Genomic DNA, 72,089 nt, shown 5'->3' with positions numbered 1-72,089 from the left:
CTCCTTAAAACCCACCTCTGCCTTCAGGCATGGGGGAATTGAAACATCTCCCCTTGCCCATGTAGTTTCTGTGTATGATTCAATTGTGTGCTTGTTTTTTATATATTGGGGTTTCTTTTGGATTTTTTAACCTAAAACTGTAATTTAGATTGCTAAATATTAGATTTGTTACTATGTATTGTTTCTTACCATTGTTGTGAGCTGCCCCGAGTCTACGGAGAAGGGCGGCATATAAATCCAATAAATCTAATCTAATCTAATTACTTGCCCAGATGTAATGCCGTCCTATTTAGCCCCATTTTCGAGACTGGGCGCATATGTGAAAGGTGCACGCACAAGTAAAATGCATGAATTGGAGGCTGTGCGCAAGAGTGGAGGTGCACTCACATTTGCACACTGGTAAAGAAGGTGAATACCACATCTGGATGACAGGGATCAAATATAAAAACTAAGAACAGGAAGCATCAAGTATTTTCCTTGCCCATTTCCACAAATGTTCTCTTATGGCAGAACATAGTAATTAAGTAAAGCTAATAAAAATCTATGATTTACCGATATCTAGACATTTAAGTTAATAACAGAAAATCCACATCAGGCTAAACTTTAATGTAGTTTGTTATTTCACCTTGTGAATCAGTCATTTTGTGGTTTGTTCGGTAAGTTGTTGATTACCAATGTGATGTCAAATGATATGAGTAACCAATTAATCTAATTAAATGCTTGGTTGATAAAGTTTAGGGCTTTCTCAGTCCTAAAAGACACAAATCAAAAACAAAAGGGAGCACTGAAAAAAATATAGCACTCTCGTATCGTTACTTAATTAATTCTCCCAGGGATCAAAGTCTTCTAGCATAAAAATGTGAGGATTTGAAAGTGGCAGGTAAGTGCAGCCTCTCATATATCTCTTTTTTCCAGATACAGTGGTACCTCTACCTAAGAACGCCTCTAATTAAGAACTTTTCTAGATAAGAACCGGGTGTTCAAGATTTTTTTGCCTCTTCTCAAGAAACATTTTCTACTTAAGAACCTGAGTCCAGAAAAGTTTCCCAGGAAATTTGAGAGCAGCACGAAGGCCCAGCCAGTTTTCTGTCATTCTCCCTTTAATCCCAGCCATCTCAGGATTTTCTGGGCTGCCAGAGAAGCCGTTCGGTGGCACTTAAGAAAGCTTTGGCAGTCCAGAGCGAACAAAGCATTTTCCTTTCTCTGGGTGCTTGGAGAGAGAATAAACCTCTGCCAACGCCCAGAGAAAAGAAACACTCCCTTTGCTCTGGGCAGCCCAGAGCAAATGGAGCATTTTCATTTCTCAGGGTGCTTGGAGAGGAAATAAACTACTTCGCTGTGGTGACTCCCCCACTCTGCCTCCCATACACCTGGCGTGAGGTTGCCTCCCAGAGTGTCTGGGCGCGGAAAGGCAAAAGGGGGCTCTTCACCCCGGATGGATCAACTTGGCTTCAGCCAAACCGAGGAGTGACCACAGCGAAGGAAAGGTGCCGGCTACAAAGTGAATGAGTGAGAGGAGAGGGGAGCGGGTAGCAGCAGCAGCTGCTGCTGCCTTTTGGTCAAAAGAGCATGAGTTTCACCCGCCTGGGTTTCTCTCTCTGGTGCAGTGTATGGGAAGCAGCCTCACACTTGGTCTATGGGAGGCGCGTGCTCCTCCTCGCTGCCTCAGAGTCCCTCTTTTTTTTTTAAGCCTTAAAGTTTTGGATTTTTTTTAATTCCCCTCACCTCACCTTCCTCCTTCGGCAGCAACTGTCCTCCTCCTCTTCTTCCTCCTCCTCTTCCCACCAATATTCTGAGCTTTTATTTATTTCCTAATGGGTTTGCTCGCATTATTTGCTTTTACATTGATTCCTATGGGACAAATTGCTTCTACTTACAAACTTTTCTACGTAAGAACCTGGTCATGCAACAAATTAAATTCTTAAGTAGAGGTGCCACTGTACTTACCTGACTGTATGAAGAAACACAATGTGGAAAGAATTCATCAAATCAATCATGGCTCAGTTTTGGAATCCATATCAAAGCATCTCTGACAGATGGTAGTCTGTTCACTGCTTGAGTACATCCTAAGGAAGATTATTATACAATTTTTAAATAGTTTTTCTCATTATGATGTTTTCCCTTATTTTCTCTTAGAAACTACTTTAAGTTTTATTTTACTTTAAGTTAGGACCATTATCCTGTCTCCTTTAGTATACTAGCAATCAGGTCCTTCTTCTGAGGAATAAGTTTGGAAGTATATGAAGAATGCTTCTGTATCTTCATTTAGTCATAGCTTGGTTTCCTGACAAAGCTTGGTTTCCTGTTCCTTGGTCATCTTTGCAACTGCTTCAGCATATCTTAAATATTTTTTCAGGGGTGTTGCTCAACGTACAATGTTGTCAATCCAACTAGAATAGAAGTAGTGATAATTGCTGTAATATAGCCAAGAATTGGTATTTGTTGATGGCTTATTTGGAAAATCACGGAATCTGATCGAATTGCTACCAGAAGGGCTGGTGGCATCTTCCTATCTTACTCTTATAGGAAGTAGTGCTAATATAAATAATAAATAATAATACTCTAATATAATTAATTATATTAATTATTAATATTAATACTACCTCAATACTACACTATCCTTAAATATTGTATTAAGGATTGTTAAAATTGGTCCTAAAGTTTTACCTTTGCATGAGCTTTATTCATAGTTATTTCCAGAATATTTCTATTTTTCTTGTGAAATATCCAAAAGAACTTATATTTCGTTTGGTGTTTCATTGGGTAGTCTTACCTATATATGAATAAGAACTTTTTGATATTGCTGCTTTCTTATATATGCCAAGAGGAAAGGAATAATGCTTGTGCTGCAAAAGGAAACAAAAGAAGTTTCTGGGTGGTTTGCTTGTTAGTAACATTCCATTACATTTCAAGGTTTTTCACAGTTTGCTTGAGAGCAGTGGTGTGAATTTTTTTCCTCCTAAAATGAAATTTTTCTATGCCCATTCACCTGCTGCACAACTTCTGAACATCTTGCATAAAAGTAGGGAATAGTGAATTAGTTTATTTACTGTTTTTGTGACTTTTGAGTACAGTGGTACCTCTACTTAAGAACTTAATTTGTTCTGTGATCAAGTTCTTAACTAGAAATGTTCTTAAGTATAAGCAATTTTTCCCATAGGAATCTATGTAAAAGCAAATAATGTGTGCAAATCCATTAGGAAAGAAATAAAAGCTTGGAATTTGGGTGGGAGGAGGAGGAGGAAGAAGAGGAGGAGGAGGACAGTCACTGTCGAAGGAAGAAGGTGAGGTGAGCACCCCCTTTTGCCTTTCTGTGCCCAGACGCTCTGGGAGGCAACCTCACCCCGGGTTTATGGGAAGCAGCGCGAGAGAGTCACCACAGCAAAGTGGTTTATCCCCTCTCCAAGTGCCCAGAGAAACGAAAATGCTCCGTTTGCTCTGGGCTGCCAAAGCCTCCTTAAGCACCACCGAAAGCTTCCTCTGGCAGCCCAGAAAAGCCCGAGATGGCTGAGATTAAAGGGGGAATGACAGGAAACTGGCTAGGCCTTTGGGCTGCTCTCAAATTTCCTGGGAAATTTTTCCGGGCTCCGGTTCTTAAGTAGAAAATGGTTCTTAAGTAGAGGCAAAAAAATCTTGAGCACCTGGTTCTTATCTAGAAAAGTTCTTAAGTAGAGGCATTCTTAAGTAGAGGTACCACTGTATATTGATTCATAAATCCATTCTAGCTCTGTTCCTTATGACCAGGCGATTACAATCAACTAGCTCATGGAAATGCACATTGAAATGTGCCATTCTGATCCTATTTTCTTTTAAAATGCTTTCAAATGAGGTTTGATATATTTTTACCTGATAATTACAGTGATCCCTCGAGTTTCACGATCTCGATCTTCGCGAAACGCTATATCGCGATTTTTAAAAAAATATTAATTTAAAAAAAAACCACTTCCGGGCTTGGCTTCGGGAGTCAGCTGGGAAGCGGCGCGGCTGTTTTAAAAGGTCGCAGCCGGCCTGGGGGGCTTCCCAGCACCCTCCCGAACCCCCAACCCAGGTTCGGGGGGGTGCTGGGAAGCCCCCCAGGCCGGCTGCGACCTTTTAAAACAGCCGCGCCGCTTCCCAGCTGAGACCTGAAGCCAAACGCCAAAGGCGAACTTCCGCGTTTGGCTTCAGGACTCAGCTGGGAAGTGGCGCGGCTGTTTTAAAAGGTCGCAGCCGGCCTGGGGGGCTTCCCAGCACCCCCCCCCCCCGAACCCCCAACCCGGGTTCAGGGGGTGCTGGGAAGCCCCCCAGGCCGGCTGCAACCTTTTAAAACAGCCGCGCCACTTCCCAGCTGAGTCCTGAAGCCAAACGCCAAAGGCGAACTTACGCGTTTGGCTTCAGGACTCAGCTTGGAAGCGGCGCGGCTGTCTTAAAAGGTCGCAGCCGGCCTGGGGGGCTTCCCAGCACCCCCCCAAACCCCCAACCTGGGTCTTCCCGGCCGCCCACGCAAAGGGGAAACCCTGGCTCCTCGCTGATGCCCGCCACTCGCCCGCCCGCCAGCAAGAGGGGGAAGACCCAGGGAAGGTTCCTTCGGCCGCTCAGCAGCTGATCTGCTTGGTAGCGCAGCAGCAGCGAGGAGCCGAATCGGGGTTTCCCCTTTGCGTGGGCGGCGGGGAAAGCAAACTCCACCATCTACGCATGCGCGGCCATAGAAAAAAGGGCGCGCATGCGCAGATGGTGTTTTTACTTCCGCAACCCTACATCGCGAAAAATCGATTATCGCAAGGGGTCTTGGAACGGAACCCTCGCGATAATAGAGGGATCACTGTATATGCAATGGTCAATTAAATTTCAAATTTATATAACATTCAAAAAGTTGAAATAGAGGTACTATTTTTCTCTCTATCTTTTGGTTAGAGATTAGGGGTTATAGTTACAGTGGTTTGGGGTAGGGAGCAAATGAGAAAATGTGTGCTGCACAATCATGTCACAAATGCTCCCCTCATGTTCTTTCTTATGATGTCATGATGCAAATATAAAAGGACAGATCATGGTCCATGATGTCACAATGTAGATTTTGACACTTCGGCAGCATCATGGTTAGGAACAGACACCTATAAAGGCTGAATTAAAAGTAATGCCTCTACCTATATTGATATAGTTTAAAGAATGAATGAAATAGGGAAATAATCCTTGACAGGAATTATTTTGTTATCTTCTCCACTCTTTTCTACACAATTCTGTGAATTGTGCACAAGTTTCTTAAAGCCATTACAAAAGATTCCATACTTTGTGTCTTCAACCAGGGACTGATGGTCCTTTCAACCTCTTCATCTGTGTCAAAGAGAAGTCCCTAGAAATATTCTTCAAATTTTAGGGAAAACATAGAAGTTCTTTGGCACTAAGTCTGGACTACCTGGTAGATGAGATAAAATGACAAGACCCTACTTCTCAGTTTCTTCTTGGATAGCTCATGAGAATTATTTTTCTTATGTTGCAGCGAAATGTCCTTACCCTTTCATTTTCTGCTTAAAAGTCTCTGTTTGAAAGTTGGTGGGATTCCAATTTCCACACACACAGTTGTAAGCAAGAGTTATTCTAGTGAAAGTTGGAGTTTGAGTCTTTTGCTCCACAGCTGAAGCTTGATGATATTTCATGGACTGATACTTCATTTATGGTCCATAGTTTGTTCAAGCCTATGTTTCATTAGCTCACAGTGCTATGAAGAAAAACTCCATCTTCATTCTTGCAGCGTGGCAGCATATGCTGGTAAAGTTGAACTCTTCAAGCTTTCATATCTGCCCTCAATATACGAGGAGCTCATCCTATACAAGTTCTAGTGACATGTCACGTTTGACCACAATTTGAGTGATCCATCAATTGTCCTTAATTAGTTTATCACTTTTTCTTACATTAAACTCCATTGGTATCATATCAGTCATCCACTTCATTCTTGATCATATTTATCAGGTCTTTTCACTTCAACATCTTTATGTAATTTTTGGCCTGGTGTCACACAGTTCACCTAGCAGCAGTCATTATTTCCCAAGGGGTTATGTTTGAACCAGAGCGTAGAACACAATTATAATAAAGCACAATTGGTTTAATGACAATGCCTGAAGCAAAAACACTGCTAAAAAGTATAGAGGTACATCCGCTTTGTAAACTTATTCAAATCAGGTTATATAAGAGATCAGCAGCAAGTTATTTGGTTTGCATAGTATATTATATACAGTATATCTAATCTCAACAGTGAGGCAATTAGGATATAACTATGAGGAAATAGGGCAGGACTACAATGGAGACTTGAGAGAACAGGAATGCAGTATTCTAAAATATAATGTTCATTTCTAGTGAGTAATTTTTATTTGCTTTTACAGAGCTTTGCTTGTCTTCAATATTTTTTTTCTGGTTTATCAGTATTCTTTGCTTTCTAATGTTTTGTGGCTGAAATATTAGTTTCCCAGGAAATCATGTATGGAATAGCCTTGTCAAATTTTCAAATTAGCAGTTGCCTAATTTGACACCACAAAGCTGGACTAGTACAGATAGTTCTCTGCTTATTCTGCTTACTCTGTTCACTTACTGACCGTTCAAAGTTACAAGGGCACTGAAAAAAAGTAATCAGTTTTCACACTTATAACTGTTGCAGCATCCTCATGGTCAAAAAATTTATATTTGTTATGCTTGACAAATGACTCACGTTTATGATGGTTGCAGTGTTCCAGGGTTATGTGATCCCCTTTTGCAATCTTCTGACAAGCAAAGTCAATGGGGAAGTTGGATTCACTTAACAAGCAGGTTATTAATTTAACATCTGCAGTGATTCAGTTAACAAATGTGATGAGAAACACATTTGTTAACTGAATCACCTAAAACAAGATCTAAGTATTGCCCACAAGATCATATGCTGCAACATCCTGCCTGTCAGCGACTACTTCAGCTTCAACCACAACAACACAAGAGCACACGACAGATTTAAACTTAATATTAACCGGTCCAAACTTGACTGTAAAAAATATGACTTCAGTAACCGAGTTGTCGAAGCGTGGAACTCATTACCGGACTCCATAGTGTCATCCCCAAACCCCCAACACTTTACCCTTAGATTATCTATGGTTGACCTATCCAGATTCCTAAGAGGTCAGTAAGGGGCGAGTACAAGTGCACTAGAATCCCTTCCATCCTATTGCTCTCCTATATCTCCTATACCTTTCTTTTATTCCTATATCTCTTCTTCTATTCTTTCATTGATATGTTCTATTACTATATCTTCTTTTCTATTCTTTCATAGATATATTTTACTATGAGTATCTCCTCTATAACCTTCATCATGTATTTTACTATGTGTATATAGATATATACCCACTAAAACCCTCATTGTGTATTGGACAAAATAAATAAATAAATAAATTAAATAAATAAGAAAAGTCAGTAAAATGGGCCAAAACTCACTTAAATTTCTCACTTAGCAACATCAACTGTGGTTGTGAGTTGAGAACTACCTGTGCTTTGTTTTCTTTGGGGAAGGTGCATTAGCATTATGACCTTTAATTGAACTGAACACCCCAAATTCTCTTTCATTTGCCATTAGTGATGGCTCCCAACAATGCACTTAATAGAAGAAAATCAAAGTTGCCTTTACAGTATATTGTACTATATTACTTTGTGAGCTCTAGGAACAAATTATTTATTTACCTGTTCTCACACAAACCTCTTACTATGTGATTAGTATGTGATTAGAATTTTGAGTCAGAAAAACAAGAAGTTATTCAATAGGACGCCTATCAGTATGAAAAGTTTCAGCAAGCAATTGCAAAATTCATTCTAGTAATTTATCTACCTGTGTCAATTCCCATTGACTTCTTGAAAATCAGAATCAATATTAATGATACATTTTCAGTACCATTCCTATGAACGTATATTAATAAGCACAGCACAGAAATTATTCTTGACCTTGTGCCATAAAGGACAGATAATCAATATCTCAAATGTCCTTTCCCAAGGTGAACTCTGTCCTTGGATTATGCCAATGAAAATCTAAACAAACTGCTGGGCTGTTATAATTAAGCAATGGAGGAATAGAACAAGGAAATAAAGAGCAGGTGGGTGGTTTAATATTAAAGGCATTTGATAATGGTAACAAATTCTTAAGGCAACTTCAATTTGCACTAGGTATATTGTTTACTTACATAGAAATAGGAAGGTCATTCCAAATATAAAGCAAGCAAGGAAAGCTTTAGAAATAAGGGTAAAACTGAGGATGCTTAAGTTGGATGCTCAACTGAAGATGCTCAAAGATGAGATTCCAGTTTAGGTTAAGTTTTGTGAACTGAGAAAGGAGAGATGTGCAGCAATTTGTGAATTATTTCTGACATTTTACGCATACTTGTAATGAATTTGAATAATTTTTGGAGTTAGTCTCATAGCTCAGAAAAATTAACCACCCTCTAGCAAAGGTCAGAATGCTACTAAATTGTAGCAGAATAGAAGTATAAGAAATAAATATGTAAAATTATATTTGATATTTTTAAAAATGCAGTTATTTTTCACAATAAGCCTTGTATATGAGTCTTTAGCTTTCATCATTCCCGGAGATGTGCATCAGATGGGTATCTCACATTCTTTGTCTCTTCTCTCCCAATCCTTAAAATGGAACTGAGTGATTGGAATTGCACTTGGGTCTATATAGTCCCTGAATCCAATAGCAGAGCAAATATGCTCTTCATTGGTGAAGTCTTGGTTTGGGGATCTTTTCAGCTCGGCTGTTTTCTTGCAGACATTTTACTACACAGCTGATTAACATGATCATAATTTATTTATTTATTTATTTATTTTGTCCAATACGCAATGAAGGTTTTAGTGGGTGTATATATATATATATATATATATATATATATATATATATATATATATATATATATATATATATATATATATATGTTTTCTACATATATATATATATATATATATATATATATATATATATATACACACACACACACACACACACACACATACACATAGTAAAATACATGATGAAGGTTATAGAGGAGATACTCATAGTATAATATATCTAAGAAAGAATAGAAAAGAAGATATAGGAATAGAACATATCAATGAAAGAATAGAAGAAGAGATATAGGAATAGAAGAAAGGAATAGGAGATATGGGAGAGCAATAGGACAGGGGACGGAAGGCACTCTAGTGCACTTGTACTCGCCCCTTACTGACCTCTTAGGAATCTGGATAGGTCAACCGTAGATAATCTAAGGGAAAATGCAGGAAAGCGAGGTTTAGTGGCAGTTTATATACAGTAGCTTGCTCTGCCAGTCTTGATGAGAGTGGAGGGAATGTGTTCTGGGATCTTTGTCCATGAATCCCCTGAATTGCAGTGAAATTCATCTGCCACCTTTCTCTTTGCTTAATTCCTTGGCCTGCCCATTCATTTTTCTATATGGCCAGTCACAGATCTGGCTAGATGAAACAATGTGTGCAGTGCTTTTGCACTTACAGGATAGAGACAATGCTCTATTTAGCAGAACACAATGTTAAAAACAAACAAACCCCAAACCCCTACTGTACTTACAGAAACATTGTCTGACTTACTACCTGCTAAAGTTAGCAATCTGAGATTTGGGGTTTCGTTCAGATCCTCTGGTGTGGTGAATTGATTGAATTGAATTTCACGGGAGGCAAGCTACAAATAACTAAAGTAACTGAATGTAGGAGACAGATAAATGGAAAGATGGGTATGCCTGTGTACTTTACTATTCTTCAGTCCCAACTCAAGTAAGGGTCATGCAGTGTTGTTGACTGTAAATAAAGAGAGGATTAGTTTCTCTCTCCCTGTCTCTTGTACAACTAAAGAACAAGCTAAACAGATTGCTGCACAAAGAATCTTGATATAGAAGCACATAAAGTTAAAGCCATCCTCAGTAAGGTTGGAACCTTGAAATGGACGAGCTACTGCAAACATGTTTTTCAAATTGTCAAAGGTATAAATATTGCCTACACATTTTAGAGCAGTATTTATTCGATCAAGATTTGAGCAGCTGGGCACAATGGTTAACTGTGGAGGATTTAACCAAGCCCCTCATGATGAATATACCTTTTGAGCCCCCAGAGACATATATTATTTGAATAATTGTACAGTGGTACCTCTACCTACAAATGCCTCTACTTACGAACATTTCTAGATAAGAACCGGGTGTTCAAGATTTTTTTGCCTCTTCTCAAGAATTATTTTCAACTTACAAACCTGAGCCTCCGAAATTGTAACCTGAAAAGGCAGGGAGAAGCCTCTGTGGGGCCTCTCTAGGAATCTCCTGGGAGGAAACAGGGCCGGAAAAGGTGGGGAGAAGCCTCCATGGGGCCTCTCTAGGAATCTCCTGGGAGGAAACAGGGCTTCCACCCTCCCTGTGGTTTCCCCAATCGCACACATTATTTGCTTTTACATTGATTCCTATGGGAAAAATTGCTTCTTCTTACAAACTTTTCTACTTAAGAACCTGGTCACGGAATGAATTAAGTTTGTAAGTAGAGGTACCACTGTATAACAATTTTCTTGGACCACAATTTAGACAAATGACCTATTGGGGCACCTCTTACACTGCTGCAGTACAATATATTGTATCTGTAGTCAGAATACAGAAATCACATATATGGCCATTTATTTATATACAGTAGAACCTCTGGTCATGAATGCTTCTGACTATGATCAAATCTGGTTGCGTCCTAAAAAATTCACAAATTCCCAACCTCCAAGCATGCCCCCTAAGGCTCATGCTATTCAAAAAGCTTCTTCTTCCTTGGTTTCCTCAACCAGTCATTGTTGCTGCTGGGCCCCCTCACCTCTTACACTGCTGCAGCCTCAGCCATACTGCCATTAATGCTCCCACTGGTTCTCTCAACTGCAGACTGTACAGTTGAAATCTCTTTGTACTTAGTTTTCATAAAATAGAGCACCATACCAGCACTGGCAGCATTTAATGAATCGATCAGCAATTGTGGATTAACTTTGCCACCTAGTGCTGAAAAACCGGGCTTGCAGAAACATATTCACCAATGTTCTGTACAATTTGATTTAAAATTTTATGAATTCAAACATACACGTTCTTTGTATACTGCTCAAAATTAGTGGGATATCTTTTTCAATTTTTAATGAGGTAAATGTAGAATAAGTAAAGAAAATGTTTAAAAACAATGCAGTTATTTGGGCAAATATGCACCTCCAGGGAAAAAAGATCAGATAATATGGGACAAAATAGATTTTTATGCACTTAGATGTAGCACTAGATTTACAAACTAGATTCAATTACTGAATCTTCTGATGCTTAGGAAAATTGATATTTAAGATTCTCAATATAAGGGACTTTCCTCTTTCTTTCTTTCTTTCTTTCTTTCTTTCTTTCTTTCTTTTCAGCAATCCTTCACTCTAATATAGATTTTGGAATTTCTTTCATGTTGCCAAAACATCTAATTTTACTTAAAAATATATTATTGAACAGTTTAAAAAAAGAACCTTCTTTTCAACATTTTTGCATCGGTATACAGTTCTTACATATAATTTTTTTCTCTTACATTCAATTTACCATTTATATACATATTTCTAATATTAATTTGTATACATAAAGATAACCATGTACTCAATTTAGCTCATACATTCTGGGCCCATTTCTTTTTCGTAGATTTTGGATTTTTCTTTCATATTGCCAAAACATGTCATTTTACTTGAATAGCATGGAGGAGACTGTGATGTTTATTTATTTAACAGTAGGAATGAAGTTTGAATAATTCCTGAAGCAAGAATTTCAGTCTCTTGAAGAATACATCCTAACCAGGTATTTCTTTAAAAATAATTTACACAATCACTGGTTTCCAGATTCGTTAATGTTGCTGCCCTGAGTTTAAGAGGCTTCTTCCTTCAAAGCTGTTGAGGCAGGGTCTGTTGTGGCCTGTCCATGTCCCGCACAACTGATCACGGATACCAAGGATCAAGATACAGTTATGGCCTGGTACCCTAGGCCCATGTACCTGTACCTGAGTCTGATAGCGAGGAGGTCGGAGAGGATGTGGTGTCAGAGGCTAAAAGCCAACCAGGGCCTTCTGCAATGTGCTGCAGCCACCAAAAAAGCCAAGGCAATTAAAAGAGAGACAGAATCAAGGTCACATCAAACATTAGTAAAACTTAAGCAAAACTTAAAGTAAACTGATGTAAACTCGATTGCAGTAATCGAGTAGTTGATGCATGGAACTCAATACCAGACTCTGTAGAATCATCACCTAACCCCAAAACTTTACCCTTAAACTATCTACTGTTGACCTCTCCTGCTTCCTAATAGGTTAGTAAGGGGATGCATGAGTGCACCAGAGTGCCTTCCGTCCCCTGTCATAATAATAATAATAATAATAATAATAATAATAATAATAATAATAATAATAATTTATTAGATTTGTATGCCACCCCTCTCCAAAGACTCGGGGCGGCTCACAACAGTAATAAAAACAGTATAACAATGGAACAAATCTAATAATAAAAATTATATAAAAAACCCCAACTGTTAAAAACCATACAACACATACTTACCAAACATAAAATATAAGAAAGCCTGGGGGAGATATCTTAGTTCCCCCATGCCTGATGATATAGGTAGGTCTTGAGTAACTTGCGAAAGACAAGGAGGGTGGGGGCTGTTCTAATCTCCGAGGGGAGTTTATTCCAGAGGGCCGGGGCCGCCACAGAGAAGGCTCTTCTCCTGGGGCCCGCCAAATGACATTGTTTGGTCGACGGGACCCGAAGAAGGCCAACTCTGTGGGACCTTATCGGCCGCTGGGATTTGTGCGGTAGAAGGCGGTTCAGGAGGTATTCTGGTCCAATGCCATGAAGGGCTTTAAAGGTCATTACCAACACTTTGAATTGTGACCGGAAACCGACCATACTTGTAATACTGCATCCAGTTTTAGTTGCCACAATATAAAAATATATTGGGACCCTATAACGGTTGCAAAGAACAGCAATAAAGATGAATAGGGAACTGGGAGGCTAAAACATATGAAGAACAGTTGCAGGAACTGGGTATGTTTAGTTTAATGTAAACAAAGACTAGGGATGACATGATAGCAGTCATCCAATATATCAGGGGCTGCCACAAAGAAGAGGGAGTCAACCTATTCTACAAAGCAGCTGAAGGCAGGGCGAGAAGCAATGGATGGAAACTAATCAAGGAGAGATCCAACTAAGGAACGAGAAATTTCCTGACAGAATAGTTAATCATAGAAACATAGAAGTCTGACGGCAGAAAAAGACCTCATGGTCCATCTAGTCTGCCCTTATACTATTTCCTGTATTTTATCTTAGGATGGATATATGTTTATCCCAGGCATGTTTAAATTCAGTTACTGTGGATTTATTTACCACATCTGCTGGAAGTTTGTTCCAAGGATCTACTACTCTTTCAGTAAAATAATATTTTCTCATGTTGCTTTTGATCTTTCCCCCAACTAACATCAGATTGTGTCCCCTTGTCCTTGTGTTCACTTTCCTATTAAAAACACTTCCCTCCTGGACCTTATTTAACCCTTTAATATATTTAAATGTTTCAGTCATGTCCCCACTTTTCCTTCTGTCCTCCAGACTATACAGATTGAGTTCATTAAGTCTTTCCTGATACGTTTTATGCTTAAGACCTTCCACCATTCTTGTAGCCCGTCTTTGGACCCGTTCAATTTTGTCAATATCTTTTTGCAGAAAAGTCAACTGATTGCTTTCAGAAATTGTGAGTGCTCTAACACTGGAGGCTTTTAAGAAAAGATTGGACAACCATTTGTCTGAAATGGTATAGCGTATTTTGCTTGAGCAGAGGGTTGGACTAGAAGACCTCCAAGGTCCCTTCCAACTCTGTTATTTGTATTCTGATTTGCTTAGCAACTGTGGCAAAAAACCCAAAATACTGTAAACTCATTTAACAACGGTCTTACAGGCATTTGATCACCATTGTAGTTGTAAGTTGAGGACTACCTGTACATTTATTGAGACTTGCCATAATAGTAATAACACCTAGACTTGTGTACCATTTTACAATGCTTTACAATCCTCTCTAAACTGTTTACAGAGTCAGCATATTGCCCCCAACAATCTGGGTCCTCAAAATAACAGAAGATTACAGGTTTGATGGCATTGTAGTTTCTCTTCCTTTTTATATTTTAGTGAATTAAGAGAGGCATCTGCCGGAATTGCTTGCAAGTATTCTAGACTTAGAAAATGTTTTGCTCTTTGTCACCTTGACTACAGAGCTTCATATCTCCATCAAAGTCATCTTCATTCTCTAATATTGGGAAATGCAAATATTTGGCAGTGTAGGTGATTCCAATGATTGATGATTCCCCTAGGCAACAGCCTATGATAACCTGTCCCAGCCTTTCTGAAGATTTAAATATAGTTTGGCTAATGGTATCTACTGTTAAAAATTCAGCACCAGATACTATCTTTGCTAATCTACTGAAAATCAACTATTCAGTCTAAAGATCCCAATTAATTTTCTACTTGGTGCTAGATTTCCCCCAAGGCTTAATTAAGAAAACTTACATACATGCATAATAATCACACCCCAGGGTCATTCTGTCCCCACTTTGAGCTTTATTTACTCAATTAATATGTCATGTTTCCACAATAAATAGAGTTCAGAAATTCTTCTCCCCTGTCCCAGGGATATTGCCACCCAATGTGTGAAGAGAAAGAGAAACCTTCTTCCTCCACAACCCTCTTGTGGAGAAATTCTAGTGATATTTTTAGCCTTATCCTATTTATTTATTGTATTTTTATTTATGTTCGCTTATACGCCACTTTAGTTTGGTAGTTGCTCTGAATGAAAGGAGGGGGTAGGGGAATAACAGCGTAAACACCAAAAATATTAATTCAAATCTCTTTTTTTTTTAAAAAAGAAATCTTTTAGTAAGCAATTGAAGGCAAAAGGAGAAAGGGACAGCAGAGAATGGGATGGTTAGATAGTGTGATTGAGGCCATGAACATGAATCTGGGAGACAGTAGAGTAGAGGATAAGGGGCCTGGTGTGCTATAGGCCAGTGTTTCCCAACCTTGGCAACTTGAAGATATCTGGACTTCAACTCCCAGAATTCCCCAGCCAGCAAATGCTGGCTGGGGAATTCTGGGAGTTGAAGTCCAGATATCTTCAAGTTGCCAAGGTTGGGAAACACTGCTATAGTCCATGGAATCATAAAGAGTCCAACATGACTTAGCAACTGAACAATAGCAAATTAGCAATTACAGTAGTACCTCTAGATACAAGCAGCTCTACATGCGAGTATTTCAAGATACGAGCCACGAGGGGAGAGACATTTCTGTTCTAGTCCTGAGCTCAAATTCGGGATACGAGCCGAGTGTCCACTAGGTGGCGCAAGAATCCTTGCTTTTGGTTATCTCGGAGGGGAAAAACAACGTCTAAAGTTATTTGTTCCAGATACGAGTTGCCTCGACATACAAGCTCCCTTCTGGAATGAATTATGCTCGTATCTAGGAGTACTACTGTATTTAAAATAAATTAAACAGCACTCCCCAACACCTCTATCTAGAATCCTTACTTCTGACAGTGAACAGACTGAAACAAATGGCAAAAGACTGAAGAATCTATCTCCTAGAGCACCTTAAAGATAAAACGTACCTTGTTCATTGATAAGGAAGCTGCAGAACGCTAGTCACAGCCATTGTGAAGATATCTTCTGCCTTACCTGTCAAAGAGGTTTCTTACTGGTGGAAATAAAAATGGGTTCTCCTAAGGATTTTAAAACTCAGCCAGATTGATTTGAAATAATGTGTTATGGCCCAATTCCCAGAAATCTTGGCTCCTTCTCCTGTAGGGTTATTGTGATCTTGTTTTTCATTATTTCTACCATAATCATCCTATTATTTCAGCTGTCAGTCAGATGTAATCTTGAAAGGGATATGCAATAATCTCTATAACCTTATTGAAGAAAGAACCATCTGAATTATTTGCATTCAGGTTAGGCTGGCAAGACGCTTGGATGCTAATTTGTTGAAGCTATAATTGTGTATTACTCAAAATAGGTGACATTTCAATGATATTATTAATCATTCTTTCACTCGGAGCCAGGTCTTTCTGCGATTGTCCTTTATTGTGGTGGCTTTTGACTTCTTAGTATTGGTATTCAGTAATTCAACATGCCCATTAGTAATCTATTTAAGTAGAAAGAGTAGATTTAAAATTATTTTGGAGGGTTATAAATTTTCTTTTTGATTAATTCAGTGAAATTAGACCAATCCAAACCAAATGTTGGGTATTTGAGGAGTCAATATTATTCCTATTTGATATTTTTGTTGTATGTTAGTTGAATGTACCGTAATTCTTACTTTAAACATGCTCAGGCTAATATTGAATTTATATGTCAAATTTTCATCCAGTCTCAAACATAAAATAACTCTTGCTGCCCAAACTCTCCCAAAAAACAAAAAACTAGTTAGAATCTATGGTAATTGTTCTGTCGAGCTCTCTGGTAGAGTCCTCCCAAAAATGCACAGATACAATTTCAGACACACACACGTTTGAAAATTCAAAACAATGTTCTTTATAATGAAAAAGTACTTAAACCAAGCCCTCTTTTGGTACAGTATAGCAAAGAGCACTTGTCTCCAAACAAACTGGTAATTTGTACAAGTCCCTTATCAGTTCTGTGACACTTAGCTTGCAGCTGTGAGGCAATTCATAGTCCTTCTTCTTTCACAAAGTGACACAAAGCCGGGAAAATCAGCACACAAAAGTCAAAGTCAGTAAAGCAGTCACGAAACACAATGATCAGATAATCCTCCACAATGGCCAAACCCACAGGCTGCTATTTATAGCAGCCTCACTAATTACCACAGCCCCACCCAACCACAGGTGGCCTCATTTTCTTTGATAATAATCTCTCAGTTGTTGTTGTCTATGCATTGCTCTCTGCATGCATGGCTGTATCATTAACTCTTGGTCTGAATCCAAGGAGGAGCTAGATAATTGATCTCCTTCTGAGCTGTCTGCCACACTCTCCTCCTCCCTCTCACTTATGTCTTCTTGGTCAGAGGAGCCTTCATCAGCAGATTCCACCGGGGGCAAAAGAGGCCTGCAGCATGTGGATGTCTCCCCCACATCCACAGTCCTTGGGGCAGGAGCAGGACCAGAGCTAACTACAACAGTAATGAGTCCTTCATTTTTTAAAATGTGTGCTCATTACCTGCCCATGAATTCAGGAGTGGGTTCCTCCTGGTTTGGTGACGTCATTATGACATTATTGAACCGGATTGGTCAGTGTCAGTCTGCCCCCATCTTTTTAAAAATGTTTTTGAATGTTTTTTTTTATATTTTTTCCCTTCTGAGCATGTGCAGGTGCTGAGTTCTGGCACTGTGCATGTGGTCACCCTCATTTTTTCAGCTTTGTTTTATTTTTATTTTTTTCAGATATTTCATTACTGTGCATATGCACACAGAGGATGCAGGAAGAAGCGAACCGGGAGCGAGGTATGTTGGAATCCACCCCTGCCTGGAACGATGTTGCTGTTGGCCACTATTTATTTATTTAACTCAATTTAGGCATTGCCCAACTCCAAATCATCCATGGACAGTTCACAATAAAAATAAAAGCGCAAGATGCGATCCAATCACTCCCGTACAAGACATAAAAAGTTCTATCCATCTCAATCCCAGCCTGAAAGAACAGTCAGATGTTCAATACTTTGCATAATTTGATCAGGATAGGAGTCACATGAATCGCATTGCGACACCCAGCGGTGGGTTGCTCCTGCTTTGGACTAGTTCTTACAACCAGTAGCCCCAACAGTGGAAAGCTCTGCCCACCTGTCTGGGATGCTTCTGTGCCTGCACAGAAGTGGCATGCAAGTACATGTTCAAACCGATAGTAAAGGGGTTTAGAATACACTACTAGTGAGACCTCATAGTAAAAAAGGCACATTTCTGGGTCCCCACTGATGGCACAGTTTGATTATAAAGTCCTGCAGCATACTAACTCTGCTGGCATGTACTGGCCATCAGAAATCATGAGATTGGCAGTCCTTTAGAAAACCTAACCCTAGGCTATGAAAGGCTTTATAGGTAATTGATTAAATTAATAATTAATATATAAAACTAAAATCCTTGTGTCATCTTGAGAAATGGTCATACATCACTACAAAACTCTAAGATGTAAAATTTATGTTGATATCACTTGCCACTATTTATCGGTATCTGAAATAAATAGATGTGATCCTTTGAAAAGAAAAATAAATACTTCAGAAAAATCAGTAAAAACAATCATCAGCCCACATCAAAAGAAGGGAATGTAGAACTCCTCCAGTGCTTTTAAAGTATCCCAACCAGATTTGTTTACCAGAGCTTCTGGCAAGACATAATTATATGAATTGTGTCAAAAGTTGCCATTTTAGGAATATAAAATCCCTACTGATTATTCCAGGAAGTACCTGATAATTTATTTATTTATTAGATTTGTATGCCGCCCCTTTCCAGAGACTCGGGGTGGCTAACAGCGACAATAAAACAGTGTACAATAGTAATTTGGTATTGATGATTAAAAATCAATTAATATAAAAACCAAACATACATACATACATACCATGCATAGAATTGTAAAGGCCTAGGGGGAAAGAGGATCTCAATTCCCCCATGCCTGGCGGCAGAGGTGGGTTTTAAGTTGTTTACGAAAGGCAAGGAGGGTGGGGGCAGTTCTAATCTCTGGGGGGAGTTGGTTCCAGAGGGCCGGGGCCGCCACAGAGAAGGCTTAATACTATCACTAGATTCACTACCATCTTTCCTTTTGATTGGACAGAAAATTGGAGTAATCTCTTGGCTACTGTAAGCACTTCTGAAAAGATGTGTCCTACACTGCATGGCTCTGGCAGTAAACAGTACAACAGAAAAACTTGCTTTTTCAAGCTTCCCCCAGAACTAAGTAAACAAAATGGAGTCACTTATTGAGTTGTTTTTATATAAATCAGTTGCCTGGGTTAAGTTAGCTTAACCCTGTGCATGAATGGAGCTAAATCCAATCCCTTGAAATTAATTAACTCTGATAGCCTTTTTTTGGTTCTGCTAAGTCTTTTATGGAAGTGAAATCTTTTTGTAGCTGAAATCACTAAACTGGATTGAAAATGAAGTCAATATTCTCACTTCCACTCCTAGAGTAGGCAGACAGCCTTCTCTAGGAGTGAGGCATTTTTGACCTCCAGATATTTGCGGCTACAATTTCCAAAAATTTCAATTTTCATGCTTACAATTAAATGGAAGTTAGAGCTGCAATTCAGACTATACCTTGAGGACCAGATATTCTTCACCCCTGGTGAAGTTTGTTTTCTCTATCCCCAGGCTTCAGGAGATTTTCCTGAAGACTTTGGACAGTGAAATGGCCAAAAAGGCTGAAAATTAACTGGCCAGCACATGCATGCATGCTGGAGCTGACATATGACAATTCTTCGCATGCCCTCTGATATGGCTCCGTGTGCCACTTGTGGAATGCGGGCCATAGGTTTGCCATCATGTGTATATTTCATTAGCTCTACTGTAACACCCTTCTCAGTGTTCTGCTGGGCTCTATGGTATGAGTCTCCCAAAAATTCAAGGGTAAAAATTTCAGACACACACACACACACTTGAAAGTTCAAAAACAATGTTCTTTATCACAAAATTCAAAAAGAAACAAAGCACCCTTTTTGTATTGCAAAGAGCACTAGTCCCAAAACAACCTTGTAGGCTGTACAATCCCCTTAATCAGTCCTTAAGTAGTTAGCTAGCAGCTGTGAAGAAACATCACAGCCCTCCTTCTTCTTCACACTTTGCTCTGCTTTGATTTCCAAGTCGTGAAAAATCAACAAACAAAGTTCGGAAACAGCAAGGCACGGTCCTAAAGAAACAACGATCAGATAATCTTCCACAACGGCCCAAGCCAGCATGCTGCTATTTATATCAGCAACTCTAATTACTGGAGCCCCACCAGGTGGCCTCTCTTATCTCCTATAATATTTCTTCTATTGGTCTCTTCTATGCATAATTTTGGGCATGCGTGGGTCTAACACTTCGTCCTCTGAATCGACCGAAGATAATGGAGATTGGCTTCCTGGGCTGTATGCCTAGTCAAGAGGGCTGGCTGGAGAATTCCGAGACTTGAAGTATGCACATGTTAAAGTTATCAATTTGGAGAAACACTGCTGTGGAGATTCAGCACAACACTAATAATACATTGTTTTCAGATTATCACAAATCCTTATAATACAGTGTTCCCTCGATTTTCGCGGGTTCGAACTTTGCGGAAAGTCTATACTTGGTTTTTCAAAAATATTAATTAAAAAATACTTTGCGGGTTTTTTCCCTATACCACGGTTTTTCCCACCTGATGACGTCATATGTCATCGCCAAACTTTCATCTGCCTTTAATAAATATTTTTTTTAATAAACTTTAATAAATAAACATGTTGAGTAATAATCTGAATGGTTGCTAAGGGAATGGGAATTTGCAATTTAGGGATTTAAAGTGTTAAGGAAAGGCTTGTGATACTGTCCATAGCCAAATATAGTGTATTTACTTCCGCATCTCTACTTCGCAGAAATTCAACTTTTGCGGGCAGTCTCGGAACACATCCCCCGCGAAAAGCGAGGGAACACTGTATAAGAATTTGTATATAATGCATACATAATATAATACATTGTTTTCAGATTATCACAAATCCTTCCCAAGCCTTTCAAGCTCTTCCAAGACAAAATCAACATCTGATTGTTTGGTTGCTGGATTAGAGAAGACCATTCGGAAAAAGTTCACCTTGTCCCCCAAAGGTTGGTAGCTAACCATAGTAGTGCCTTCTTCAATCATCCTTGCTTTCATTTTTGGAGCAACCTGGATAGATAGGGCAGAAAACAATACTTAACTCCTGGGATAATGCATTGAAGAAACTAAGTAGTAGCAGCCATTATTTTGGAATGATGGCAGAAATATGATTAAAGTGTATATTTGTATCATATTTTATTTATTTATTTATTTATTTATTTATTTATTTATTTGTTTGTTTATTTATTTTGATTTGTATGCCGCCCCTCTCCGCAGACTCGGGGCGGCTCACAACAAAGTGAAAAACAATTTATAACAAATCTAAATTTCTACTAAAAAACATTTTAAAAACCCCATTTTCTAAACACACATACATACACACATACCATTCATAAATTGTATATGCCCGGGGGAGATGTCTCAGTTCCCCCATGCCTGACGACAAAGGTGGGTCTTAAGGAGCTTACGAAAGGCAAGGAGAGTAGGGGCAGTTCTAATCTTCGGGGGGAGTTGGTTCCAGAGGGTCGGGGCCGCCACAGAGAAGGCTCTTCCCCTGGGGCCCGCCAACAGACATTGTTTAGTTGACGGGACCCGGAGAAGGCCCACTCTGTGGGACCTAATCGGTCGCTGGGATTCCTGCGGCAGCAGGCGGTCTCGGAGATATTCTGGTCCAGTGCCATGAAGGGCTTTAAAGGTCATAACCAACACTTTGAATTGTGACCGGAAGTTGATCGGCAACCAATGCAGACTGCGGAGTGTTGGTGAAACATGGGCATACCTAGGTAGGCCCATGACTGCTCTCGCAGCTGCATTCTGCACGATCTGAAGTTTCCGAACACTTTTCAAAGGTAGCCCCATGTAGAGAGCATTACAGTAGTCGAACCTCGAGGTGATGAGGGCATGAGTGACTGTGAGCAGTGAGTCCCGGTCCAGATAGGGTCGCAACTGGTGCACCAGGCAAACCTGGGCAAACGCCCCCCTCGCCACAGCTGAAAGATGGTTCTCTAATGTGAGCTGTGGATCGAGGAGGACGCCCAAGTTGCGGACCCTCTCCGAGGGGGTCAATAATTCCCCCCCTAGGGTAATGGAAGGACAGATGGAATTGTCCTTGGGAGGCAAAACCCACAGCCACTCCGTCTTATCCGGGTTGAGTTTGAGTCTGTTGGCACCCATCCAGGCCCCAACAGCCTCCAGACACCGGCACATCACTTCCACTGCTTCATTGACTGGACATGGGGTGGAGATGTAAAGCTGGGTATCATCAGCGTACTGATGATACCTCACCCCATGCCCTTGGATGATCTCACCCAGCGGTTTCATGTAGATATTGAATAGCAGGGGGGAGAGGACCGACCCCTGAGGCACCCCACAAGGGAGAGACCTCGGAGTCGACCTCTGACCCCCCACTAACACCGACTGCGACCGACCGGAGAGGTAGGAGGAGAACCACTGAAGAACAGTTATACAGTTATTAGAGTTATAGTTTATTAGATTTGTATGCCGCCCCTCTCCGAAGACTCAAGTCCCGAGTCTTCGGAGAGGGGCGGCATACAAATCTAATAAATAAATATGTAAGTAAGTAAGTAAGTAAGTAAGTAAGTAAGTAAGTAAGTAAGTAAGTAAGTAAATAAATAAATAAATAAGTCAGTCAGTCCTCGGAGAGGGGCGGCATACAAATCCAATTAAATCTTAAATCTTAATCTTATTAAAATATGGTGAACCTTATGTTTATCAATATTAACATTTTGGAGATGTCTTAATATTGCTGTTAATATTTTTTTTCTTTGTCTTTACAGATTTAAACATTTTAGTGTTAATATTCTCTAGTCAAAATGGTATAAATAGCATTATATTCAAGTAATATAATGCATTACTTATGCCATATCATAATTCAATTAAACAAATTAAAGAATTAAAAAAGGATTCAATGGTGTGTCTTTAAATAGAAGAGGTTCCCCTCACACATATGTGCTAGTCGGTTCTGACTCTAGGGGGCAGTGCTTATCTCCCTTTCAAAGCCTAGGAGCCAGCGTTGTCCGAAGACGTCTCGGTAATCATGTGGCCGATATAACTAAATGACCAAGGAGCACGGAACACTGTTTCCTTCCTATTAAAGTGGTCCCTATTTTTCTACTTGCATTTTTACATGCTTTTGAACTGCTAGCTTGGCAGAAGCTGGGCCAAGTAATGGAAGCTCATTCCATTATGCAGCACTAGGGATTCGAACCACCAGAATATTGACCAACAAATTCAGTGGCTTATTTATTTATTTATTTATTTGTTTGTTTGTTTATTGGATTTATATGCCAACCCTCTACGAGGACTCAGGGCGGCTTAGCCACTGAGCCACCACAATTATAAAAAATAAAGTAGAAGCAGATTGGAATGAAATGTTGGATGACACCATGCAGAACAGAAACATTAATGTTTCCATCAGAAACTGAAGGCAAAACCACATTTGCAAAGATTAGACTACCTTTCCCCAAATGCTAGATCACATGATCCTCTATCCCTATCTGTCATATTCAATAGATCATTGGTAAGGATAGTAGGAGTTGTCCTCTAATATATTTAACTTATGTGAAATAAGGAAGAATAGATAGAACATTTTAGTTCCATAAACATTCGTTCCAACATAGTGCTTTCAAACTTGGCAACTTTAATAAGTGTGGACTTCAACTCCATCCTTGGACTTCAGAGTCCGAGTTGGGTGGCATGTAAATTTTACAAATAAATAAATAAACTCCTAGAATTCCATATCCAGAATTGTTGATTAGAAAATTCTGGGAATTGAAGTCCACACATATTCAAGTTGCCAAGTTTGAAAAAAACCATAAAGCAAAACCCTGCTCTGACAGAAAATGTACATATGAGTTTTTACCTGATGAAGTCTTTTGTCTCTTTCTGGCCCTTTGGGGATATGCTGAAGACTTGGTGGGATATACCAGAAACATACATTGCTGAATTCAGGCTTGGATATTTTTTTAAAAAAAGGAAGAAGAGGTAAAATCAAATATTTTTATTTTTACAATAAATGTTCTACTTTATCAAGTAGGATGGGGAAATTGTAACCTGAAGTCTTATAAATAAAATTAAAATAAATCCACTCTTTATGCAAAATCCTTACTTACGATAAGAACCCATGGTAAGCCCATGATATTCTCTGTTGGCATTTATTGTACCTGATGATATTGCACGAGTTCTCTTTTCCATTTAATGCACAGCGTGAAAAAAAAAAACTCATTGGAAACTTCAGCCATTCTACTTCCTTCCTTCCTTCCTTCCTTCCTTCCTTCCCTCCCTCCCTCCCTCCCTCCCTCCCTCCCTCCTTCCTTCCTTCCTTCCTTCCTTCCTTCCTTCTGAATTGCCTCTCTATTAAACACAATTATTCGTGCCTGTTTAACATAGGATAAAATATTTTCTACTGCCAACCCAATAAACATAATGAAATAGCTCAGGGGTTATTTCTCTACTATGGAGTCAAAATTCATAATGAATTAAGCTAAAACATGTTTTTATTAAGTTCACTGCAACCTTAAATATTGGCTGAATTTGTTTCTGTGTGAACATAAATTTAACTTGTGTTATTGAGAATTAACATTGGTTCGGGTTTAGTATGTTTCCATGAAGCGTTTATTAATATCTACTGAGATAAAATGTGTGAAAACACCGTCTATTTAAATTTCATTAATTATATACAAGTCTCTGAGGCATCTCAATGAATTATTACATGTTTTAAAATTGGTTATTTTCCATTAGCTCAGGGGGGAAAAAAAGATGTGTGTGAAGAACATTCCATAAATACCAAAAATTTAGACTGTGGAACCTTTCCAGATCTAACTTATATTTCATTTAACTTTTGATAGTCCTTTTTTTAGTTTAGTGATCATTTTACAACTGCTATTCGTGAAGCATTTTTATGTCTTTTGATTCATATTGTACATTTGCTACTCTATTTTTCTCTCCTGGGGCATTATGAAAACTAAGGATTGCCTTTTCTGATGTTCGCATATTTATGAAACATTTTACACTTTACACATTAATAGCTCAGGGAAATCTCTGGGGCTTAACATCAAATAAATATGCACCCACATGAATTTGTAAAGAAGTTCTGAAAAATGTAGAATTCTAGCATTAGAATTCTACTCAGCTGAAGCAGAAATGTGAGGTTCATACCCATTTTTAAACATATTTTCATTTAATCTGATTAATTTATTTGGCAGCTTCTGAACCTAGGGAAAATGATTCATTCTTCCTAGTCACTGGAAATCTTGATTCACATCCAGAATGTATAATGCAAAGAATTCACTTGCATGAAAGTTCATATGCAAAGTTTCAGCTAGGAGGGAAAAAAAGATTAGAAAAAAAGGATTGGAGGGGTGGAAGCGGAAAAAGCACATTTATTCCTTGTAGTCCAGCCAAGAAAGATTGGAAAACCCTTGTAACCTTCGTGATAATTACCTTAGTGTGTCCATTTATTTATTTTATTTATATCCTGCCATTATTGTTTTTACAAATCATTCCAGATGACAAATACAGGCAATATTCCTTCTTCCTCCTATTTTCCCACAATAAAAACCTTGTGAAAAACCTTGTCTACTACAGCAAACAAGAGGAAAACCTCCTATGCACCGAATCTAATTGAGCCTTCTACAACTTTATCAAAAATAAACTCAAAGACTCTAGACCTATCCCACCTCTCAAAGGACCCAACAACAAAGAATACCACAATGATTCTTCCAAAGGTAACCTCCTCACTCTTTCTTTGGCTCTGTCTTTGTTAATAGCAATGGCTCATCCCCAATTTCATCAATCGGACCACAAACTCCCTCAATGACCTAACACAAATAGACTTCACTGAAGACTGAGTTGAAAAAGCATTATGTGACCTCAAACCTTCTCTATCAGTCGGATCAGATGGTCTATGTGCATACTTCCTAAAAAAGCTCTCTTCTGCTATAGCTGAACCACTAAGCATAATTTTCAAAAAATCCTTCAGTATCAGCACACTTCTTAAGCTATGGTCGAAAGCAATGGTCATCCCCATCTTCAAAAAAGGAGACCCTTCTCTAGTTGATAACTACAGACCAATATCACTATGCTGTGTCCCATGCAAAGTCATGGAATCAATTATAAACAAATCAATTACTCTCCATCTAGAAACTAATAATTTGCTCTCTAACAAACAATTTAGATTCAGAAAAAAAACTATCCTGCAACCTGCAGCTCCTCCACTGCAAAAATATATGGACTACTCATCTTGATCAAGGGAAATCTATAGACGCAATTTATATCACATGGTATTCCTTTCCGAGCAATTGAGTAATGGTCTGAGACTAAGGGGCTTAGAAGCAGTGCCTTTGTCATGGTCAGACCATTTTCTACTACGGCTTGACTTCCTGGCTCCAATCTTTCCCCGCAGGGAGGCGGAACCAATGAAGATGTTCCGCCCCAGACGCCTGATGGACCCAGAGGGCTTTCAGACGGCGCTTGGGGTTATTCCAGAGGCACTCATCCACAGTTCGGCGGAGTCTCTTGCGGAGGCCTGGAATATGGCTGCTGCGGAGGCTCTCGACCGGATTGCGCCTTTGCGACCTCTCCGTGGCGCTAGACCCCATAGAGCCCCATGGTTCAACGAGGAGCTCTGGGAGTTGAAACGCCAAAAGAGACGTCTAGAGAAGCGATGGAGGAAGAGCAGGTCTGAATCTGATCGAACACTTGTAAGAGCCTTCATTAAGACTTACAAAGTGGCGCTGAAGGCGGCAAGATGCGCGTACCATGCCGCCTTGATTGCATCAGCGGAATCCCGCCCGGCCGCTCTGTTTAGGGTGACCCGCTCCCTTCTTAACCAGGGGGGAGTTGGGGAGCCCTTGCAGAGTAGTGCCGAGGAGTTTAACACGTTTTTCGCTGATAAAGTCGCTTAGATCCGGGCCGACCTCGACTCCAATTGTAAAACAGAGTCGACTGACAATGAGTCAGTCGAGGTGACTGGGGCACGTACTTGTCCACCTATCTGGGGAGAGTTTGATCTGGTGACACCTGATGAAGTGGACAAGGCCATTGGAGCTGTGAGTTCCGCCACCTGTCTACTGGATCCGTGTCCCTCCTGGTTGGTCTCGGCCAGCAGGGAGGTGACACGGAGCTGGGCCCAGGAGATTACCAACGCTTCCTTGGGGAGGGGAGTTTTTCCACCACTCTATAAAGAAGCGCTTGTGCGCCCCCTCCTCAAGAAGCCTTCCCTGGACCCAGCCGTACTCAACAACTATCGTCCAGTCTCCAACCTTCCCTTCATGGGGAAGGTTGTCGAGAAGGTGGTGGCACTCCAGCTCCAGCGGTCCTTGGAAGAAGCTGATTATCTAGGTCCCCAGCAGTCGGGCTTCAGGCCCGGTTACAGCACGGAAACCGCTTTGGTCGCGTTGATGGATGATCTCTGGCGGGCCCGGGACAGGGGTTTATCCTCTGTCCTGGTGCTCCTCGATCTCTCAGCGGCTTTCGATACCATCGACCATGGTATCCTTCTGCACCGGTTGGAGGGGTTGGGGGTGGGAGGCACTGTGCTTCAGTGGTTCTCCTCCTACCTCTCTGGCCGGTCGCAGTCGGTGTTAGTGGGGGGTCAGAGGTCGACTCTGAGGTCTCTCCCTTGTGGGGTACCTCAGGGGTCGGTCGTCTCCACCTTGCTATTTAACATCTACATGAAACCGCTGGGTGAGATCATCCAAGGACATGGGGTGAGGTATCATCAATATGCTGATGATACCCAGCTTTACATCTCCACCCCATGCCCAGTCAACGAAGTGGTGGAAGTGATGTGCCGGTGCCTGGAGGCTGTTGGGGCCTGGATGGGTGTCAACAGACTCAAGCTCAACCCGGATAAGATGGAGTGGCTGTGGGTTTTGCCTCCCAAGGACAATCCCATTTGTCCGTCCATTACCCTGGGGGGGGAATTACTGACCCCCTCAGAGAGGGTCTGCAACTTGGGCGTCCTCCTCGATCCACAGCTCACATTAGAGAACCATCTTTCAGCTGTGGCGAGGGGGGCGTTTGCCCAGGTTCGCCTGGTGCACCAGTTGCGGCCCTACCTGGACCGGGACTCATTGCTCACAGTCACTCATGCCCTCATCACCTCGAGGTTCGACTACTGTAATGCTCTCTACATGGGGCTACCTTTGAAAAGTGTTCGGAAACTTCAGATCGTGCAGAATGCAGCTGCGAGAGCAGTCATGGGCTTACCCAGGTATGCCCATGTTTCACCATCACTCCGCAGTCTGCATTGGCTGCCGATCAGTTTCCGGTCACAATTCAAAGTGTTGGTTATGACCTTTAAAGCCCTTCATGGCACTGGACCAGAATATCTCCGAGACCGCCTTCTGCCGCACGAATCCCAGCGACCGATTAGGTCCCACAGAGTGGGCCTCCTCCGGGTCCCGTCAACTAAACAATGTCGGTTGGCGGGCCCCAGGGGGAGAGCCTTCTCTGTGGCGGCACCGGCTCTCTGGAACCAACTCCCCCCGGAGATCAGAACTGCCCCTACTCTTCCTGCCTTCCGTAAACTCCTCAAAACCCACCTTTGCCATCAGGCATGGGGAAACTAAACATCTTCCCCTGGGCACGTTGAATTTATATATGGTATGCTTGTGTGTGTGTATATTAGTATAGGGGTTTTTCTTAAATTTATAATATTTTAATTAATTGGATTATGTATTGGATTGTCTTTTCACTTGTTGTGAGCCGCCCCGAGTTTTCGGAGAGGGGCGGCATACAAATCCAAATAATAAATAATAATAAATAAATATCGACTTTCGCAAAGCCTTTGATTCAGTAGTTCACGATAAACTACTCCTAAAACTCAAATCCTATGGCAACTCAGGATCACTCCACAGCTGGATTACAGCATTCCTGTCAAACAGACAACAAGTGATCAAAATAGGAAACACCATATCCACCCCCATCCCTGTTAAAAGTGGTGTCCCCCAAGGTAGTGGACTGGGAACAACGCTCTTGATTCTCTACATCAATGACCTTTGTGATTACATCACAAGCAACTGTGTCCTTTTCACCGACGATGTAAAACTCTTCAACACCACCAACAAAACTACTCTCCAAAACTACTCTCCAAAAAGACCTGGGCACTGTTTCTGAGTGGTCTAACACATGGCAACTCCAAATCTCAACCAGCAAATGCTCCGTCCTAAACATTAGGGAAAAGAATCTGAACTCCAAATACGAACTGAACAATCAAATTATCAAAGATAACCCCCACTCGGTTAAAGACCTCGGTATATTAATAACAAAAGACTTAAGTGTCAAAGTCCACTGTAGCCAAGAAAGCTTCAAGAGTTGTCAACCTAATCCTATGTAGCTTCTGCTTTGGCAGTCTCTCACTACTCACCAGAGCTTATAAAACTTTCACCAGACCCATTCTCGAATACATCTCATCTGTTTGGAACCCATATCATATCTCAGACATTAACACCCTTGAAAATGTCCAAAGATACTTCACCAGAAGAGCCCTTCACTCCTCCACTCAAAACAGAATACCCTACGAGACTAGACTTTCAACCTTAGGCCTAGAAAGCTTAGAACTAAGATGCCTTAAACATGATCTAAGTATTGCCCACAAGATTATATGCTGCAACGTCCTGCCTGTCGGCGACTACTTCACCTTCAACCACAACACAGGAGCTCACAACAGATTTATACTTAATATTAACCGCTCCAAACTTGACTGTAAAAAATATGACTTCAGTAACCGAGTTGTTGAAGTGTGGAACTCATTACCAGACTCCATAGTGTCATCCCTAAACCCCCAACACTTTACCCTTAGATTATACACGATTGAGGTCAGTAAGGGGCATGGATAAGTGCACTAGAGTGCCTTCTGTCCCTTGTCCTATTGCTCTCCTATATCTCCTATACCATTCTTCTTTCCTATATTTATTCTATTCTTTCTTAGATATATTTTTCTATGTATATCCTCTATAACCTTCATTTTATATTTACTATATGTATACCCAATATAACCCTCACTGTGTAAAGGACAAAATCACTCAATAAATAAAAATAAATGAAATGGATTTGGCTGAGAGAAACTGGCCCAAAGTCACCTAGTTGGCTTTCATTGCTAAAGCAGAATTTGAACTAATGGTCTGCTTTCTAGCTGATGTCTTAACCAATAGATCAAACTGGCTCTTTTCCTCCTTTGTGAAGAAGACTTTTTTGGATCTGGAATTAACAAGATAAAGAAGTAATACAGAGACTTCTTGCTGCTCTTAACTCCTAACCTCAGCATCAAAAACCAACTCATAGTTGTGTCTTCTCTTGAGTTCCTTGTAAAGATATTCTGCAAGTTCCAAAAATCTGTTGATAAGAATTTCAAATCCTCCTGTGCCCTGTAAGATACAAAAGGAAGAACAAACATGAGTCATTCTATTGCAAGTTTGCAATGTAAAATTTGTCTGGGGTCAGCAAAAAATTAAAACAAGGTCCTCCGCTATAAAGTAACATAATGTGCTCTGGTCCTCCAATAAAAAGTAACATAAGGTCCTCCACTATAAAGTAACATAAGTTGCCCTGAGTCTTCGGAGAAGGGCGGCATACAAAACAAACAAACAAACAAACAAACAAACAAACAAACAATAGCTATATTGCAATTTAAGAAGCTGCCTTTTCAAGAATACAAAGATTCCTCTGCAGATTTTTATTAGTTCTTCATTAAAAAGAAGTCCAGCAATAATAGATAATTACTTTTATTGCTGAGGCCCAGCAACACTGACCAGAATCTATATCTGTCTGTCTTTCTGTCTGTCTGTCTGTCTGTCTACCTATCTATCATTCATTCATTTATTCATTCACTCAAATGTATTGCATATATATATATATATATATCAATAGTATTAATTTTCATTGAAAAAAATATTCTCAAGTGATGCAGTTTATCATACAACGAACTAAATCTAACATTAAAAAGTAAGAAACTGAAAGCGACCGACTTGCTCATCTTTAGTGAGACACTTCATCCAGTAATGAATGTGCTCCTACTTTAGCTTTCCACATTAGCCATAGTTTGAAGACATCAACATGTCGGCCACACTGGATTGTCTTGTCTCCAGTGTCATAAACTGTATCATAAGCCTTGTCTGGTTGGAAGAGATAGTCAGCACAGAGTTGATTGCAGGCTTGGAGAAGACCCTAGAGGAGATAGAGAATGAGAAAATCTTCTACCAAGAATTTTATTTTATGTATTGTTATGATCTGATATCCTTCTAGAAATAAATCAGGGCGCGGCTGTGATTCCCATCAAGCCAAATCTCTAATATCCATGTATTATAAGTGCTCTTCAGTTAATGGCCACTTGTTCAGGGGCTAAAGTTGTGATAGTACTGACAACCAGTCGTCAAAATTCTGGCTGTCACAGCAGCCCTGTACTCATCTTCGGTTCATGATTCAAGTGCTTGGCAACAGTTGTAGTATCTCACAGCCTTTGGCAATCTTCCTTGTCAGTTTCCCACAAGCAAAGTCAATGGGGAAACCAGCAGGGAAGGTTGCAAGTCAGTTCCGTTACTTTTTTCTCCCAAGGAGCCCCATTTGCAGGGGTGGGCTACTGCCTGGACGGGGGGAATGCAGTGGGGTAGCGAAATTGGAGCTCCACTCCAGAGCACCCAATTTGCATTGAAAGATATTGAAAGAAAATGCAGGGCGTCCTGCATAAGCCACGTCCACAGTGTGGTAATAGCCCTTCACTGCCCAAATGTTGCCCAGCTCCATTAAATGTCTCTATTGCCCATATGATTACTCAAAAGTAAACCAATTCATTTTGGTAACTTCCATGTGATACAATGGGAGCCTTGTCCTTCAAATCTTTCCTTGTCCAACATTATTTAGATAAAAGTCTTATTTTTTAATAGCAAACAAGTAGGCCTAGCTGAACCCCACCCCACCCCAAAAAAGGCAAATTACCTTTTCATGAACTAAAAAAGCTGAGCACTGTAGTGGAGCACCCATCAGTTTGTGAGGATTCCATGTAACAGAGTTGGCTCTAATTAAAGAAGAGAATTTTAATATTTGCAGCTGCATTATCTGTGTTGATATTTGCAACTATAAGATTATAGAAACTCAACAAAAAAAAGACAATAATAAAGCAAATAGATGTTCAATGTGGAACATTTAAAAGACAAGAAGTATTTTTTTAAAGCAGGAAAAACTAAATTCTAAAATTATGCACGGATTACCGGTCATCTTATGTAAATCATGTGTGAATTCCTCTTACTTGCTACTGGTGTTTTGGGCGCACAGCATGAGGATTTTCATGTGCATGCACATGCTATATGTTTAGTTCCTGATGATCCCATCTTCACCCAAATCTTCAATAAATCACTAGAGATGTGCTTTGTTCCTTCTTGCTTCAAACATTCTACTATAATCAAGGAACTGAATGACTATAGACTACAATTACTCTAACATTCATAGTTATGAAAACTTTGAAAAGCTAGTGCTGTCCCACTTGAAAACCATCACGGATCCATTGTTAGACCCCCTGTAATTTGCATACTGAGCAAACAGATAACAGATGATGCTGTTAAAATGATTCTGCATTAAATCCTGTGTAACAGTGATGGCGAACCTATGGCACAGGTGCTACAGGAGGCACGTGGAGCCATATCTGCTGGCACACAAGGCATTGCCCTAGCTCAGCTCCAGCATGCATGTGGACACTGGCCAGCTGATTTTTGGCTCGCACAGATGCTCTGGGAGGGCTTTTTTGGCTTCAGGAGGACTTCCAGGGGGGTGAGATGTTTTTTTGCCCTCCCCATGCTCCAGTGAAGCCTCTGGAGCCTGGGGAAGGTGAAAAACCAGATTACTGGGCCCACCAGAAGTTGGGAAATGGGTTGTTCCTGGCCTCCAGAGGACCTCTAGGGGGGGAGGGGAGGCGATTTTCACCCTCCCTAGGCATTGAATTATGCAGAGTATTTTTGATGATGTCTGGATGGTGTTACCGGTTCGCTGAACCAGGGCGAACTGGTAGCACCCCACCACTGAATATATTGTATATCTCTTCCTCCTTCAACTGATGTGCAGGTTATAGGAATAGGATCTAGATTCCCCCACAGCCGCTTCTCATAACACAACTCGCTTTGGTTGTTCATGAGTCATTATCATTGTAATTATATTCTTTATCTTCTCTTCAGGGAGAGGTTAGAAACAAACAATAAAAATAATATATTAATCTCACTGCTGTAGAAATAAATTACATCACAAGATGCGTACCTTTCAATGCCGCTCAACTTATGGGAATGCTTTCTTGACAATAGTAATCCACCTCCCCATGATGCCTGTTGAAATTAAACACACAGTTATCTAAATGTAAAAAAGATTCCACCTTTTATCACATTTTGCCAGCCATACTTAGCACAGTGGCCTTTCAAAAATGTAAGGGAAAAGAGAAGCTAAATCCCCAAATGAGAAAACAGAGATTTTATAAAACGTTTTCTTTTTACTAAGCAGAATGCAGAGTAGTTCTTTCTATTCTGTTGTATTCTGGAAGAGGAACAGTGGGTTCTAGCTTGGGCCTTAACCTCTAGACCAATGGTTCTCAACGTGGGGCACATGGCCCACAAGGGGACAATTTGATTTTTAATGGGGGCAATTGGAACCCTGTTTAAACCAAGTTAATGTCCTTTTAGGCTTCCTCCACGAAGGAAAAATACATTGTGTATAAAATAGTTTAAATTTTGTTTTCAGAAGATCAGCGTCTGTTGTTCAAATTCTGTTTTCAGAAGATAAATGTCTGTTGTTTAAATTCTCTTTTCAGAAGATAAGTAGTTCCTGTTTTTAAGTTTTGTGTCTATTGTTTAAATTCTGTTTTAAGGAGATAAGTGTTTGCTGATAAGCGTCTGTTGCTCTTGCAGAAGGGACAGCAACCCAATTCGTATCTGTTTAGGGCATATGATAAACTACATAAGGTACTATTCATCTTTAGGAGAAAGGAAACAGGATGTAGACCATATTTAGGCAAGGAATTCTGTGTACCTCTGTCATAGGTTGAGGAATTCTGTGTACCTCTGTCATAGGTTGAGGAATTCTGTGTACCTCTGTCATAGGTTGAGAAATTCTGTGTAATAGTATATAACCTGCTCTTTAGTTTCTGAAAAAGTGTCTCTTTTTTATGAAGAGTACCCGCTTTGCAAATCGTTTTTTATGTACCCAGAGAGAATAAACATTTCTGTTCTCTTTGTCCAAAAGTCTCGTGTGAACTTTTTCAACAAATTTCAGCGCACACTCCACATGAGTAGGAGTTCACTTTCTGAACAGTAAAAATTATATGTCACTGGAATGCATGCACAGGGTCATTTTGTTTGCAGCAGAGTTTCTTGCCGGGCCCTGCAAGCTCTGGAATCTTCTGAATTAATGGAGCCTACAAGGCCAGACTGAAACTAGAGGCAACCCCAACCACCCTCCTCTCTCTCTTTCACACACACACATACACACATACACAGAAACTCTGCTGAAGACAAAATAACCCTCCCTGCATGCGCCCCTTTTTCCCCACCTGTGGCTTTGCCCCGGACTTAGTTAGTTGGGTGCTGGTCATTTGTAGAAGGCAAATATCTCCTATACCTTTCTTCTATTCCTATATCTCTTCTTCTATTCTTTCATTGATATGTTCTATTCCTATATCTTCTGTTCTTTCTTAGATATATTTTACTATGAGTATATCCTCTATAACAGTGTTTCCCAACCTTGGCATCTTGAAGAGATCTAGACTTCAACTCCCAGAATTCCCCAGCCAGCATTCGCTGGCTAGGGAATTCTGGGAGTTGAAGTCCAGATCTCTTCAAGATGCCAAGGTTGGGAAAGACTGCTCTATAACCTTCATCATGTATTTTACTAGGTGTATACCCACTAAAACCCTCATTGTGTATTGGACAAAATCAACCAATCAATAAAATAAAATAAATATAGAGAGCCGGGGTGGCGCAGCAGGTAGAGTGCTGTACTGCAGGCCACTGAAGCTGACTGTAGATCTGAAGGTCAGGGGTTCAAATCTCATCACCGGCTCAAGGTTGACTCAGCCTTCCATCCTTCCGAGGTGGGTAAAATGAGGACCCAGATTGTGGGGGCAATAGGCTGGCTGTGCTTTTTAAAAGTGCTATTGCTAACATGTTGTAAGCCGCCCTGAGTCTAAGGAGAAGGGCGGCATAAATAAATGAATGAACGAATGAACGAACGAACGAACCAACCAACCAACCAACCAACCAACCAACCAACCAACCAACCAACCAACCAACCAACCAACCAACCAACCAACCAACAAACAAACAAACAAACAAACAAACAATAAAGTGGGGTCCACTTTGGCAGACAATGCAGCTCAGCCTTGGTGAAATCTGCCTCCTTCTGCTTGGAGGAGGATGCTGCTAGGATTGCAGCTCTACCCCTCCTCTCCCCCACAAAGAAAAGCAACTGATGCATGTCCCGGAGCATCCCCCCTGCCCTGAAAAGGAGCTGGGATTCAGCACTGGGCTACGCTGTCTTAATTCTGAACAAATAATAAAAGCCACCGAGCTAGCCGAGCTCAGCAGGCCAGATTCAGGGAGCTGAATGCGCTGCCACCACCCGGGAAAACAAGAACTTGAGAAATGGGCTCTCTCACAGTGCCTCCTCTCTCTTCTTCTCCCAAGTGGCAACAGTGCACCTGGCTCACTGAATCTGGCCTGCTAATCTCAGCTGGTAGTGGCAGTGGCTCTGACCTAATCCTCACTGGTGATGCTGCAGGCAAGAATTGGCCATGCTGATCCCACCTTATGGCTGTGCAGATAGCTTGCACCAGCCACTGCTTGGACCTCTGGCGCCAGTCCCCCTTCACCCAGTTCCAGGTTGATTGGGCTAGGACTGGGAAGAGGGTTATTTATTTATTTGTTTGTTTGTTTGTTTGTTTGCTTGTTTTGTTTGTTTGTTTGTTTGATTTACTTACTTACTTACTTACTTACTTACTTACTTACTTACTTACTTACTTATTTATTTATTTATTTATTTATTCACCCCCCTGCCTGTTTGTTTGTTTGTTTGTTTGTTTGTTTGTTTGTTTGTTTGTTTGTTTGTTTGTTTGTTTGTTTGTTTGTTTATTTATTTATTTATTTATTTATTTATTTATTTATTTATTTATTTATTTATTTATTTATTTATTTATTTATTTATTTATTTATTTATTTATTTATTTATTTATTTATTTATTTATTTATTTATTTATTTATTTATTTATTTATTTATTAGATTTGTATGCCGCCCCTCTCCACAGACTCGGGGCGGCTCACAACAGTGATAAAGAACAATATGTATTGACAAATCGAATAATTTAAAATCTAAAATAGCAATTGTACATTTAAAAAAATCTAAAAACAAGGAACCCCAATATATATAAAAAACATACATACAGTCATATCATGCATTAAAACTACATAGGCAGGGGGAGATGTCTCAGTTCCCCCACGCTTGACGACAGAGGTGGGTTTTGAGGAGTTTACGAAAGGTAGGGAGGGTAGGGGCAGTTCTAATCTCTGGAGGGAGCTGATTCCAGAGGGTCGGAGCCACCACAGAGAAGGCTCTTCCCCTGGGTCCCGCCAGACAACATTGTTTAGTCGACGGGAGCCGGAGAAGGCCAACTATGTGGGACCTGACCGGTCGCTGGAATTTGCGTGGCAGAAGGTGGTTTTTTGCAGCTGCTCTTTTCGTGGCTGCCACTAAGAGAAAGGGCCTGCGAGCTAGGGTTTGTGGATGGCAGATGGGTGTGGGGCATGTGGGCATGTTCCCCCTCCCTTTCCCCCCCTGGCCTCGGCTCCTCACGTCATGTTATTTGCACAGAAACTGTGCATGCGTTTAAAGGGGGGTTTATTGGGGGGGCTTATTCTAGTGCATGTGCTTAAAAGCCCAATTGGGCTTATTATCCAGACAGGTCCTAGTTTTGGGGAAACACGGTAGACCAAACTGGATAGAATAATATGTTGGTGTAGCAAATTATTTTTTTACTTCAATTTTCTATTAGTATCCATTATTGAAAATATTATGTTTAAAACATTTTAAGTTAAAGGGAGATTTTTTTTCTAAGTTTAAGTAAAGTACTGTTTAAGAGCTGGCTTGATATAGTGGTAAACTCCACCAGGAGTCTATAAGTTATAAACCTTCGGCACCAAGTTGTCTAGGTGACATTGAATCTTTTAGCTTTTGCAGTCCAAGCAGTTGCCAGGAGTCAACACAAAATACTGTTTTAAAATGTGTCATATTACAGTGGTCCCTCGACTTGCGCGTTCTCGATTAGCGCGAAACGCTGCAACGCGGTTTTTCAAAAAATATTATTTAAAAAATAAAATATTAAAATATTATTTTTAAAAATTTAAAAAAAAAAAAAAATTTAAAAAAAAAATTTTTTTTTATTCTGTTCCCTGAATGGAGACCGCCGGCCGCTCAATCGGGCCGGCAGGGAACAGAATGGAGCCTTCCGCGGCGGGGCTGGTAAGGGGGGGAGCCGAGGGGGGAGCCGAGCCCAGCCCCGTGGCATTCGCTTTCCTCCCTGCCCCGGAAGCTCTCCGAGGTTGCGAAGGAGCCCACAATCAGTCTCGGCTGCGGGTGGGAGGAAGGCGAATCCCCCGTGGGCTCCGTTACATTTTCTGCTGCCAGCCAGGCCATGCTGGCGGCAGCGGAACAATCGCTGGGTGGAAGGCGTGCTCGGCTCCAGCCGCTTTCGGCCGAGCCTCCCCGGCCAAGCAGCCAGGGAAGTCGAGCCAGGCGTGGCGGCGGCCTGCGCCGATGTTCCCCGCTGCGACGGAAGGCAGTCGCTTGGCTAGGGAGGCTCGGCCGAAAGCGGCTGGAGCGGCAGAGCCGAGCACGCCTTCCACCCAGGGAGTCCTGCCCTTTCATTCCCGCCGACCACAGGGGCGAGGGGTGGGGATGAAGGGGCAGGACTTCCCGGGCGGAAGGCGTGCTCGGCTCTGCCGCTCCAGCCGCTTTCGGCCGAGCCTCCCTAGCCAAGCGACTGCCTTCCGTCGCAGCGGGGAACATCGGCGCAGGCCGCCGCCACGCCTGGCTCGACTTCCCTGGCTGCTCGGCCGAAAGGGGCTGGAGCGGCAGAGCCGAGCATGCCTTCCGCCCGGGAAGTCCTGCCCCTTCATCCCCACCCCTCGCCCCTGTGGCCGGCTCATCCAGGGGGGCGTGTGTGGACTGGCAAGCGGCAAGCGGGAAGACCAAGGGACATTCAGTTCCTTCAGCCGCCCAACACCTGATCCGCTCCGCAGCGCGGCAGCAGCGAGGAGCCGAAGATGGGGTTTCCCCTTTGCCTTTACCCCATCTTCGGCTCCTCGCTGCTTCCGCGCTGCGGAGCAGATCAGCTGTTGGGCGGCTGAAGGAACCTCCCCTTGGTCTTCCCCGCCGCCCACACGCAAACTCCACCATCTGCGCATGTGCGGCCATGAAAAAAATGGCACACATGCGCAGATGGTGGTTTTACTTCCGCATCCAATATAACGCGGAAATCGGTTAGCGCGGGAGGTCTTGGAACGTAACCCCCGCGCTAACCGAGAGATCACTGTATGTACTGAATAATATGAATTAGTCATAGGAAGAAAATTACTGAAGTCAATGATCTCCTGTAACATTCCATTAGTTATATTCTGGCTTAGGGTGTTATTCTGATATAACCAAGATTTTCTTCTTACCTTACATTAAATGAATAATCTTAAGGGTCATCTTAATAACCTTTCTCTCCTTGAAAGCCAGTAACATCTTTCATGGTTATCTCATCATATGCAATTATAAATAAATTTTATAAATCAACCAATTCACTGAGTTCTAAATTGTTTTAATAACTGTTATTTATACACATGCCTTTGCTGTACATTTATATTTATTGGGCTGTATAAATCTATCATATAGGTTTTATACAATCTGAAAAGAAACTAGAGTTTGCAATGTCCACAGAAACAAGCAACCTCTCTTCAAATCATTGATGCCATCCAGAATCATTTTGGAGGTTGAGATGGATGGCATATACATTTAACCAATTAATTAGTACTGTATTTTTCGGAGTATAAAATGCATTGGAATATAAGACACACATAGATTTTAGAGGTGGAAAACAAGGAAAAAAATATTTTGAACTCCGGATCCCATTGACTAAGCAATATAGGTTGGTGGGACCACAGGGGAGAGCCTTCTCTGTGGCTGCCCCGGCTCTATGGAACCAATCCTCCTCTGTTGCCCATACTGCTCCCACTCTACTGGCCTTCTGAAAGTCTCTGGAAGACCTGACTCTGCTGGCAGTTCATGGATCCTAACATCTGGCATGGCCAAGTTGTTTTTGATTGGTATGCATGTTGTTGGATACACTTCATCTATAGGTTATTGTTGAATATGCATTGACTAAATGTAAATAGTTGGATTATTAATGTTTGAAATCTGATAACAGGGTTTATAGTTTTAGTTTATAATTCTTTTTATTATTGTACTATATTTGCATTGTTGTAAACCACCCTGAGTCCCACGGGATTGGGCAGCATAGAAGTTGAATTAAATAAATGGTATAGTAATATATTATTTAATGAAATACCAGTGTAGCAGAATACTTTTTATAAGCATGTATACTTTTTACAAACTTCAAACTTGGCAGGTTTCAGACTAATGGACTTCAACTCCCAGAATTCCTCCTCCAGTCATGCTATATGGGGTAATTAGAAGGCAAAAACAGTCCTCTTTCTATGAAAAACAAGCTGGTTTTTGCCCATTTTTTCTCAAAAATTGGGTGGGCAAAGGGCCTGGGAAGCCTGCATAGAACTCCTGGGTGCTGGGGGATGGCAAAAATGCTGTAATTTTTGTGAAAAATGCACTGTTTTGGACCATTTGTTCACAAAAGGTGAGGTATTTTTGCCTTTCCCCAGTCCCCAGGAGCACTCTGCCTGCTCCCCAGACACTTTGCCCACCCCATTTTTGCAAAATAATGGCCCATTTTTCATAAAAATGGGGACATTTTTGTGAATAAATGGGTGAAAAGGGCATGCTTTTCACAAAAATGAGGCCATTTTTGCCATTCCCTGTTGTGTCCTGAGGAGAGTTAAGCCTTGTATCCGCCCCATATTCTTTGGGCGGGAGAATACTATAACGTGATTGGTTGGCTGAGCCTGGCAGCCCGATATATAAATAGCTGCCAGGCACGGCCATGTTGTCTTTTTGCTGAGTTCTGTAACCGTTACTTGTTATTAATAAAGAGCCGTTACTCACCCACGAGTGCAGTCCTTCATTCCGCTAAGGACTTAACATTCCCCAATACCCAGGAGCGCTCTGCATGCTCCCTGAACCCTTTACCATCCCATTATTGCAAAAAAAATTTTTTTCACATTTTTGACATTCCTCATCATCTAAGAGCTCTCTGCAGGCCAGGGGTGGGGGGGCACTTCCAGACAACAAAATTGGCTGCATTCGGTGTATAAGACACACTGACATTTCCACCCTCTTTTGGGGAGGGGGACGGTGTGTCTTATACCCTTAAAAATGCAGTATTTTTTTCTAGACTGATAAAATAGATTTGTAAGCTGCTTCAAGCTGACTCTGCATATTGAGGAAGCTAGGCATGTACATTTGTGAAGAGACAACTGGCAGCAGCTTACACAGCAGCCCAATTCTGTCTCACTACTAGTTTGTTGCAGCAATTCAGTGTGAAAACAAGGATCTTACATCCACATGCATCCAAAGATTGTATTTTTCACAAATATCAGCAATGTTGGAAAGAGGATCAAAGGCTCCATAGACTGTTGTCCCAGCTGTGGCACTAACATACAGTGGTATTTTTCCCTGAAAAAGAATGCAGCAACCTACATTAATAAAGCCCTTGCAATTTGTCTCTGTCATAATCATTTTTATAATTAAAACATCTTTCCATTTTGGATGGGGTGGCTAGGTACAGTTACGACATTTTAGCTCAGAAGAGATCAATTCATGTATTCATAAAGCAATTTGTGTGTTTTAAACTTTGTTAAACTTTGTTTAAACTTTGTTCTCTTTGCTGATGATGTTAAGCTACTTACCGGTAATACCTCCTATAATATTTCTACCCTTCAAAAGGACCTTGAACATGTAGCTGAATGGTCTAACAACTGGCAACTGCAAATCTCATCCAGGAAATGCTCTGTCTTACACATTGGTAAAAAGAATATGAATACTAAATACATACTTGGACAAATTGAACTCGCAGAAGACCCTCGCTCAGTCAAAGACCTTGGACTACTAATTTCCAATAACCTAAGTGCCAGAGCCCACTGCAACAGCATTGTCAAAAAAGCACTAAGAGTCACAAACTTAATTCTATACAGCTTCTACTCTAGAAGCACCTTGGAATACTAATATCGAATGACCTAAGTGCTAAAGCCCACTGCAACAATATCACCAAAAAAGCCTCTATGTATGTTTGGTTTTTATATATTAAGGGGTTTTCATTTGCTTTTAGTATTGGATTTTATTGCATATTTTCATGATTGTTGTTAGCCGCCCCGAGTTTTCGGAGAGGGGCGGCATATAAATCCAATAAAACTAAACTAAACTAAACTCTAGAGTTGTTAATCTGATCCTAAGCAGCTTCTGCTCAGGCAATCTTACTCTACTCACAAGAGCCAACAAAACTTTTGCCAGACCCATCTTAGACTACTGCTCATCCGTCTGGAACCCATACCACATCTCAGACATCAACACTCTTGAAAAGGTCCAAAGATATTTCACCAGAAGAGCCCTTCACTCCTCCACTCGAAACAGAATATCCTACAAAAATAGACTTACAATCCTAGGCCTAGAAAGCCTAGAACTACGGCATCTAAAACATGATTTGAGTATTGCCCACAAGATCATATGCTGCAATGTTCTACCAGTCAATGACTACTTCAGCTTCAACCACAACAACACAAGAGCACGCAACAAATTCAAACTCAATACGAACCACACCAAACTTGACTGTAAAAAATATGATTTCAATAATCGAGTTATCGAAGCGTGGAACTCATTACCGGACTCAATTGTGTCAACCCCTAACCCCCAACACTTCTCCCTTAGACTCTCCACGACTGACCTCTCCAGATTCCTAAGAGGCCAGTAAGGGGCGTACATAAGTGCACTGGTGTGCCTTTCATCCCCTGTCCAACTGTCTTTCCTTTCTTTCACCTATCTTATATATTCTCTTCCTGTCATATATCCTCTCCTCTAAGCCCACTTTCACCCTTTTATATTATCACATGTCTATTTTCTTCCTATATACTTGTGTATTGGACAAATGAATAAATAAATAATAAATACTAACCAGAGCATAGAAAACATTTGTCAGACCAATTATTGAATACAGCTCACCTGTATGGAATCCTCACTGCATAACAGACATTAATACAATTGAAGGAGTCCAAAAATACTTCACAAGAAGAGTCCTCCACTCCTCACGCAACAAATTACCTTACTCCTCCAGACTTCAATTACTATGTTTAGAAAATTTACAGCTACACTGCCTCCGAACTGATTTAACTGTTGTTCATAAAATCATATATCACAATGTACTCCCTGTTGGCGACTACTTCACCTTTAACAACAACAACAACACAAGAGCATGCAATAGATACAAACTAAATATAAATTGCTCCAAACTAGACTGCAGAAAATACGATTTCAGCAATAGAGTGGTCAACGCCTGGAATTCACTACCGGACTCTGTTGTTTCTTCCCCCAATCCCAAAATCTTCAACCTTTTCTAAGACGTCTGTAAGGGGTGTGCATAAGTGCATTTTTGTGCCTACCATTCCTCTCCCAATGTGTTTTTATCTTTTCTATCTCTACTTTATACTTATATTATGTTAAACATACTACAATACTATACAGTAATACCTCGTCTTACGAACCTAATTGGTTCCCGGGGGAGGTTCGTAAGGCGAAAAGTTCGTAAGATGAAATATTGTTTCCCATAGGAAACAATGTAAAATGAATTAATGCATGCAACAAAACCCCCCCGCAAAAAACGCCGCCACCCGGCTGTCACCATTTGAAACAGCTGGGCGCTTCTCAGCCTTCTCCCAATGCCAAACCTGGAAGTTTGGCAAAAGTTCGGGTTTGGATGGCCACCAAGAAGCCCTGCTGCCCAGCTGTCAACTTTTGAAACAGCCGGGGGGCTTCTCGGCAGCCTCCCGAACACCGAACCCGGAAGTTCAGGTTTGGCATTCGGGTTCAGGAGGACGTTGAGAAGCCCCCCAGCTATTTCAAAAAGCGACAGGCGGGTGGCAGGGCTTCTCGGCGGCCTCCTGAACCCGAACTTTTGCCAAACTTCCGGGTTCGGCATTTGGGAGGCCGCCGAGAAGTCCCGCCGCCCGGCTGTTGTCTTTTGAAACAGCCAGGGGGCTTCTCGGCGGCCTCCCGAACGCTGAACCTGGAAGTTCGGGTTTGGCGTTGGGGTTCAGGAGGATACCGAGAAGCCCCCCGGCTGTGGGGGGTTCGTAAGACGGAAAAAGTTTGCAAGAAGAGGCAAAAAATTTCCGAACCCAGGGTTCGTATCTCGGGTTGTTCATATGGCGAGGGGTTCGTATCATGAGGTACCATTGTATTTGTATAACAAAATAAATAAATAAATAAATAACTTTAAACACCTTCCTTATTAGCTACCAGATAATAAATATTGCATTAATTAAAATGTGTCAATAAAAAATAAAATGAAATGTCTTTTTTCAACCAAACAAAGCATATCTTGTAACACCCTCAAGTAAAGACTGGTCTCTGGGAATCTCATGGTAATATTGATAATAAATCCTTATGATTTACCGTATTTTTCGCTCCATAAGACACAGTTTTTTTCCTCCCAAAGTAGGATGAAAAATCAGCCCCGTCTTATGGAGCGAAGATGCAGGCAGGGGGGGGGGGGAGGCTGCGAACTCGGAAGCGCCATCCCGCCAGCTGGCTGGCTAGCTGCTGCCTGGCACCCTCCCTCCCGGAGGAGGGTCTCCCTCCACACCACCAGTGGCGCTCCCCCCGCCAGCCAGCCAGCCAAGCCCCGCACCCACCGGAACCGGCTCCTCGCTCTCCCCCCGCCGCCCGCCGCATTTGCAGGAGGTGGGGAGGGTCGGGCGGCCCACCAAGGCCAGGAGGGATGCCGCTGGCCCCCCCTTCCCTCTCTCCGCCCGCCGCTGCGCCTCCTTGACGCCGAGAGGAAATGCCGGCAAAGGTTTTTCTCAGCGGAGGCCGGCGAAGGTGATATTCAATGTCGGGGGCGCACGGGCGGTTGCGCGCGCTCCCTATCTCCCTGCTAGCCCACTCGTAATATTCAAAATAAGAAAAGCCTTTGCCGGCGAAGGTTTTTCTTATTTTGAATATTACGAGTGGGCTAGCAGGGAGATAGGGAGCGCGTGCAACCACCCGTGCACCCCCGACATTGAATATCACCTTTGCCGCCGGCCCCGCCTCTCCTACAACCCCCTTGCTGAGAGCCCGGGACGAAAGTGCTCTCGGCAAAGGTGAGGCGGGCAGGGCGTGTGCGCGTCACAGCTGAGAAGAACAGAGAGAGAACGAGAGTGAGTGAGAGCAACAGACAGCAAGATAGAGAGAAAGTGAGAAAGAGAGAGTGAGAGAAAGGGGGGAGAGAAAGAGATAGCAAGAGAGAGAGAACAAGAGAAAGAAAGAGCGTGAGAAAGAAAACAAGAGAGAAAGTGAGAGAGAGAGAAAGCAAAAGAGACAGAAAGAAAACAAGAGAGAGAAAGTGAGAAGAAGAGAGAGAAAGAGGGGGAGAGGGAGAAAGAGAGTGGGAGAGCGGGGAGAGATAGCAAGAGAGGGAGAGAGATAAAGAGAGAGGGAAAGGGGGGAGAGGGGGGAGAGAAAGAGAGAGGGAGAGGGGGAGAGATAGCAAGAGAGGGAGAGAGAGAAAGAGAGAGGGAAAGGGGGAGAGAGGGGGGAGAGAAAGAGAGAGGGAGGGAGAGAGAGGAGATAAAGGAAGAGGAGAGAGAGAAAGGAAGAGAAAGAAAGAAAGAGGGGTAGAAAGAGAGAGAGAGTGAGAGATGCTCAGTGAGCCTTTCTTTGAAGTTGCCTTTCTTTCTTTCTTTCTCTCTTTCTTTCTTTTTCTCACTTGCTCTTTTGCTCTTTCATTCTTTTTTCTTTCTCTTGCTTTCTTTCTTTCTCTTGCTTTCTCTCCTTCCTTCCCTCCTTCCATTTCTTTCATTCCCCCTCTCTATTTTTATTTCTCTTTCATTTTCTTTCTTTCTCTCTTTCTTGCTTTCTTTCTTGCTCTTTTTCTTTCTCTCTTTCTTGCTTTCTTTCTTGCTCTTTTTCTTTCTCTCTTTTACCTTCCCTTCCTCTATTTCTTCTTTTCTTTCTCCTTCCTACCTTCTTCCCTCCCTCCCTCCCTTCAGTCCTTCCTCTCTTACTCTCCCCTTTCATAAGTTTCCTTGATTCCTTCCTCTGTTCCTGTCCCTTCCCCCTTTCTTTCTTTCTTTCTTTCCTTCCTTCCTTCCTTTCCTCCCTCCATTTCTTGCTTTCCTTTTCCTTCCTCCCTTCTTTCCTCCCTCACTCCCTTCTTTCACTCCTTCCTTCTTCCTCTTCCCTTTTTGGCTCAAAATATTTTTTTTCTATTTTCCTCCTCTAAAATCTAGGTGCGTCTTATCAGCAGGTGCGTCTTATAGAGCGAAAAATACGGTATATTAATATTGATTGTTTCCTGGTTTCCTGGTTCAAACAAGAACCCTATGACAATCATTGTGTTGTACTTCATGATTCTTGACAAATGTATCTTTTATTTTATGTACACTGAGAGCATATGCACCAATGACAAATTCTTTGTGTGTCCAATCACACTTGGCCAATAAAGAATTCTATTCTATTCTGTTCTGTTCTGCTTTGTTCTATTCTATTTTATTCTATTCAACAATACCATATGAAGTGACTTGTCACGGTTTATTATTGTAGTTGGAGATTTGGTTGGTGGATTATTTTTTTGGCAGATTTATGTTTGTAACATGCTGTATTTTTGTATAGCGTAATTAGGATATCTATAAGGGTTAATTTGTTGGTTTCTGTTTCTGTGAATTTGATTCCCTTGTAAGTATGGTTGATTATATATTTTCTAACTATTATTCTTTATTTTGACAAAGATGTCATCTATGTCATCTATGTAGTAGATTCAGATTGCAACTGAGACAATGGAAAACTAATCTCTAGATGTTACATTGCTGTTTCTATAATGTATGAGTTTTGAGTCCCTTTGAACTATTTATAGATTTTACTTTCAATCCGGAAGTACATAGTGAGGCATAGAAATATGAGTTCTATAGGTGTGTATACTTTAATATGATCTCTTCAGTTAGGTTACGTATGTTATACAACAACACAGAAATTGTTTCTTTTGCTAGTTTCTGGTTGCCCTTTTTATAGGAGCTTCCATGCGTGGAGCAAGAGATGGCAGTAGATATACCTCTGCAACACTGGTTGAGCTTACTATACAAGGTGACCAAGGATGTTATTTCCATATACCAACCTCCCTCCCCACTGCTTTGTATTCTAAATTTTTGCAGCCTACCCAATGCCAGCATTTTCTAATATAAGAAGTGTCCAAAGGATGATTTTCCTTATGACATCTTCCTCTTCAGTGTAACTGAACTGTGAGAAATTATTGTCTTTTAAAACCATCCTCTCATTAACCTGTTGTTTTTGTTTGTCTATGCTAGAAGCAAAGCTAAGCAATGGGTTGTTGTTTCTATCAGTATCTGTCCATTTGTCTGTCTTTTCCTTTTTGGAAAAAGAAAAAAGAAAAGAAAGAAAACTTTTCTGCGTATTTCTAGATATCCCATTAGAGCTAAATTTCCATTAGCATGATAATTCAAAATTATAAACCAAATTATGCTCCAGAGGAATAGTCATGTGAATACAGACTGAATCTTTGAAGGGAAATATCCTACTTTATCAAATTAATAAATATGCTATGAAGCATAAAATCAATACAACAAGAAAACAAACCAACAAACCTGTCTCTTGACTTTGATAATATTTTCCTCCAGTTCGGATGGAATCATTTTCCCTCTGTTAAAACATTTTAAAAGTGAAATGTAGTGTTTGAGAAAGATGACATGCTCAAAATTTCCAAAAATGTAAAAAACTTCTCTTTTGCAAGCGAAACAATTCACAGATCACAGATAGGTACTTCTGAACAAATCCCCATGAGAATCAAATCCCATCCAATTGCGGTATTCTCAAAATGGACACACTTACACAGAGAGAGAGAGAGAGGGGGGGGGAGAGAGAGAGAGAAAGAGTAAAATGAAGAAGAATGGATAGAGATTGTAGGTCTAATTCTTCCATTGTTCATTTTCTTCATGATACATCATAAACTTCCTCAGTACTGTAGAACAATATTCTAATTAAAAATCCATTTGCAAAGGGAGGCTACATTAATAATTATGTGGCAACCTGCACAAGAAGAGGCATCTACCTATATTACCTTTGAATATGCAGAAAACTGTGACAATAGTAAATAAAGACACAATAAGCATGAAGCATAAAGCATGAAAATCTCCTTTTCCATCTCCCTTTCCATCTTCAAGGAACAACATTGATAAAATGGTATCAATGAAGTCTTTATCCCCCCCCCCCCCTTCAGCAAACAAAATAAAATAATATAATAAAATGTTGTTTACTGCTTGGAGAGGAACTAGGCTTGGATTTACAGTAGAAGTTCAGAAAAAAAGTCATTTATTGTTTTAAATTGTACTAATATGCTTTGTTAAAACATCATTCAATTTCTAATGGGCTCATTCATTAAATGCATTGGTGTTCTTGATATCCTTATACATAAAACCATTTTTTTCCCTGTGACAACTAATTTCAGCAGCTACATCTTGATGACTCCGATGGGGACAATAGACCTAGTTTGAGCTGATATATTATTTATGAAAAATTAATTGATACATTTTACAAGAATCCCTTGATTTCATGGCATATCTGTACAATGCTGGAGGAAAAATTGTCTGGAGGCAATAATTGAAATAAACCTGTGCTTCTTTGGGAAAAGTACCTGCTTCTTATTGTTTGTGAAACGCTCCAAGGAAATAGAAATTATTGTCAAATAAATGACAACTAAGTTATTTGCTCAGGGCAATTTAACCTACTGGGAGGAGAGGGGGTGCACTTTGTGAAAATAATGAAGCTGGAAGATGAAAATACATCTCTATCAAAGAACATTAGAGGAAGCGAATTGTACATACTGATGGTATTATGCAGGAAAACCTTGAGAACCTTACCTTTCATCACATTTGATAGCAATAACATTATCCACCCCAATTCCCACAACTGCTGCTGCCTTTTTAATAGAATAGTGACTCTGAAATAATTTAGGAGAGAAACAATCAAATAGAGAAAAAAAAAAAGACTTCACCAAATGCATTAGGGATAAATAATACAGTACTGTTGTGATCCATGTGGATAATATAATCAAAGTTCCAAATTCTTTGATTTATAGTTTTTTAATTTATAACTGCTTAGGCTAGTCATCTTCCTTAAATTATCACAAAATGAGTCAAATTTTATGCACATCAGAATTTACGTTAGGCATGTCTTTCACATCTGATGCTCTCTAAGTATGGGAGTTCTGCTGCTCATAGAGTTTTTCAGTTCTCCCAATTATATCTTTAATACATAATAATAATACTTCTAGAATAAAAGCCAGGAGTTCAATTCTCATTGGCTCAAAGTTGACTCATAGAAACATAGAAACATAGAAGACTGACGGCAGAAAAAGACCTCATGGTCCATCTAGTCTGCCCTTATACTATTTCCTGTATTTTATCTTAGGATGGATATATGTTTATCCCAGGCATGTTTAAATTCAGTTACTGTGGATTTACCAACTACGTCTGCTGGAAGTTTGTTCCAAGGATCTACTACTCTTTCAGTGAAATAATATTTCCTCACGTTGCTTTTGATCTTTCCCCCAACTAACTTCAGATTGTGTCCTCTTGTTCTTGTGTTCACTTTCCTATTAAAAACACTTCCCTCCTGAACCTTATTTAACCCTTTAACATATTTAAATGTTTCGATCATGTCCCCCCTTTTCCTTCTGTCCTCCAGACTATACAGATTGAGTTCATTAAGTCTTTCCTGATACGTTTTATGCTTAAGACATTCCACCATAGCCTGTCTTTGGACCTGTTCAATTTTGTCAATATCTCCAGAACTGAACACAGTATTCCAAATGTGGTCTCACCAGCGCTCTATATAAGGGGATCACAATCTCCCTCTTCCTGCTTGTTATACCTCTAGCTGTGCAGCCAAGCATCCTACTTGCTTTTCCTACTGCCCGACCACACTGCTCACCCATTTTGAGACTGTCAGAAATCACTACCCCTAAATCCTTCTCCTTCTCATTCTTCCATCCTTCCAAGGTTAGTAAAATGAGGATCCAAATTATTAGGGTAATATGCTGTAAACCACTTAGGGCAGTAAAGCACAGTGAAGCGGTATATAAGTATACCATGATTGCTATTATAACACTCCTAGAGCCAGTTGCCATACTGAACTTAGCAACATTAAATCGATACAAAATTATATTGTGCCAACAACATAGAGTAGAGATGACTTCAACTATAATAATTGTTTCTAGGCCAGTGATCACTAACCTTTTTTGCCATTGCATGCCAAAAGTGAGAGAAGCACAGGGGGGGGGGGGAGATGCGTGTGTGCATGCCCACACCCATAATTCAATGTGCCCTGTCCTCCCATTCATGCGTACATGATCCCCATGCTCTCCGCTTTTGGCATGTGATGGCATGTTGTAGGGTTTTGTCCTCCTAGGCTCCAGAGGCTTTCTGGGGGAGAGTCAAAATGGCCTTCCCCACACCCCACTTCACTGGAGAGCCTTCAGAGGCCAGAAATGGCCCATTTTTCAACTTTCGGAAGGATCAGAAATCCCATTTGTTGCCCAGCAGAGGCTTTCTAGGAGTCTGGGGAGGGTGAAAATGGCATTCCCCATGTCCCCAGAGGCCCTCCAGGGACTGGAAATGGGCTGTTTTGCAACTTCCAGTGGGGTTGGAAGTCCTGTTTTTTGCTGGGGAGGGTAAAACCAGCCTTCCTCACCCCCAGAGGCCCTCTGGATGCCAAAAACGCCCTCTTAGAAGGCATGAGCCCTTTACTTACCTCAAAAGGGGTCATGGAGACTCCTGGGAGAGGAGGGGGCTTGGCCTGCTGAAAATCAGCTGGTCAGCACACACATGCACACTAGAGCTGATCTAAGACAATGGCTCTCATGCAACATGCCATCATGGTTCTAGGTTAAGATTAGTGTATTAGATACCAATCATTGACTTTGCTCTGGGTTTTGCACAGTTCTTGTGGTGGTCATGACATAAATAATTCACCATGCAGTGAAACCACAAAGGTACATTATTGCTATCAGTAGACAATATTTCTTCACCTCTATAACTAGCTATAAATTATATATAAAAATCATTTTCCTCCCTTTTGACAAGGTAACTTTATTCATAGAATAGAGAATAGAATTTTATTGGCCAAGTGTGATTGGACACACAGGGAATTTGTCTTGGTGCATATGCTCTCAACGTACATAAAATAAAATATACATTTGTCAAGAATCATGTGGTACAACACTTAATGATTGTCATAGGGGTCAAATAAGCGATGAAGAAGCAATATTAATAAAAATCTTAGGATATAAGCAACAAGTTACAGTCATTCAGTCAACATGGGAGGAAATGGGTGATAGGAATGATGAGAAAAACTAGTAGAATAGAAGTGCAGATTTAGTAGAAAGTCTGACAGTGTTGAGGGAATTATTTGTTTAGTAGAGTGATGGCAATGGTAAGTAATCAATCTCTAAAATTAGAGAGAGTGGAATTGAGAGTTGGTGGTTGTCCTTGGAGGTAGGTAAAGTCAGGAATAAAAAATTCATTAAGAGTCTTGAAATGTACTTTAATACATTTGAGCATTGTAACAGAATTTTGAAAGCCTATTAAAGTCCTCCTCTATTCCGACATATAGTTAATACAATCAAAGTGGACTTGTTTGAGTTTCTTTCCCATAGTTTCTATTTTCCCAGGACTAAGATATCTTTTCTATACTGGCTCTAAATTCTTGTGGCATTCCATCACACTGAAAGTTCATTCAACAATCATGTATTATTAAGATAATTGCAGTGTGCCACAGTCAAATAACTTTATGCAAGTGTGATTGCACACGTAAATACTCACATGTTCAGAAATAAATAATATTATCTCTGGAAGGGCTGCCATGCCTTTGGTTTTAATCTGAGGGTAATATTTATAGCGAGCAACTAAAACACTGTAGAGGTTTGATATGCTTCCCCCTGGAAAAAAAATTAGATTTTATTACCATTTGAATAGCTGAGTGTCATTGGGAATTAATGCTTCATCTCATCATTTCAAGTAAAACAGACAAATTTCAGATATCAAAGGCAGATTAATTTAAGTTATTTCATGCAGTGAATATGGATCATCCACACAGGTAATGTTCTCAATTGCAATTTTCTAGCTTATTTCCATTCAGGACATTTTTCAATGCCAAGGAGGGTCTGTGTAGAAAAGCCATGAAAAGCTTGCTATGTAAGTACAACAAATCCAATTGAATTCTCATCCACTAGGATACAACATAATTTATTAGTGCTAAAACTGATGTTGCTTTGATCCCAAAATATTGAATTCTACAGCCTTTAGTCTTACTCAGATGATGTATCATTGTTTCAATTTGGTATGGTCAATCTTCATCAATCAATGAAAATCATTATTGTTACATATCAAGAGTGCCTGGTTACAACCAGGTCCTCTGTTTAAGGGGGAAAATGGAAACTGCTGATAGGTCAAGCCATTTGACATCTCCCTATATAAGGGCAAGCTCTCCAACTGTCTTCTGCTGGATCTTATACATGGCTTGGAATAAAGAGCTGTTGTATGACATTTGTCTCCAGTCTCTTGATTCACTTGACTTAACAACTGGCAACAAGGATGGGATGTGAAGATGGACTGAAACAAAAAGAGCTGACAGATCCCAACTAGATCCAGCCCTGAGGCAACACAGAATAGTGGCCATTTTGCACATCAAATTTGAACAAACAAAGCAGCAGCAAGTCAGCATTCCACCCACCTATGCCTTTTGTCCCAGCCAAGGAGAACTGGGGGTCCTACATGACCCAATTTAAGTGTTTCATGAAGGCAAATAAGCTCCTCGGGTTATTGGACAATTGGAAATGGGTGCTGTTTCTCAGCCACTACGATCACAAGGTGTTTGATGTGGCTGAGTCCCTGTCAGAACCAACACTGGTGCAGATAGTGCCATGGCAAGTGCTGCAGAACACAGGAAAACCCACTATGCCATCCAAAGTGGGGAGGTGTCATGAATTCTGCTAACAGGTGCAGTGAATGGGGAGTTAATCAACCAGTGTATGGCAACGATGAAAAGTTTCCCCACATCATTAATTTAGAGACTTAGATGACATTTTACTAGACTAGGTAATCTACAAGGTGCAAGACCTCCACTCGCAGAGGCGATTGATTGCTAAGGCAAACTTGACACTACAGGCAGCCTTGGATGAGGTAAGAGCAACCAAGTCATCCCACAAGATGGCAGAATCACTCCATAGGTGCATTATGGCATCCACTCCATTGAAGGCGACACATCCATACATGAGAGCCAGTGACTGGATGATCCCTCAGATATCAGCAAGGAGCAAGTCTTCTGGACAGAACAACAATGGGAGCTAAGGCCCCCAAACCACAACCATGCTCCAGTTGCAGGTAACAGCACTCATGAAAAACATATCAATACCAAGATGCCATTTGGCAAATTGCGAATGGCCTGGGCAACTAGCGAGAGTCTTCCAGGCCAGCCAGCTAACATACAAATTAGCCACCCCAGACACGACCCATGTCAAAGCCAGACAGACACCGAAATGAGAAGAATGGAAGCCGAGATGCCACATTGACAACGCCAGGGGTCCTGAGACAAACTAGATGAGAATCAGGTAGGTGAGCACCCCTAGCACCCCTAGCCACAAGAAAATACATGTGACTATACTACTTGAGGGGTCTCCCTGTGAGATGGAACTGGACACTGGTTCATCAATAATTAACATGCCCTCGGTAGTGATGAAGCAAGCTATTCCTGTGCTATGACATGGACAATTGAAGGTCCAAAACCTCAAGCTGAGCGATTACCAGGGGAATTGCATTCCTGCGCTGGGGAAACTTCCATGTGCGTTTTTGGCAAGTTCAACGGGAACCTGCCCCTGACTGTGGTCTGCAGCTGCCTCCCTAGTCTACTGTGTCTGGACTGGTTTGATGCCCTGGGCAAAGAGTGATTGGAATCAGCACAGTCTCCAGTAGCTTCGCAGATGACCTGCTTTGGGAATTCTGAGACATTTTTGGCTCTGAGCTCGGCAAATATGTAGGCACCCTTATTTCTTTTAATTTAGGCCTCAACATAGTGCCCATTAGGCTGAAGCCCTGCGGAATCCCATTGACACTTAAACCAAAGATCAACCAAGAGCTGGATAAGCTGATCAGCCAAGGCATTTTGGAGCCAGTCAATCATGAGAAATGGGAGACCCCTATATTGACTCCTGTCAAAAGTGAAAAGTCAGTGTGCATCTTCTCTGATTATAAATGTACCATCAACAAAGCCCTTCAGAAGAGCGCCTACCCAGTGCCAAGTGTACAACATTTGCTGCATACTCTAGGCCCAGGTGCCATCTTTGCCAAACTAGATCTTGTGCAGGCATACCAGCAATGGCCAGTAGATGGCACTATGGTTGAGGTGCAAATCATTGTCACACATAGGGGGTCATTCAAATATTATCATTTAGAACTCATAGTTAGTGTAGGACCAGGAATTTAAGATGCGTGCACAGCTCCAGGTGATTGGTGGCTGTCACTTCCTGGATTACTTGTGTTGGCTTGGCTCTCCTTTTTTCCTGCTGCTGCTGCGTCTGCACTCCTTGCTTTTTTACTTTTTCCTCCTTCCTGGTCTTGGACGAGCTTCCCTCTTTCCTGCCCAGCTCCCTTCCAACCTCATATTGCCACCTCCTACCTGAGGTGCAAGCAGAAGGCATGGGTGGAAGTGGCGCTGGCAGTATTTATGCTTCTGGCAGCACCAATTCGCCTAGCTACCCAGCCTGAGGTGGGGGGGGTGACCTAGGAATGACAGTGCGGGAAACGCAAAGCAAATTGTCACCCAAGTGAGTGACACTGGTAAGGTTGTAAGTCAAGGACTTAACAGTTCACTTGTTTTGACCACTCCCCCCCTGGTCACATAGCCGGCAAGCCATCTCTACCCAGTCACATGACCATTAAGCCACACCCACAAAATAAGCCACACCCACAGTGGCAGTAAAAACTTTGGCAGCGCATTACTTTATGTATGTATGTAAGTAAGTATGTATGTATGCACAGTCTGTACACATATTCCCACTGTTATTATTTTTATAAATATCTCAAATATATCTAATACTCTCTGGTCCTCCTATTTATCCAGAACCAGAACCCTGTGAGGTGAGTTGGACTGAGAGAGGCTGGCTCATTTGGACTTCTTATATGCCTAGAGCAAGGCTATAATTCAGTATCTGAAATGTCAGCAGAATACATTGGTTCCATAATTTGAATAACACTGAATTTTTAGTCTACTCACCTGGAGAAAATATACCATCCGATTCCCTTTCTTCCCATCCAATAATTTCCTGCATTTTCTTCAGCAGGACCTCCTCCATTATGGTGAATACTGGTGCTACTTCATATGTAAACCTGTTAACGTATTTTGATGTAATCAACATAACACAGTCAAAAAATGCAGAAATTGAAACAAATCCAAATTGCTTGACGAAGATAAAAGCAAGGCAATGATGCAGAATTCCATCTGGTTCATGCAAACAAAAACCTATTCACAGAATCCACTAGTAATACGTGCAAATAAAACTATAGAAACATATCTAAACTGATGCATGCATGTATTTTATCCCCAAGACTCACTTAGGAACTAACAGAATATAGCACTGGATATGTAATTTGGGCAAGTACTTCATCATTTTAGCCATTGTCTATCTACTGCACCATGAAGGCTTCTTCTGCATGCTTCCAACCTATATGGTCCTGACCTTTCTTTGGCCAATTAGGCCCTCAATACTTGCAAGTACCTGTGACTACTTATGTGCAGCTAAACTTAGAATAACCTTTCAAAATCCCTAGAGTCACCCCTACTTTTCTCAAGTGCTTTTCTTGCTATCCATTTGCCATTTTCTAACTAATCCCTAAGCATGCTTCTGCATTATCTGAAATATTAAGGGAATTATTTCCAACTCTTCTTGAATTACTAATCATAATATACTGTTTTCTCATGTTATTTTCAATTGTGCTATAATCTAGGAATAGATTAATCTTTCTGGTATATATTACACTTGAGTGTAAATGTTTAAGGCTTGTGAATTAGATTTTTAAAGACGACAATGAGCCTTTGGTGATATATGTAGACACTAGTTGCAATTAGGTAATTTATACTAGCTTGTATTTAATTGTGTTTGGGTATTCCCTTGTATTGTATTGTATTGTATTCCCTGTATTTTTATAGTCAATAAAAAATAGAAAAGTATTTTCACGCTTTCCTAAAATAGTTATATCTCTTAATATCAAACAAAACATTTTTTCCTATCATTATATAAATATGGCAATCCGCAAATTTGAATATTATTATATTGTAAGTTTATAAAACAAAATAAGGAAGGAAGGAGAGAGCAAATATCGCTCCAATTGTTATTTTATTTTATTTTTGTAATTCTAAAATTCTTTTTGTTTTTCTTCTGTTATGTATTTTCTTTTCTTTTTTTCCCTCTTTCTTTGAATGTGTTTATATCTGTTTTTGATTTTAGTTTTTTGTATTGTGCATTTAAAAATAAAATATTTTTAATAAAAGTAAAAATTTCTTAGGTAACTTACTAGTTACTAATCAGACCAAATTAATAGGGAAAGCATATAAATATTTGATTGCTCATAAAAATATAGATTTGACCTTAAAGGACAATATGATAAGTTGGTGCAAAAATATCAGTAAAGAAATTGATATAGATACATGGGAAAACGTTTGGACTTCAAATTGGAAAATGACAAAATCAGTCTCCCTAAAAGAAAACCAAATTAAGATGTTTTACAGGTGGCACCTCCCACCAAACAGAATAGTAAAAATGTTCCCTAAGACTTCTCCATTATGTTGGAAATGTAAGAAGGAAATAGGGTCTTATTATCATCATCAATGGTGGACATGTAGTAAAGTCAAGCTTTATTGGAAAATGATAGAAAGAATAATAATAAAAGAAATAGTAAAACAGGAGATAGAAATAACCCCGGAGTTTTATTTACTGGGCATAACTAATCAGAGATATAAGAAAGAAATTTTACACCTAGTTATTCATATTTTGACCGCGGCCAGGATAATATATGCGCAAAATTGGAAAGGGGAAAATATCCCCAAAGAAGAGGAAGTTATTAAGAAAATATTAGATTGCGTTGAAATGGATATGATGACAAGACGGTTAAATGATCAAGAAGAAACAGAATATTATGAGATATGGAACAAAGTGTATATATGGATAAACAAGAAGAAATATTAAAATAATAAACAAATAAATAAGAGAACTATATTAGCAGTGATATCATTTAAGATTTATGTTAGAATTAGCATTGATATGATTTAAGAGTTATGTTAGAATTAGTTTATGTATGAAAATTTATTACATGAGGTAAAACAAATTTCTTCTTTTCATTTAAAGCAATAAGTTGAACTTAAGTACTTTTTGAATGTATTCTTTTTTCTGTATTGAAATTTTACTTCTAGAATAAGCGGGGAAGATACAACCCCACTTTTATGTTAAATGTATGTTTGTCAGTTTTGTCTATTTTAAGAAAATTAATAAAAATATATTGAAAAAAATATTTTAAAAATTAAAAAAAGAAAGAAAAAAGTAGAAAAGTAGTATATAAAGTCAGTCTTTGTTAACTAGCTTGATTCTTAACCTGGTTTTACCAAACTCCATCATTTCCTATTAGCATAGTTTCAGCTCACTGGTGGTGATGGGGTGGGGGTTGGGGCACAATTCAAAGATAAAGGCAGAAAAGCAGCAGGGCCAAACATGTTTTGAAGCCAAATCCAATAGGATTTCCCTTTTCTTTAGATTAAAATGCTACCTTTTATCTGCCTGATTTGTCCTCTGCTATCTTCCTAGTTTATGATTCCCATATTTTAAACCTTTTAGTCACAGTTTTGTTTATCAGCATTTTACAATTATTAAACTTCACACTCTTCCTACTGACGCCTATGAATTTTTTTCAACAGGTTTTTTTTACCACATTTCTTGAACAATGGCCATTTTGTTAAAATTTTGCCGTGGAGATGAATTTTGATGTTTAGAGTGTTACACCTCTGACTGAAGTGTGAACAAAAGTATTTCAATTTTTCTGTGTTGATCAGAACTACCCTCTTCTATACTCTCAAAGTACTATTAATATTGGTAGGTGAATTATGTGAGCATTAAAGTTTGTTTTTAACAACCAATGCTAAACAACTAATGCTAAGCTATTTTGTTTCTCTTGAATAAAAAAAAATAGTGGAGAAAGTAAAGGTAATCCTTGGTTATAATAATTCATTTAGTGACTGTTCAAAGTTACAGTGGCACTGAAAAATGTGACAGTTTTTCACATTTACAACTTGTGCAGCATCCCCATGATCATGTGATCAAAATTCAGATGATGGGAAACTGGTTCATGTTTATGACCGTTGATGTGTCTCAAAGTCATGTGACCCCCTTTTGCAACCTTCTGACAAACAAAGCCAACGATGTTATAACATTTCAGCTGTAGTGATTCACTTAACAACTGAGGCAAGAAAGACCATAAAATGGGGCAAAATTCACTTATCAAATGTTCACAGAAATGTTGGGTTTAATTCAGGGTTTGGTTCTAACTTACCTTGCTGCTGGTTCGCTTCCTCCTGCACATTATTATTATTATTATTATTATTATTATTATTATTATTATTATTTAGATTTGTATGCTGTCCCTCTCCAGAGACTTGGAGCGAATCACAACAACAAAACAGTACAAATCCAATAGTTAAAATCAATTTAAAACCCTTAATATAAAAAACAATCATACATCTCATACAAACCATACGTAAAGCGGAAACGGCCCAGGGGAATCAATTTCCCTATGCCTGGTGGCAGAGGTGGGTTTTAAGGAGTTTGCACAGTGCTGAAAATTTGCAAAAATATCCCTCTCCCAAAAGAACAAAAAACTTCACTCCTGTGCATGTGCAGAAGAAAACAGACCATCATACCTGTACCCATGAAAATCTATGAAAACAAATATATATATATTAATTCCACCCTAAAAAGATGGCGGCACTGACTGAACCGGTTCCATAACATCACCAGCGATTTGCTACTGGTTCTATAGAGCCAGTGTGAACTGGTAGGAACCCATGTCTGGTTCAATTGTACTCATAGTTCAAGGAGTATCTCTACTACTAAGGAGACTACAAAACTGTCAGCATTCATAGTGCTTTCCTTCTGGATCAGCAGAAAGAATAACTTTTGAAAGAATTAAACAATGTCAACAAATTATTTTTAAGAAGTAGCTCTTATTTATACTTATTACTTATTGTACATGATCCAACCAGTCAATTAGACACAGTGTATCAAGCATTCATCATTTGAAATTTCAATAATACTTTTCTTGATACATTTGGGAAAACTGAGTGGACCATGTTGTTCACGCTTCCTATCCACCCAACCCCAATAGTCTTTGAGGAGTGGTTATTTACAGATTTCTTGAAATTATAATCCAAATCCAGATGGAAATTATTATTGTTTTTTATTTTTATTAAGAAAGAAAGCATGGAAGCATGTGCAGCTTAAATCCTAAAGAGAAACATGTTTTCAATAGAAAAAATTGGCTTTTTATAGAACAGTATACACATACTTCCAATACATTGCAAATGCTTATTTATTTGATTTACATACTTCCCATCTGGTAAATGTACTTTGTTCTATATAAGCACATAAAAATATGGAAATGGAAAAAATGAAGGTGACATTAAAGAAGGCTAATATAGAAAAAATAAATATAACACATTAAAATATTAAATGGTAATTGGAACATCTTGTTTTAGTACATTAAAAAGTGTGTTTCTGTGCATATGTGGACACACACATATGTATATGTACAGCAGTGATGGGTTCTAAATCCCATTGCTATTGGTTCGCATCCATGTGCGACACTTCTGTGTATGCACAAAATACTGCCACTACCGGTTTGTAAATCTGGACTGTACCGATCACTGATGGACAGGCACATATAACAACAATGATAAAAAACAACATGTAACAATCCAATTTAATAAAACAACTAAAAACCCTTATTATAAAAACCAAACATACACACACACAAACATACCATACATAACTTGTAACAGCCTAGGGGAAGGGATATCCTAACTCCCCAATGCCTGGCGACAAAGGTGAGTCTTGAGTAATTTGCGAAAGACAAGGAGGGTGGGGGCCGTTCTAATCTCTGGGGGGAGTTGATTCCAGAGGGCCGGGGCCACCACAGAGTAGGCTCTTCCCCTGGGGCCTGTTATGGTTCCGTCTGAGGCCCCTCAGGGAACGGCTGATCTTCTGTCGGTTTCCAGCTCAGAGGGAGAGGCTGAGGAACAGGAGGTGCAGGCAGACGAGGAGGAGGAATCCCAGGCTGAAGAAGAGGGAGGACAGCCAGAGTCCCCCCAGAGGGAGCTCTCCCCAGCAAGCAGCCTGGATTCCTTAGAGGAAAATGCACAAGCCATAATTGATCTGCGACAGAGAAGAGCTACTCAGAGAAGGGATCAATTGGCTAAGTACTTTCAGCATTAAAGAGGCAACAGCTGGGTTTGGGTGTGGTGCTCTTTGGAAAGGCTAAAAGGCAGACCCACCCTTCCTGGCTTGTGGAGTTTTATCTTTGAGAGTCTTGGGACCTGGCTGTGAACTTTGGCGTCTTGGAATCCTGGTTTGTGCCTTTGACTACTGAAACCTTGGGGTGGGTGTGCCAGCAAGAAGCTTGCTGTATTGTCTGGACATCAGGACTCTGCTGTAAAGTATTATAGCCTGTCTGTTGGGAAGAACAGGTTTTCCTCTGTGTTTATTTTTTCCAGCTATAAAATACTTTTGGCTTTTACCAGAGTGTCTGGCTGTTTTTTCCAGTTGGTGTTGAGGTCTGGGGGAACCCAGACAGAACAGGGCCCGCCAAACGACATTGTTTGGTCGACGGGACCCGGAGAAGGCCAACTCTGTGGGACCTTATCGGCCACTGGGATTTGTGCAGTAGAAGGCGGTTCTGGATGTATTCTGGCCCAATGCCATGTAGGGCCAGATATCACTGTGGTTGGTGGTCCTTGGAGAAATATCTTTGTTCCAACAAAGTCTTTTTTTGTTGGAGCTCCTACAGTATTTTCATTCTTAAAGAGCAACTAAATATTTCGCTGAACTATTATTTAATCTTATATTAATCCTATATATAACTGAGATTACAATACATACATGTTTGTATTTGCAGTAGCTGTCAACCATTCTCCAACAAGTCCTATAATGTCAAGGCCACTGGAGAGTTGATTGAAATAATGAGGATGTCCTTAAAAATACAAGTGTTAGACATACATCATTTTAAGATTGCAATAAAGCAACCACGGATAATTGGAAGATAGTGTAAAATAGTGTTTTGCCCATGTGCCTTGGTGTTTTATATGCAAAAAGAGTTCATTTTCTTATGGGACTATAATATCCACCAAAACATTGATGGCACAGCAGTGAACAAAGAACAAAAATCTGCATTACAAAAGACATTTCTGATAGATGCATTCAAGAAAGAATAGTGTCAAACGTTATACAGTCCATGAAAGTTTGCGCTGTGAAGATTCATATTTTAAAAGTCTGCATCAAAAAAGCTTAAAAGCAGAAAATCTAGCATCAAGAAAAGCAAAAGACCCTTCCCCCCGAAATTTTTTTTTATAGACTCTATAGTAGTGATGGCGAACCTTTTTTTGCTCAGTTGCCATGCATGATAATGTGCACGCATGTGTCCACACCCATAAAGAAATGCCCTCCCCCTATATATGTGCAAAACCCCCACACTGGTCTCCCTCACTCATGCATACAACCCCTCACTTGCCCCACATATGCACAGAGGCCTCACTGAAGCCTTCAGACTTCATGTAGGCCCCTCGGACTGTTTTTCATTCTCCCCAAGGTTCAGGAAAGCCTTCTAATGCATGGGGATGCTTGAAAATGGATCTATAAGCCAACCAGAAGTTTGAAAACAAAACAGAAGTGGAATTGCTCTATTACTTACCTGCAGATAGGTTTGTTTTTTTTTTAATTTATTTATTTATTTATTTATTTATTTATTTACACAATACACATTGAAGAGAATAGACATGTAGTAATATATATAAAGAAAAGGATAGAAGAAAAGATATAAAAGTAGAGGAGAAGATATATGAAAGGAAGAAAAGATAAATGAGATAAGGAGAGACAATTGGACAGGGGACGGAAGGCACACTGGTGCACTTATGCATGCCTCTTACTGACCTCTTAGGAATCTGGAGAGGTCAATCATGGATAGTCTAAGGGGAAAATGTTTGGGGTTAGGGGTTGTTACTACTGAATCAGGTAATGAGTTCCATGCTTCAACAACTCGATTGCTGAAGTCATATTTTTTAGTCAAGTTTGGAGCGGTTAATATTAAGTTTGAATCTGTTGTGTGCTCTTGTGTTGTTGCGATTGAAACTGAAATAGTCATTGACAGGTAGAACATTGCCGCATATGATCTTGTGGGCAATACTTAGATCGTGTCTTAGGCGTCGTAGTTCTAAGCTTTCTAGACACAGGATTGTTAGTCTACTTTCGTAGGGTATTCTGTTTCGAGTGGAGGAGTGAAGGGCTCTTCTGGTGAAGTATCTTTGGACATTTTCAAGAGTGTTGATGTCCGAGATGTGGTATGGGTTCCAGACACATGAACTGTATTCAAGGATGGATCTGGCAAAAGTTTTGTAGGCTCTGGTGAGTAGTGTGAGATTGCCGGAGCAGAAGCTGTGTAGGATCAGGTTAACAACTCTAGAAGCCTTTTTGGTGATATTGTTGCAGTGGGCTTTGCCACTTAGATCATTATGATGTTAGTATTCCAAGGTCTTTTACTGAGTGGGGGCCAGGCCTTGCACACCTGGGCCCATTTGTTCTGCAGCCAGCAGAGCTGATGAGTAGTGATGGGCAAACCGAACCCGCATAATTCGGGTCCGTACTGAATTTTGCGATGTTCGGTATGCCGAACACGGACACAAAATTTTTTCAAACTTCGGGCAAAGTTCAGGGTTGTGTTCGGTGTTTGGAGCTTTGACGTCACCGGCAGGTTGCTAAGGACGCCAAGGTGATCACTTCCCGGATTCCATGGAATCCAGCAAGTGATCACCTTGGCATCCTTAGCAACCTGCCAGTGACATCAAAGTTCCGCCCCCGGAATCTCTTTGTGGGAGGGATTCCCCATTCGGGTTCGAGTTTGGGTTCTGTTCGTGTTCGGCCAAATTTTGTGTAAAGTTCGTCCGAACTTACTGAACCCGAACACCGTTGGGTTCGCCCATCACTACTGATGAACCAAAAGAAGAAATGAGCCAAAGTATGTGATGCCTGGTTGCAGCTATCTGAAGGTAAGTAGTAGGGCAGCTCCACTTCCATTTCATTTCCGAACTTCTGGTTGGCTTATTGGACTATTTTTTCGGCATCGCCAGGGTTCAGGGGTTTTCCGTAAGCCTGGGGAGAGTGAAAATGACAGAAAAGAAGGCCTAAAATCAGTTGGCCAGTACGCATATGACATAGGGCAGCGTCTTCATGTGCCATAGGTTCACCATCACTGCTCTATAGAGAATTAGCATTTGCAGACATTTGTTAATGCATGAAAAGTAAGATCCTCAGGTCATGCTTGCTCAGGGTGGAACAAGGCAATTGTGTGCTCAAAAAAACCTGAGGGCCATAAGATTATATGAACACTATTATTTCTAATGCTTTTGATTAATTTTTTCTTTTACTAGTATCATGTATATAAATATTATTAAATCTTCACATACTTGACAAAACAAATAAATAAGTAAAAATAAAATATATATTATTAGTTACCTGTTTTAACACCATATTTCAAAGTGTCCCTGCAGTCTACAAGAATTTGCTCCAGAGGTTCAGGATGATCCGAAAGTTCTAAATTGAAGCCTTCTAGACCTTCCAGAAGCTGATGTGGATGGTGGAAATCGAGTACTTTGCTCTTTCTGTCAGCGGCCTTTTTGATATAACTGAAGATAATATCCACCACTTCATGAAGAAAATGTTTGGTGCATTCCTCACCATTGGAAGCTGGCAACAAATCTAAAGAAACCACTCCCAATAAAATAACATGATGAAACTGAAGCAAAGAATTGCACACAGCTGGAGGATTCTTTAATAATTGTACTTATTTATTTATTCGACTTCTATGCCGCCCAATCCCAAAGGACTCAGAGCGACCTACAATAATAATATAAATACAAATACAAATAGATACAGAGCAATTAGAAAATGTCGAATATAATATCTAAAACTATAAAACCCTGTAATAAAAAAGAACCTATTAATTACAAAACAGTCATAATCACATGCATACATACCATTCATACAGTTTGGCCATGTCATTTGTTAATTCATGGTGCACAGGCCTGCCGGCAAAGCCAGGTCTTAGTGGCCTTATGGAAGGCCTGTAGGGTGGGAGAAGTATGGACATCGGGGGGTAGTTGGTTCCATAGAATCGAGCTGGCCACAGAGAAGGCCCTCCCCCGTGGTCCCGCCAACCTGCATTGCTTAATCCAGTGTTTCCCAACCTTGGCAACTTGAAGATATTTTGACTTCAACTCCCAGAATTCTCCAGCCAGCAAATGCTGGCTGGGGAATTCTGGGAGTTGAAGTCCAGATATCTTCAAGTTGCCAAGGTTGGGAAACACTGGCTTAATCAATGGGACCTGGAGGAAGCCAACTTTGTGTGCTCTCATTTGTCTCTGGGAGGTATGTGGCAAGAGGAGGTCCCATAAATAGTCTGGCCCTGAGCCATGTAGGGATTTATAGGTAATAACCAACACATTGAATTGTGCCCGGAAACTTATAGGAAGCCAGTGCAGCTTGCGGTACATAGGTGTTATATGGGCATACCGAGGTATATCCATGATAGCTCTCAAGGCTGCACTCTGGACTATTTGCAGTCTTCCCCAACTGGCTAGAAAAAACAAAGTTCTCCTAGTTCTTTCACTTGTTTCTTGGCTTTATAAAAAGGTAAGGCACTTTTCCAAACTTTCCTAAATAAACCCGTTAATTTAAAAATGTTAAGCCATTTCCCGAGAATTATAAGCCAGAAGATCTGATAAACAGACAATTTTACTGAGAGTGATATCCTACAGAGATTAAGGAAGCAAATAAAGTAGTGGAGCAAAACTTTATTCTCTTTAGAAAAGAACAAAGCCATTGAAATTTCCCTGTACATGTTAACATGTATTCTTTCAAACACGGAAATTGAAAAATGTACAAATAGAAAAACATACTTTTAAATAAATGTTGGTATTACCTGACCAATATACTTTTGAAAAATTTGTTTCAAACTTTTGAAAAGCAGATATTTTTCCTTTCTCTTCACAATCGCCATGGAAAGTAGAAATATGTTTGGATTTCTGTTGCTGAGGTTCTGAATGGTCTGACCCATCTAGGAAAGTAGCAGAAGAATAATCACCTTTTAAAAAGTTGCCATACTTATTAGATTTGTATGCCGCTTTGAGTCTTCGGAGAGGGGCGGCATACAAATCTAATAAATAATAACAATAACAACAACAACAACAACAACAACAACAATAATAATAACAATAACAATAACAATAACAATAACAATAACACAACAACAACAACAACAATAACAACAACAACAACAACAACAATAACAATAACAACAACAACAACAACAACAACAACAACAATAATGTTTCAATAGCAGGCAGAAGATTTTAGATAATTAACTGTCACACCTAAAGGTTACGGTAAATGCCCTTAAAGCAGAGGTGAAATAGAGCAGATTCTAACAGGTTCTGGAGAACCGGTAGTTGAAATTTTGAGTAGTTCAGAGAACCAGCTAATACCACCTCTGGCTGGCCACAGAGTGGGGAGGGAGTGGCGATTTTGCAGAATCTTTCCCCTGGACTGGGGTGGGAATGGACATTTTGTACTATCCTTCCTCTGCCATTCTCACCAAGCCACGCCACAAAGCCACACCATGCCAACCAAGGCACATCCACAGAACTAGTAGTAAAAAAACACATGGATTTCACCACTGCCCAAAAGGTACCTCTGCCAAACTATCTGTTTTCAGATGAAATTTTAATTTGATTAAAGATAAACTGAACAAAATAGAGAACAAATCATTATATCGTGGAGGTGTAAATCCCACAGTTTAAAATATGTCACCATGAAAGCAGTAAATTGCATAAGTGTCCTGGATTAGCTCTTTTTATAACACGGGTTTAAGACATTCAGAGAAAAAATTAAACATATCTTTTCTGCTTTCCTTTGTTCTATATCTCCACCTTTTCTGTGTTTAAAATAAACACAGGCCAAACCCCAATTAACTGTTTTCATTACCCACATTATATAATCAAATGTACCAACAATGAAACACAATGCTTTCTTTAGAATCTGTGAGGGTTGTTGTTTTTTAATGGGTGGGGAAAATGGTGAGGCACACAAAGCAATACAAAGACCAGTTCTACTTTAGTATTTTGACATGTGCCTACTTCCTTCTCCTCACATGCCTTAAGCATTCTTACAGTTTTAGAGGCCTAGCAAATATTCCCCACATATTTGTGTGCAACCTATGACTTTGCCACTTATCCTACTTCATTTTACTTTGTCCCATGCTCATTCTCTGCTATGGACATAGGAACACCTGCTACTTCCTTAATTATCCTTGTAGGTTTCCAATGATGCCACTACAGTAGAAATTTTGGTCTCCATCTGTAGTGGGTTCTAAAACCTGTTGCTATCAGTTCTCACAGGCAGTCATGCACAAAAGCATGTTAGGTGGTGTTGTGGTGAGCTCTGGCCCAGCTCCTGCTCCAAGGAATGTGCAGGTGGATGTGGGGGAAACATCCACATGCCACAGGCCTGTTTTGCTCCCGATGGAATCTGCCGATGAAGCCTCCTCTGACCAAGGAAGCATGAGTGACAGGGAAGAGGGGAGTTTGGCAGACAGCCCAGGAGGAGATCAATCATCTGTATCATCCTTGGATTCTGAACAAGAATTAATGACACATCCACGCATGTGTAGAGTGATGCATAGGAGACAACAACTGAAGGATTATTACAAGAGAAAATGAGGCCACCTGTGGTTGGGTGGGGCTGCTGTAATTAGTACTACAGATAAAAAGAACAGTGTGCTGGTTTAGCCTTGTGGCAGTTTATCTGATTCATTGTTTCATCAAGATCGTGGTTTTTGATCTTCAGGATTGTGTGTGTGGACTCTCTGGACTTTAGAATTGGACTCAATTTCCCAGTTATTGGGTGAGCAATTGGACTGCATTTAACCTGTGCCTTGTGTGTACCAGAAAATCCCTTTGACATTTAAAAAGGGAGCTGTTTCTGTTTTTCTGTTTATAAAAACTTTTGGGTTTTCCTTTTATCATGTGGTGTGTGTCTTTCTGGACTAATTACCTTGTAATTACGGGCGGTTGAGCCATGCCGGCAGAACAGGTGGGTGGGTGGAGCCTCCCGTTGCCACCGCTACTGGTTCACAGAACTGGGCTGAATCAAGAGCAACCCACTGCTGATCTCAGTGCTCTACCAACCCTCCTTCACTATTTTTCTTTCAAATTGATGAATTCACAATTCTCTGTGCTTCCTGTTTGGTGCAGCATGATTCATCCACCAGTTCTGAAGTACCAGAATGCATCACCTGACTATTTGTTTTTCTACAGAAATCAAGGTGAACACAATTTCTCCCAATGTTTTCTTACTTTACCTCAGAACTAATGTTTTTCACTTTCGGATAGAAGAAAGGATGGCAACCGGTTTGTCTGCTACATTTCACTGAGTATAAACAATGGGCTAGTATGTGTTGTTGAAGGAACACAGCTCCACTGCCTTGTTGATATGGTACACAAGCCTTTTATTTGGGTTGAACTAAATGTACTGCTCAGAAAGAATAATGCACACTACCTAAAATTCTAATTCCTCAATTTTCCCAAGTTTGGGTCCATAATCTTTCCTGCATAGATTGTTGTAATAGAGTTCCACTTGTATGGTGTTGTCTTCTGGTTTATCTGTCTTTACTTCCTAATTATGGTCTTAGATATTATGTTATCTGAGTACCATCTGACTGATACATCTTCCAAAAGCTGTGATTCCTCCTACTAATACATGTGGCTACCTTTGAAGAGTGTTTGGAAACTTCAGATCGTGCAGAATGCAGTTGCGAGAGCAATCATGGGTTTTCCCAAATATGTACATATTACTCCAACACTCCGCAGTCTGCATTGGTTGCCAACCAGTTTCTGGTCACAATTCAAAGTGTTGGTTATTACCTATAAAGCCCTTCATGGCACCGGACCAGGATATCTGCAAGACAGCCTTCTGCCGCATGAATCCCAGCGACCAGTTAGGTCCCACAGAGTTGGTCTTCTCTGGGTCCCATCGACTAAACAATGTCATCTGGTGGGACCCAGGGGAAGAGCCTTCTCTGTGGTGGCTCTGACCCTCTGGAATCAGCTCCCTCCAGAGATTAGAACTGCCCCTACCGTCCTTGCCTTTCGTAAACTCCTTAAAACCCACCTCTGTCGTCAAGCGTGGGGGAACTGAGACATCTCCCCCTGCCTATGTAGTTTTTGTGCATAATATGATTGTATGTATGTTTTTTATATTGGGGTTCCTTGCTTTTAGATTTTTAAATGTACAACAGTTATTTTAGATTCTAATTATTAGATTTGTCATTATATATTGTTTTTAATCACTGTTATGAGCCGCCCCGAGTCTGCGGAGAGGGGCGGCATACAAATCTAGTAAATAAATAATAAAGAAATAAATAAATAGTAAGGAAAATCCTGAGGAATCCTGAAAAGTACCACATTGTGATCACCTTGGATCCAAAGTATTTAAAGGTCTTCTTAATTCCCTTAATTGTACTTAGAAGCAATTCATAGATTTTATAGCCATGCATTTTTCCTGCATTAGTGTCAGCCTTCCCATATGGATCAGACAGGAAAGATGAATGAATAAGCTACTGCTACAGTCATGTTGGGAACAACAAAGAACATCTGGTTTGAAAGGATAGAATGGTGACATCACTGTTGTCCGGGAGGTGCCCAATTGCGGGACCATTTCATATCACCATTTCCCAACAAAGTGGTACCTGTCTCTCTGCTTGCAGTCATCTACTTTCAGATTGCTGGATTGGCAGGAGACAGAGCATGTCTCAGAAGCTGACCCTATCTTGTGCCATCAACCAGGACTCAAACATAGGCCTGCCAATTTGTCAGCCCAGAATCCTAACCATGAGCCACTGTGCTCCCTATCTGATGAGGTAATTCTACTTTATTGTAGAACAGAACCATTAACATAACCTATCAAATCTGAAAGTTCCAATGTTCAGCCTGATAGGTTAGGTAGGATACTTTCTGAATTTTTTCTCTATCCACTATGCAACTCTGGGAACAGCCTCCATCTGATCATTCCCTATAAAGCATGTCAATCCCCCCCAAATCTCCCAAGACCATTCCCTCGTATCATTACATCTAAAAAACCAGATTGGAGTAGTGGTAAACGCTCCAGTCTAGAAACCAAAAGACTAGTTTTAGTCCTGCCTTAGGCCTAAGTATGGCTTGAGCTAACCATTCTCTCATTCCTATTCCAGTGGTGAGTTGCTGCCGATTTGGACTGTAGCAGAAATGTACTGCCAGTCGCTGAACCAGCAATGACTGGTGGTGTACATACCCAAACTGGTCCCACTTGCCTTCCCTACTGGTTCTGATCGCAATGGAAGTGTATGTTTTGCACATGCATGCTAGTTTCACTTGTGCCTGCACCCCCTTCACAATACACAAAAGACCCTGAAATGACCCTCAAAGGCTTTACGCATGTGCAGAGGGGCTTTTTTGCAAGACACAGCACCCGGTGGACCAGTTTGGGCACGAACACGGCCAATTATCACTGGTTCAATGAGTGGCAGTAAATTTCCGCTACAGTCCAAATCACTAGCAACTCACCACGGGAACAGGCAAAGGGAACCCACTTCTGAAAAACTTTGGCCAGAAAACTGCAGGGACTTTTTCAAGCAGACCAGGTGCCAGGTGTCAACACTGACTTGAAGGTACAAACCAAACAAGCAAACAAAACACTACAAAAACACACCTTCCTTCATTACTTCTAAGAGCACATCGGTTTCTTACTAGCTTACAGTACATTTGCACCACTGTATTGCAACAATGAATCTACTGGCAAATGAAAACCGCAAATGGTTGCTTGGAACCATAAAACAAAAACAAAATTCTGTTTCCAAGATTCAGAATAAAGTGGATGAAAAGATCATGTAAAGAGTGAAGTTATGAAGTTCCATCATGAGACTCTAAAGATATTTAAGTTTCAAGAAGTTTTCTTTGGTTATTTTTTTTAAATAAACTAATGTATTTGATTTTTTTTTTTTTTAATCTCTTCTAAGCCCTCCAGGAAAGTAAAGAAAAAGGGTTTTATGATTTAAGTATTTCTTTTTCAGCACACTTTTTTTTCATAAACCCACAAATGAATTACATGGGTCATTTTGAGATGCCCACAGAAATACAAGAACTTTTTATTCTCTTCTTGTTTTCCCATAGAGATCTTCCAGTTGGAAAAGTCAACCATCTCAAAACTGTCCATCTCCCCCATTCCCAAGATCATGACCAGCTGTAGAGCAATCCTAAAGCTGTTTTCTCTTTTTGTAGCTCTAGAAGAGCTAGGATATTTTGTGAGTTATGGGGGTAGATGATGAGACAATGATACCCTTAGACTTACTTGTTGTATGGGCAATCATCTGGGAATCCATCTGCTTTCCTCTGAATAAACATGCACCACTGAGTAATATCCACAGTACTAAAAACAAAAAACAAGAAATAATTGTACCAATAGAACTGAATATAAGTACTGTATTCACAAATGTGCGTTCTGCTGAACTTCTTTATTTTATTACTGAGCACATAGTTTTATACTTCTAGACTTCTCAGGGCTTCTGGGCGTTCCGGTACATGTTTGGAAAATGGGTGGAGACAAAAGTTTCAGACTTAATTTAAAAGATTTTTTTTTAAAGAGACATAGTTGGTTTTATTACAATAGCCATTTATTCATTCTTATTAAAGTTCAGCAAACTGAACAAGAACTGATAGGGAACAAAATACATAGCCATTGATATGACTTGCTCTTTTTTTCCTCCATCTTCCTCGAACAAACTTTTTCATTAAAAGAAGTTTTTATGAAAAGAGGATTTTGGCAAAAAAAAAAGTGCTGTTGGCTGAATCAGAAAAAAAAAGACTGTTCCATGAAATATCTTGCAATCTTCAAGACATACACAAAGCAGGACATATCTAGAGATTAAAAGAACAATCTGTGTTTGTTAATTGGAATGACTACCTCTTTGTCCTTTAAGAAATAGCTGATGGGAAACAAAATAGTATAGGAAAACACTTTGTTTTTGAAGCACTTGGCGCTGCGCACAATGGTTTTTCTATAGCTCTATTCATATTTTCTTTGGAAAATATATATTTTCTTTCTTTCTTTTCTTTGGAATGGAATGAAATAATGTTATGCCAAAATCTACTTTGAAGTTTCTCAAAAAAAAATTTTTCCAGAAATTTGTTTGTTATTCCAGCAGATAAATCTATTTTAGCTCTTCTATCCTCTTCATTTTTTTAAAAAAAATAATTTTATTAAACATTACAATTAAAAATATACAACCAGCCTAAAACCAGGAGATCATGAGTTCTATCTGGTTTTAGGCATAAAAGGCACTCATGTACTCTTTCTTGACCTAACTCACTTCAAAAGATTGTTGTGGGGAAAAATAGGAGGAACATTCATTCATTCGTTTGTTCATTCATTCATTTGTTCAAGTTGATTAAAAGTAATAAAGATAAGATGCAAAAATAGAAACTAAGATAATTAAAATGAGAAGAAAAAATAAAAAGAGCAGAAATTAAAAAAATGGAAAACAGAAAAGGAAAACATAACAATATGGTAAAAAAAAGAGAAATATATAAACAAATGACTACCCCTTTCTGCACAAGTGGTAACTTATCACCTCTTAAAATATAACATATTATCTCTTCTTCCCTTATGTCTAATAAATAAGCAGATCCTTAAAGCTTTGTCATCCAGTCCTGATCAACAAATTCAGTTAGTACGATAGAGATGGACAATGTATCTATTTTAACCTTGATTAAGTAGACCACCTTTAAATGCTGTTCTTATTTTAACAATCTTGATCTTTAATTCGATCAAATAATGTCCTAGAAATTTATTTCTTTCCATTTTTGTGCCCTTTCTTATAAAATTCTTCAAAATTTTAATAATAATAATAATAATAATAATAATAATAATAATAATAATAATAATAATAATTTATTAGATATGGATGCCTCCCCTCTCTGCAGACTTGGGCGGCTTATAAATCCACTATAAGGAAGTTATCCAGATCACTATTTCCGCTTAACCCTTTTAATTATTAAGACATGAGCCAGTTTCATTTGTACATTCAGTGTAGCATCTTTTTACACATCATTCCTGTAATCTGTTTTGCCATTTACAGATTGGTCTCAGTCTATCCTCTTCATCTTTGAAATAAAAAATGCATTATGTATATGATGTTTTATTGTTGTGAGCCGCTCCGAGTCCTTGGAGAGGGGCGGCATACAAATCTAATAAATTATTATTATTATTATTATTATTATTATTATTATTATTATTATTATTATTAATATGTAAGTTTATTTCCTGCAAGAAGTTAGATATTTTTTACTTTTTTGGTGAGGATCTAAGTAAGCAGCCATTTTTTCAGAATATAGTGTTCTATCAAACAGGATGTGTATGATTTCTTCAACAACTAGTACACCACATTCTTTCTTTGAATGCATTAATG

General features: G+C 40.2%; 1 protein-coding gene across 4 annotated transcripts; it reads right to left on the bottom strand.

The window, feature by feature from the left end:
• Window positions 1-16,610: 16,610 nt before the first annotated feature.
• LOC139164685 (glutamate decarboxylase 1-like) lies at window positions 16,611-70,193 on the bottom strand. Of its 4 annotated transcripts, XM_070747124.1 has the most exons (16): window positions 70,168-70,193; window positions 69,974-70,051; window positions 64,515-64,649; window positions 63,050-63,304; window positions 60,425-60,515; window positions 54,502-54,614; window positions 51,054-51,169; window positions 48,093-48,172; window positions 46,821-46,875; window positions 40,531-40,647; window positions 33,079-33,143; window positions 31,771-31,849; window positions 30,853-31,002; window positions 30,096-30,203; window positions 23,696-23,785; window positions 16,611-20,883 (listed from the first exon to the last, which is right to left on the bottom strand). In XM_070747124.1, exons 2-16 carry the CDS (start codon window positions 70,002-70,004, stop codon window positions 20,710-20,712), a joined length of 1,659 nt encoding a protein of 552 aa, XP_070603225.1. In that variant the 5' UTR covers window positions 70,005-70,051; window positions 70,168-70,193; the 3' UTR covers window positions 16,611-20,709. The 4 variants fall into 4 exon arrangements, with proteins under 4 accessions (XP_070603225.1, XP_070603226.1, XP_070603227.1 ...); XM_070747125.1 differs by lacking the exon at window positions 70,168-70,193 and having other exon boundaries at window positions 63,050-63,292; window positions 69,974-70,129; XM_070747126.1 differs by lacking the exons at window positions 23,696-23,785; window positions 70,168-70,193 and having other exon boundaries at window positions 69,974-70,129.
• Window positions 70,194-72,089: the final 1,896 nt, after the last annotated feature.

The sequence above is a fragment of the Erythrolamprus reginae genome, chromosome 3, assembly GCF_031021105.1.
Source record: "Erythrolamprus reginae isolate rEryReg1 chromosome 3, rEryReg1.hap1, whole genome shotgun sequence".
Taxonomy (NCBI): Eukaryota; Metazoa; Chordata; class Lepidosauria; order Squamata; family Dipsadidae; genus Erythrolamprus; species Erythrolamprus reginae.
The sequence above is the reverse complement of the archived record's forward strand: the minus strand, read 5'-3'. Positions and strand labels throughout refer to the sequence as shown.

Coding starts and splice junctions, on each gene's coding strand:
- LOC139164685 (XM_070747124.1), bottom strand. CDS start 70,004: ATGGATTCCCAGATGATTGCCCATACAACAA. Junction 31,850..33,078: donor AAGTTGAGCGGCATTGAAAG/GTACGCATCTTG, acceptor TTCTTTAATTAG/AGCCAACTCTGTTACATGGA. Junction 31,003..31,770: donor CTTTTTTAGTTCATGAAAAG/GTAATTTGCCTT, acceptor TATCTCCTCTAG/GGTCTTCTCCAAGCCTGCAA.